This window comes from Glycine max, chromosome 13 (assembly GCF_000004515.6).
Source record: "Glycine max cultivar Williams 82 chromosome 13, Glycine_max_v4.0, whole genome shotgun sequence".
Classification (NCBI taxonomy): domain Eukaryota; kingdom Viridiplantae; phylum Streptophyta; class Magnoliopsida; order Fabales; family Fabaceae; genus Glycine; species Glycine max.
Window position 1 is genome coordinate 13769431 of NC_038249.2, and position 72089 is coordinate 13841519.

The window sequence follows — 72089 nt, forward strand, 5'->3', positions numbered from 1 at the left end:
TTGAATATAAATCCTGAATATAGTTGATCCTACTTGGCTCAAACAATATTTCTTCCACTAAAAAAAAAAAAAAGTAGTTCGATTAAAGTTAGGCAAATGATAATTCAATGTTACTTAGACACTTGTTAACCAAACCATGAAATATATAATAAAGTCAACAATTCATTAGCCTTTGTTTTACTGCTAGTTTAAGAAGAGTTATCAATAGCATTAGTTTTTATGAGCAAGTAATATTATCTCCTTTTTCTAAATAAAAATCAAATTAATTAAACTTAAAAGATCGAATATAATGTATTAGAAATACTATAAAGTTATTTAATTGATACACTCTACTTAACATACTAAATTCGTACGAGATTAGATAAGTCGAGAACATCTATGACTTTTGGAGTAGATAAACAAGACCAAAGAGGGATGAGTTAGGCAAATGATTATTCATCGCTATACTATATTTTACTACTATTTTTTTTTTGTTTTATTCATGGGCTAATTAAATTTCCACTTCTGTGTTTTCTGACTTTTGAACTCTTTGGTTTCTGATGTGTACAAACTTATTGACCAGAAACTATGAGAAAACCAACTCATCCCATTTGCCTTTGCTTGGAGAAGCAAACTATATAACCACATGCACCGACCAACTACCACGCTAAGAATTTGTGCCCAATTTTTAGATGCTGTATAATTATCTCATTCAGGTGTTGCTCTTAAATTTTGCAACATTTGAAGTACCATAACGGGAATGTCAAAAGATACCCAAAAGGAAAAAATAAAAGAAAGAACATCATGGGTGAATTCATGAAACATTATTTTTGTGCATGTCGATACACATATACTTGCATTAATTTCTCTAAGTTTTTTTTCTTTTTCAAGAGGAGCCATATTGTTATAGGGAAAAAGGTGCATCATCGGTGACATTGGCCAGTACACAACTTGTGTTGGATCCCTATCAAAAACTTGGGAAAGTAAATAACCAAAGTTTGAGTTATTTTCCAATAATATGCAGTCAAGGTAGGTTTGAAAAAGATATAAAATAGTGATAACAATTTGAGTGGATGGCCTGTCTAAATGTTCTCCTTTTTATGGCAACTTTTGTATCATCAGCCAATGACCACTACAGACACCCTTTTATTTCTGTGTCATGTCCTACTCTCCCCATCCCAATTCCACCTGACATAATTACCTCCAATATTTTACACACATCATGTAGAGGATTATGCTACCTTCACATTCATATATACTTTTTTTTTCTCCATATTTTTCTTTATTCATTACATGACCCTATTCTTTAATTCTTAATTCTCTTTTATCTGCCCACAATTCTGTAGATATTACTAGATGATTAAGAGGTCATGAAGGCTTTCTTTCTATATTGTTGTGTTTCTGACTCTACTAGGTGTCCAATAAGTTTGAACTAATTAACAGTTAACCCAGTAGAATTATAGATAACTCCTCAGCCTATTTATATGTTTATTGCGCAATACCAATAGATAACTCTTCAGCATCTTTAAATGCTTATTGTATAATATCAAGATTTTAAAAAACGATCTCCAATTAGGATTTTGACTGTAACGTTAAAGTTTTTTAACTCTTCGATCTTGACCTTATCTTAACGGCATTTATCTGCAATTTCCTGGGATGTTAAAGATGAGATTGATAAAACTGTAACTACGATTCCAATTTAAATCCTTGCATACAAGTACACAAGAACTAAACAATACACACACCTTTTTTAGAAAGAGACAGGAGGTAGTGTCAAAGTTAATGAGCTAAAGGATAAAATTAAAGATACTCATCAGGACATGTTATTGCCATTTATCTTTTCTCCTCACGTACAAAGCTCAAAAGGGAGGAGAGACTATTGTTTTTGACTTCCACAAAGACACAGATGAAAAAACAAAAACAAAAGCAAAAGTAAAAGAGAAGATAAATATAAACTAAAAGGGATGAAGATGATGATAATTAAAAATTTGGCTTCCCCTTGCTTGATCAAATTCAGCCAAGGAGGTCCATGTTGTTGTTACACGAATTGAATTGGTTTGAAGAATCATCAGATCTGAGATATGCTGAAGGCACATGATCAACATCATGATCTTCCAAAGGGGTTATGAAGGAGTTTGGGCCACCGCAAGGACTGTGTATCTGCATGTCCCTAATCATTTGGCGAAGTTCCGAGGCTTCTTCTTTGAGCTGAGAATTCTCTTGGAGCACTTGGTCATGGGTCTCTGAGACATGGTTCAGCTTGTCTATGAGCTGGTGGTTCTCATTCCTGAGCCACACCACTTGTGACCAGAGCTCATCAAGGTGCTTCTGCTTCCTCATGCGTGACCTACGCGCCGATTCGCGGTTCGATAACATTCTCCTGTGCTTCCTCTCGTTGATGAGGCTTAGGTTTTGGTCATCAGCCTCATCAGAAGTGGAGTTGCTGCTGATGCATGAGGATTGAGGACTGAAGTCAGGAACTTGATAGGTAGTGTTGTGGCTGTTGTTGCAGCCATATATTTGGTTAGAGAATCTTTGGAACTGAAATGTGGGAATGCTGTTTTGGATCATGGAGGTGTAGTTGTTGCTAGGAGGGTAGGAACAAGGGTTTGAAGGGAGTAAGTAACTGAGGCTTGAGACTACTTCCTTGGTTTGCATAGTTTTTTTTTTTGGAAGGAAGAAGATTATTGAGGCCTTAATTGTTTGGAGGAAGAGTAGTAGTAATGAGTGATGGAGAGAGTTCAATTGGTTTTGAGAAGGAGGAAGAAAGAGTGGGAAGAGTAGGTATTATATACTTGATAAACAGTAACAGTGTTGAAGTTTAATATGCTTATTACATTATTGATGATGTAATGGAATTGGCATGCATTCTCTTTAGTTCAAAAATAACTGCATCATCATGCAGTTGATCAAATCCAATGGTTTATTCCCAAAGTCTATGTTTATAATTGTTTTTCTTTGTTGCAAAATAAAGCATCTTGGCATCATGGGACAAATCCTCTACAATTTTGTTAGTATAAATTCGTAGTTGTTTAAGCCTCCTTTTGGTTCATTTATAATGGTAGTAGTGAATTGAATGAATTTTTTTTTTAAAATTTTGCATTTTCATCATATTACTTTAATGTAATTTTTTTTTCTATTTTGTATCATTCTACTCAACCAAAACATGCCTAAGTGTTTTTGTACAGTTCATTGTCAGAATTCAAACTTTATGAATTTTTAATATAATTTTTTATTGTGCAAATTACTGAAGTACAGGAACTTTAATTCTAATTAAGCAACAATTTTAAAATCAATTACAGAATTGCATCTATGTTTTGTCTTTCTTACAAAGGATAAAGCTTATATGTGATTTTTTAAGTATTTATAGTATTGTTATTTAATCAAAATTGGAGTTTTCACTTTAATTACTTATGCTAACTTTTAAGGAAAACTTTTATTATGTAATTTAAAAAATAAACCTTAAATCTAATTAGAAAAAGGTACTAAAAGCATCTATGTTTTGTCTATTATAAAAGATTATGAATCGATATATGGAATGTCATGCAGATGGTGTCTATGTGTGGGTTTAATTGGTTAATTGCGTTTATATTATTATATGATGTTCTCTTTACTTTCTTTAAAAAGCATTAATGAACTTATGTATGTACATATGATATATGTGACATGTTATGGATGAATGGCATGATGCACATACATAAGTGGCCCAAAGGGTGAGCGCAACTTGGGTTTGTGGATATAATCATTTTGTAGAAAAATATGCTTACCTAAGAGCGACAAAGGCATTTCATATCATGGGGAGTATAATTAAATAACTCTATTGGAAGACTGTTTCGATGAAAGCAAGCACAGGAAAATTTTGGAGTTAAATAAGTCACTTAATTAAGCGTGTTATTTCCAAGCTGATTCTCTGTTGGATTTGGATTGTATTCTCTCAAATGACGTAAGAAAGGGGTGTGGAAAAATGAGGCTGGAAAAGGCAGGTTTTGAAGGTGACTTCAATGGACTATAACCAACAAATCACAAACCTTAACCAAAGAGCATGTTTGTTTTACCTATGGTTAAACTTAAAACTCGACATGAGTGAGGAAAAGTAAAATTCACATTTAATAGAAGGGAAAATATTGGCCTTTAATTATCAATCCACTTTTTGATCATTACAAATAAAATAAGGACAAATATACAGTAAGTATGGAATTATGTGTAAAAAAACAACTAGCATTTTCTTAAATAATCAAACCAAAATCCTATTCAAAAGTTAAACTTGCAAATCTACCTAAGGAAAAATAGAAAATAAGAAGAAAAAATGGTGATAAATTTTTTCATAAGTTAAAATGAGTTTTTTATTAACTAAGTAGATGTTTTCTTATCTTTTAAAAAAATTATATGAAATAAATTTTATAAAATAATTAATGATTAACTAATAAAGAATTCATTAGAAATGCTTCCAAATAACTTACCCAAATAGCCCTTACTCAGTTCACTATTTCTAGGTAATTTCTTAGATCACATCGCCAGCCGCATTTAAATTTCCATAAAGGAGAGCCCATTTCTATATTAATGAAACCTGCCAAATTCGTAACTACAAGATCAAAGAAAGGGATTAAGAATATTTTGGATGACTCAAGAACCACTTATTCCGGGACCTCCAAAAACAATTATATGTGTATGGATCATATAGAAGCCAAATGTTTGATCAGCAATCACTTTTCCTTAGTAGGGTTAGGTACTTAGTATTAATCAACGTCTACTGATTTGGCTGTGGCAAATGACAACTTCAATAGTAATCGCAGGGGAAAAAATAGAAGGTTATTCTGCTAATATTACTCTCCACGCCAAAAGTATGCCATGAATGCTGAATGCATCATGCTGCTGCGTTTGTTTTAGCTGCTAAAAAGCTATCTAGGTCTAATTTTTCGTCATTTCTGGCATATTCTCATGGTTATTCCACAATCCACATGGTCATTTAATTGCCCTTGTGAACAAAATGGGTTCATGAACAAGAATGATAGTAAAGATTTCAAAATAACTATAATTCTCACCCTCCCAAGATAATACCTATCTCCCCTCTTTGCTTTGGTACAGATTATATGCATTTTTTAGGAAAGATAACTTTATTCGAATTAAATAAGATTATTATAAATAAATAAAATTATCTAAGTATTTAACGAATTATTTACTTAAAATTCAAACTCAAAATGTAACCTTATGTTAATTGACCCATGTGCTTATCTCTGCTCCATGTATATATACTGGTGTTTTAGTATTTTCTTTTTTTTTAAAATATCAATATTTTACAAGTCGGAAGTATCATTAATTATTTTTTCACCAATAAACAGCTGTTATTAATAGTTTTTTCATTTTCTTTCTTTTATGATTTATAAGAATTAAAGACAGATATTAAAAAAATTTACAACATACACACACAAATTCAACTAAAAAATAACTCACCAACCCTCATGTTAATCAAAGATTATTATTATAATAGTTATAATAGATTTTTCTCAGTCTAAATATAACAATATTTTATACCTATTTAATGTTTCTTAATTTGTGTGTATTACCTTTAAACATCAATATTAATAGATATGCAATGATATGTACTAGCCATATCATGATCACTACTAGTAACAGTAATACTTAGATGATTTTAACAGTAATACTAGTTTAAAAATGTGACCCACGTAATTCAGTAGGACTTAGATGATTTTCATTCACAACCTAAATGTATTTGTTATTTAAAAAAAGTGTGTTCCTACTTTTTTTTTCTCTTGAGATATATATGCACGGTAAATAATAATATTACCTTCGGTCCTTATCATATTCAAATTAATTAAAGGTATAATTAAGAATTTTTTTTATAAGATCTAATATAAAATGATCTTGTATTAATTATTTTTTCTCAAAAATAATTTTAATTAAAGTTAATCTTAAAACGACGCAACAGTGGGAAAAACATAACTCATTAGATTTGTTAATTTTATTCATGGAATAGTTTTGGAAAAAAATATACTCATGAGATAAATTCATTGGTCGCAACAAATTAAATTAACTAATATTTTTAATCTTAATGAATTAGTTAATTAAATCTTATAATAAAGACTTGAGATTAATTAATTAGACCTTATAATAAAGATTTGAGATAATTTCAAACAATCAAACTCTCTTTATAATTGGTGTGGTATTACATGAATTAGCAAAATATTTTATTATATACTATTGTTTGAAATCTCACATCCATCCACTAATGATATAACCAAAATATAATATATATACAAGTGAGATATAAATCTCACATTATAAATTAATTTTATATAATTGAATTAGAATCAAACCTACTTTCTAAGAATTATCTATAAATAAACCATTCAACTCTCTCGATGTGTATCCACATACACGCAATCAATATTTCATCACTTTTCTTTATCAAATCCTAAATTTCATTTTCTTAATTAATTTATATCATGAAGCTATAGGATATATGAAATTTGAGCATGATACGCTTTGATTAAAGGAGAGAGAAAGGGTTAGAAAAGTTTCTAGTGGCATTGAGGAGTTGTTCACTATCCAATCCGGAAGAGGCCAACAGTTCCACGTTGCCACTTCTTTCTACAATAGGCTAATGTCTTTATAAATTTAAAACGAAAATGGCATATGCTGATCCTAATAACAACTTTAAATTATTCATTTTTTAGTGAGAATAATGAAATAAAATATCACTCAGTGATTGTATATATCTGCTTCATCTGTTTCAAGCATTTGTTATCAATGCATTACATTTTTTTAATTACTCATAGTATCTCCTTCGAGAGTCAAAATATAATTCTTTAAAGTATCAAAATAAATTTAAGAAGTTAATATCTCTCAATAACATGTATACAAATTTGGTAATTAAAATCACATTTAACCTTTAAAGAATGAAATTATATGTCATTTACATGAATATATTCATTTTGTGTCTGACAACCATTGGTACACTAAATTGGTGTTCATGTAGTTTCTTGAATTTAATCATATATATCATCAATTTCCCATAAAATTGACGCAAATTTATTCATTCAAGGGATATATAGAAAGGGATGAGCTTGGTCTTAACCACTCAAGCAAGTGGAGAAAGATCATGCATAACATATGGTGGAAATTAATGAGTAGAAATGGTACTTTCTATTGCATCTTCCACTAAACCAAAAGCTTAGATGCATTCAGAAGGATGAGTACCAAAAATCTCACTAGACAAATGCTTTCTCCCTGCACTTCCCGTGTGAGTCTGGTTGAGTGGACTGAATGGTCAACACTATCATTAGACAGATATAGACTCCCCTTTCATTCTTGTCTTCTGATTGTTCTTCACTTTATATCAATCCCCTTCTCTCTCTTAGTTTTTTTTTTTTTAATTTCTATCTTGTAGGAACTTACATAAAGATTAAAGAAGTTTGTACATATATAACATAAAACAATGTTAATGCCACCAACTTCTATACATCAATCATTTCATGTGTGTAATTTTTTTTTTATCTCTAAAATTTGATATGAGTCAGATCTTGGAGGTTCATTAGGATTGAGATAGATCTCAAAAATCAATAAATATTTATGGAGATACTCATAAATTATCCCTTAATAAGAAAAATTAAACTCGTGTCTATACTTTGATTATGCTATGTGGATGTGATCACATGAGATGATATGTAAATTAAAAGTTAGGGATTTAGAATTACTAATTCTTGTATTATTTAGTCGGAGACCAAGGTTGGTATGTTTGTCATTGACCAAACTGTAATTGTACTCTACATTGTACATGTACTTACCGTACGTTAGTTTTGTCAAATCAAATTTCAAAATGCTATAAATCGCAAGGACAAGTGGACAAGGAAAGTTCACAAATTGACTTTGCCATTTGTTTCAGGTACATGTTATATGATTTTCTTTACCTTATATTTTTCTTTAGGCTCGAGATCCAGTTCGTACACTTGTCCACCACGTCTGGTTCCTTTCTTAACTGGGCTTACAATAAAAGGGCCCACTTCTTGTTTATTTACGCGCCTGTGTGAATTACAATAAGTAGTTAAAGATCTAGTGTTAACTTTCATCTTTTTTTATAGATTCAGAGTTTAATTCTTTCTAATGTCATTAAAATCTTATTTGATGGGTAACCTATTTTGGGGGATTCTTTAGTTCCCATATGCTAGTTGAGCAATTATGATTGAGTAAAACACTTGTTTTAGTCTTTTAGTTTATGCAATAATCCTTTGGTAAGCTTCTACAGACCATCCTCATATGTTATTGACATGTTGTCGTTAGATAGTATTAGGAGTGCCTTCTAGTTCTTATATGTTATTGACATGTTGTCCTTAATTGTGGCTTGCATAAAGTTGATATCTACGTGGAAAGTTCAATTCATTTGGTTATCATAAGATAGTAAATTTCAGGTCGACCTTTGCACCGTTTGTGTGTTTTGTTGTGAAATTAGACCAGTGATCCACTACAATAATAGACAGAATGCAACTTCTGTTGCACAGAATTATATAATCAGTTCCCAATTTCAACAATCACCATATATATCTGGGAAGAGAAATAACATTCTTTTGAATACTCTCTATTATTGGTTGATATTTATTGAAAGTCACAAATTTTTATAAATCTCACTTCTCAATTTAATGATTTACCTAATTTTATAATTTTTAATAAATTTTAACTAATGTAAGAATGTGTGTTAGAGAATATGTTACTAACACTTCTCATACAGAAAATCTATTTCTGAATTCCAAGAAAAAACTAAAAAAGAATAGTGAACTAATTTCTAAGAAAAGCAATAATAACAAATGGTTATCATAATTAACATATATGATTTTAGTTTCCTTTAGGCATGATATAGAGCAGTTACTTGTTCCCTCAAATTAGAATTGAAACTAATCAATGTCTTCCAATATGGTGTGTCAATTCCCATAATGACCTTTCTATTTTGTCTCAATTCTGGCTACTTAGCTAGCAACGGATATGAAAGGTATTATGAGAAAACAACGTAAATAGACAAATAGACAGTGCCTAAAGATCTAAAGGGTACATGATTTAACTGCTGGCCTTTTCGTGCCAAACAAAGAGACGCCAAAATATTTTAAAACGTGAAAGGGCCCACTGTCACGCGGGTTAGTTATATTGCCGTATCACTGGAAGTTTTTTAAATGGTTAAAAATATTTCTTCTAAAATTAAACATCTAATTTGATAATATACAATTTTCTCCTGACATGAACAATATCTGAACCTAAAATTTTGTATTTATTTTTTCAAAAAAAAGACGAGAAAGGGTCACAGTGAGCTACATCCACCTAGCTCACTCATCATCCGAACGTTATATCTTAAGTTCATTGATAAAAAGAAGAAACAAAAGAGCATGTACAAGGTTGGAGAAAAGCACTTCCAAACATGAAACAGTCAAGAACTAAAAAACTGAAGCTAGGCAAAGTACACCTATTCCTGAGAAATTCCCAAGAACAAAAAGCAGGGATTGTATCCCAGCAATTAGAACATCTATTGTTTAAGGCAAAATTAGTTAGTTTGTCTGCATACACATTGCTCTCTCTATAAATGTGAGAGAATCTAAACTGTAAAAAAATAATTCTATACAAGAAATTTAACTATCTATTTCTAATAGAGTGGGAGACCAAAAAGGTTTTAGAAAAAGCTTGGACAACCAGCACAGTGTCACATTCGAGCCAAACTTTGCTCCAACCTTTGCTGAAAGCAAACTCCATAGACAAAATAGCAGCAATAACTTCGGCAAAAAGAGTAGATTGCACACCAATATAAAATAAATTTTTGTATTAAATTTTGTATATATATTAACCTAAATCTCTTACCTATAGTTGGGCATTTGGGTTTGGGCCTACAATGGGTTTTTTAGTCAACCTGATTAAATCATAGGGTAAAGGGGTTTATCCACGCCCCCCACATGCATTTTACAATTTAATATAAAAAATATAATTATAATAAATAAGGGGTATAAACTAAATAAAAAATATATAAAATTTAAGTATTTTTTATACGGTTTAATGGCTGGTGAATGATGATATAATATTTTGATTTAATATAAAATTACAGATTAAGTAAATATGATGTAAAAAAATACTTTTATAAATTGAGTAAACATGATGAAGAATTATATTTTATTAGTCAAATGCAGGCCCGCCCACTAAACCCGTGGGCTATGCAAGACAGGTATGCATGCTCACTAAGAATTGGCTTTTTTGAAATGCAAGATTTATGAGACTAGCTTTACGGGTTGTGGGTTTTGCGGGCAGGCTTACTCACATCCCTAACTCATCTTACAAATAGGTCATCCTCAATGAGCTATAAAAATTTAGGTCCATTTCCAACTATTATGAATATAGGTTATATTTCCAAAAATGTTTCTTATAGAATTAGAAACTCGATCTATTACTATTTATTATTTATTGTTTTTATTAATATGTAATTTTTATTATCTTTTAATATTTCACATCAAATATTTGAATTATGGTTTTAATTTTTTTATATTGTAAAAAATTATAAATTAATGAATTGACAAAAAGATAAAATTTGAAAGGGTCAAAACACAAAATAAACACCTAGAATCGAGATAAATGAAAAACAAATAAATGTTAATTTATCCACACAGATTCTTGCAAACTTACCCCTAGAATCGATAGATGTTAATTTATCCACCTTGAGAAATTTGCCAAGACTCGTGCCAATCCTCTGAAGAAGACATCATTATAAAACTTAATTGGAAGACGGTAAATGTTGATCCAAATTGCCATCTTCTTCGTAGTTTCCGCATTTATAAGGAAAAATGGCCTCCTTCTTTGCACAATGAGATAATGGACTGTAATCATCCACAGTCCTTCAAACAACGCGATATTATAATCATCTTCGTTACTGAAAACCACTTGATAGAATCCCTCATGAAGGTCAATGATCTGAATAGTGCCACTTTTTGCCAAACTTCATTGTAATTTTGCCTCTAGAGTCTGAAAACTAACTCGTTTATTAAGAACATGCATGCACCACGAGAGTATTCAACCATGAAGAGGCCCATCTCATCAATTCTACATCGGATAAGGGAATAGCTGAGCCATCCATATTTTGCTCCACACTGTTTTGATGCTCCATTATTGGCACTTCTTCCATCACACCATTCACCGTCACTCCCTCCATAGAGACATCATCACCAGTAACTCCCCCCATTGTCGTAAGGAGTTTATCTACATAAGATAATGCTTCCTCACCCACACTAGCTTCTGTGTGATCCTTGACTTTCTTTGTACTTTGCAAGTGTAGATCATCCTCCTGTATGGTTGAACTAGTATCGCTTTGTTTCAAAACCCTAGCAGAGCTAACCATGACTTAATTTAGTGATGAAAAGCAATTTAACTAGACTCCATCTTGTGACACGCACTTGGCATTAACTACATGTTATAACTTATGCACACATTGTACAAATGCTAGTTCATATAATGTTAAAATTAAGTAAGATACTTTTGTTAAACTAAGGTTCTTGAGCTTTTTTTTTATCTTTTGCGATAAGAAAACGACTAATATTCAGAAGGAAAATTTTAATGTTTATAATAATTTTATTCCTTTTTAAACAAATTGTCTTATATAAATGAATTGTTTATTAAATTTCAGGGGTTAAATTATAAATACTTGCTTTGATCTTTATATTTATTGTAAATTAAATTATGAAGTTTTAATTTCAGAAATTCTCCTCAATTGAACTTAAAATATTTTTATTTAATAGATAAATAAAACTTGAGTTTAACGGTTATTCGTTAATAATATAAAATATTTTTATATTATTATCTAATCACAATTTAATATGATTATAAAGTTATTATCATACAAGATAATACGGTTGTTATTGGATAATTATATAAAAAAATTACAGTCATTATATAACCATTTTTCTCATAAAACTTATTCTAACAAATTATTAAAACATGTGACTTTGAGTTTTTGAAATATTTACGGTCTACTTTACAAAATATAAAATAAAATAAATAGAATTAGATAAGTTTCAAATTTTCCTTTCCATTGTTTAAGATTAAAATACATTTCAGTCTACTTTACAGTCTATTTTATATTAGGTATATTTTAATTGTATTTTTTATTAATATATTTTAATTATGTTAACACTTGGCAGGTAATTTTAGGAAGAAAAAAACCAAAGAAAAAGGTTGGCAGACGAGACGAGAACAGTGCGGGCGCACGATAGATGTCATCCGTGGGGTCCATGCTAACGAGCACGCATGGCTACCTATTCCACCTTCCCCTAACCCTACTGCTCGCCTGTCAACTCAACCATTCTCTAATCTCTCTCTCTTCTATATATCTTATTTTAGTTTAGTTTTTCTGGTTTCTACACTTCTCTTCCTATAATGTTTTTGGCATCAAAGTTAGTTTGGTTAAAAGTGGACTGGTATCTCTCAAGAAAAATACTGATTTCAAGTATTGTAGATGAAAGGCAAAATCACCAAATTGGGTCCCTTTTACAAATTAATTATCAGAATGGGTCTGCTTCATTATTATTTATCAAGGGGTCTATTATTTTACTACAAAGCGCTTATCTGAGGGGTGCGTTCCACCAGAAGGCGACACGTGGTATGATTTGACAAGTTGACAGGGAACGATGGGACAGAGGGGAAGTGGTGGCCTGCCAGGCGCTACCAGTAGTGGTGGCCTGCCAGGCGCGACCACTAGTGGTAGCCTGTCAGGCGCATCCACTGGTGGTGGGCCCCAGGCACTTCCCTCCGTTTCATTTTCATTACAAAATCGTTGAAATGAGCTGAGTTGAATTTGACTTGTTGCTGTTATATGCATTAGTGTTGAAGCGCTTTATACCGGTTAGAAATTTTGTTCAAAACTAGTAAATATTTTTTATCTTCGATACATTATAGCATTAATTAATATTTATTTTGTTGATGATAATAATGATTATATTTTGTAGGTGCATAAACAAATTGACACGAACTATAAAATGAAATAGTAATTTTGTTTATATTTTTTGTGTGATAATTAGTAATTTTTGGTAACTTAATAATTTAATTTATGGTTATAATTATGTTATATTTGTTTATTAATGACAATAATTATTTATTGTAGTAGTTTTTATGTCCATCACATTATTATTATTATTATTAGTTAAGCTCATAATTATTGATGTTGTTGGTATATTTTTTTAATAGCCAAAATTTATACATAGACATTAAAAATAAATGCCGATTGTTTTGCGTCATGAGTGTGCGAAGTAGGAAATTATTGTGACAGTAATTTAATTTATTTAAAGTAATTTGTTGTTGTTAATTTATTTTAGGTTAATAATTTATGTTATGTTAATATATTTTTTATATTATTGTTTGTTGACGACATTAATTATTTATTGTAGGACATAATATGTGTCAGACATTTCAAACGGTTCGATCAAACGGGCAGCTTCATCATCTGTGTTAGACATTTCATCAATATCCTCATCCTCATCTAATGAGTCATCAACGTATGAATTAGATATTAAATAATCATCATCATCAAAATCTTCTTCTGAATTTGTTCCAACTGTTGCACTACTTGATTCATTGTGAGACATATTATTTCCGCATGATAACAATGAATTTGTCAAATTAATTGCAGAAGCACCCGCAACATCAACTTCAACACATAATTCTATGACAGACATTTCTTGTTGTTGTTCAAAACTTTGAATCATTATTTCAACATCTTCATCGTCACAAATTTGCAGTGCAATATATTTACCTGCAACTAAAAATCTACAAGTGATAGTAGATATACTTTCATGTTTTTGTAATTTTACCTTGTCGTGTATCCTTTTTTTTAAACTCTCAAAACTAATACCACACTTTATTTGAATAGCTTTTTTAGGGCCTTCAAATGTGATATCATCATCAGTTTCGTACATCTTACCATTTAAATAGACGAGTGTAATAATTGAATTCATTTTTCAAAAATATACCTACAATAAATAATTAATGTCGTCAACAAACAATAATATAAAAAATATATTAACATAACATAAATTATTAACCTAAAATAAATTAACAACAACAAATTACTCTAAATAAATTAAATTACTGTCACAACAATTTCCTACTTCGCACACTCATGACGCAAAACAATCGGCATTTATTTTTAATGTCTATGTATAAATTTTGGCTATTAAAAAAATATACCAACAACATCAATAATTATGAGCTTAACTAATAATAATAATAATGTGCTGGACATAAGAACTACTACAATAAATAATTATTGTCATCAACAAACAAATATAACATAATTATAACCATAAATTAAATTATTAAGTTACCAAAAATTACTAATTATCACACAAAAAATATAAACAAAATTAATATTTCATTTTATAGTTCGTGTCAATTTGTTTATGCACCTACAAAATATAATCATTATTATCATCAACAAAATAAATATTAATTAATGCTATAATGTATCGAAGATAAAAAATATTTACTAGTTTTGAACAAAATTTCTAACCGGTATAAAGCGCTTCAACACTAATGCATATAACAACAACAAGTCAGATTCAACTCAGCTCACTTCAACGATTTCGTAATGAAAATGAAACCGAGGGGAAAGGGTTTTATAAGGAAGAGGGAAGTGTCTGGGGACCCACCATAGTGGACGCGCCTGACAGGCTACCACTAGTGGTCACGCCTGGCAGGCCACCACTACTGGTAGCGCCTGACAGGCTACCACTTCCTCCCTTGTCCCATCGTCCCATTTCAACTTGTCAAGTCACGCCACGTGTCGCCTTCTGGTGGAACGCGCCTCTCAGGTAAGCGCTTTGTAGTAAAATAATAGACCCCCTTGGTAAATAATAATGAAAGAGATCCATTCTGGTAATTAATTTGTAAAAGAAACCCAATTTGGTGATTTTTCCGTAGATGAAAAATATATGCTTTAAGAGGGGAAATTTTTCAGCAAAGTTAATTATTGATATAGTTAATAAATATTTTATACCTATAATATGGTTACTAATAAATCTAACATTTTTATTTTTTAAATTTAAAAAATACTTTATCCTTTTAATAACATAATTTTAAGGAAAAAAATCATAGAATAATATTAATTTAATTTATAGATCATTTAATCTTATTTAATTTGAAATATATATTTAGTTCCTTTTGTATTTTTTTATTACTCAGAGAGAGATTTATAATAAACCTTATAATGTAGCTAGAAAGAAAAACAATATATTAAAAAAAGGAATGAAGTGTATTAATTTAAGGAGATAATTTTATAATTAGGAAACAAATTGTAATCAGAATAGTCTAAAGAAAACTACATTCATAACACTTATGATAAATAATTAAAATGGGTTTTAATTATTTAAATCCTAACAAACAGACAATAATAGTTATATACTTCAATAATATTATAACACCCTTTTCTGCCTCTTTCCCACTATCAGCACTGCACGTGTCCACGAGCGATCATATATTTAAGCTTACATCATTGCAATTGCATATATGTGAATAAATATTTGAAAAAAATTAAAATTTATTTTTTATTTATTTATTGAAACTCTCTTTAAAAAAACAATAATCTTTCACTATCGTACAGGGGCAGCATGTATTTGGTGTTCTTTTCAATTTAAAAGAAAAATAAAAAAATCTATAAGTTATTTTCCTTTAAAAAAATATTTGGATAAATAATCAAATTCTTCTCAAAAAAATATGATGCATGATAAATTGGTCTATGAAAGATAAAAAATACAAATTTAATCCTAAATGTGTAAAAAAATGTGACAAATTAATTTTATTATTAAATTTGTAAAATTATTTTATTATTAATTTATAATGTTTAATGATTAATTTAACAATAAATTATATTTTCAAGAACCAAAATTTGATATTAAGCTATAAAGTTTGTGAACTAATTTATCATTAAATTTTGTAAGATTAATTTGTCCCACTTTTGCGTATTCATTTACTAATGGCAGACAGGATCAAAGCTGCTCCCCTTGATGTTCAGCTCAACAAATAGGTTATATGAAATCCTTGAGATAAGCTAGGGTTTTATTATTAATTTATAATGTTTAATGATTAATTTAACAATAAATTATATTTTCAAGAACCAAAATTTGATATTAAGCTATAAAGTTTGTGAACTAATTTATCATTAAATTTTGTAAGATTAATTTGTCCCACTTTTGCGTATTCATTTACTAATGGCAGACAGGATCAAAGCTGCTCCCCTTGATGTTCAGCTCAGCAAAAAGGTTATATGAAATCCTTGAGATAAGCTAGGGCCCTACTCTCCCTTCGTGTTGTTGTTTCTGGTTTTCTGGTGTTGCTATCATTCCTCATGCCTTCCAACAGAACCTTGTCCTCAAGGTGATAATCAGTTTGAAGCTGATGCCAATCCTCCCATGTTGTGTCATTCGATGATAAGCCTTGCCATTGAACAAGAACTTCTAACTTCGAGTTAGGTGTATGACGTGTGTTCAATATAGCCAGAGGCTGAATCAGGAGGTGATCATCATTAGTGTGTTCAATATAGTCACTCATTTATTTTTATTGCTAAAAAATAGTCTCAAATACAAAATAAATAAGGACTATAAATTGGCAAAACAATGACTAATTTTGAGCAATAAAAATATACAAGAAACTAAAAATAGACAAAAAAAATTAGGACTAAAATTGCTGAGAAAATTAACGAAGGATTAAAAATTGAATAAAAAATTTTGATAGACTAAAAATTAGAATCTAGGAAAATTGAGGAACTAAAACTTAATTAACCCTTACTTTTATCAAAACTATAATTTATTTGAGTATTTGAAATAATAATATTTTTTTATATATTTGAACATGGAGATCAGCACAAGATTATGCATTAATTAATTTAAACATCGAAAAACAACAAAACTTTTAACGCATCAATGCTCAATTCTGCTGGTGAAGTATGAATGTTGTCAGGTTTTGATAAAAGCCTAAAAAACACCTTATCATTTGTATGTCAGCCACTTGTGACAACAATTAATGAAGAATTGCAACAATTGATAGTTTTTTACGTTCTTGAATCACAAAGATGTTCGCTATCCAAGATGCATTACATATTCATTGTCTCCACTAGAATTGCATGTGCTGCTGCTGCTTTTGCTGCAGTTAACATAAAATTGAAGGAGCTGTCTCAGTTTTAGGTTAGGAAAATATTACTTAAAAATAATATCCACTAAGGAAAGAAAGGAATGTAATTCAATGCCTACCAAAAAGAACATACTATGCCACGATGAAGAAAGTACCTAACATCATAAAATACTGACAATGATAGTATGAGTATACACTAAAGGAAAAAGAAAACCTTGGACTCTTCAGCGACTATAGTTGGTTGCAGACAATTTTTAACTGTTAACTGTGTGAAACTTATATGGCAACAAAAAGAAGTCTTCACTCAAATTAAAAATTGAAATTTGGCAACAGAGCTCAAATAGAGACTATACTTCTCACATAGAGTTCCAGACAGGAAATGACTTTGATCCCAAGGTATATATGGACAATAATGCAAGAGGATCACAGATCATCTTAGCTGCACAGTTGTTCATGCCTAACACATTTTGAACTCCGACTTTACAAAACTGAAAGCTAATTATGGTATAAGCTATGCAAGCAAAACTAGCTTATCTAGCACCGAAAAAAATTATTAAAAATTATTCCGTCCTCTAAAATAACTTCAAAATTATTCTGAAGCACCAATAGCCATCTTATAGTATTGTATTTCTGTTATCAGCCAGATAGTTCATGCTACATCTTATCTTTTGAAGCCCATGTTCTGGTTGAGAGAATGGGGAAAACCTTGGAAAAAAAAGGAGAAAAAAAAATACAGAAATTCAAAAACAAGAAATCGGAGGGGATTGAATCATACCTTCCTCTTCTAAGGATCGATCTCATGATTTTCCCAGCCCAATAAGATGAAAACACTATGGAAAATCAGAACAAAACTTTAGAGAAATTAGGTTGAAAAATAAAATGTTTGAAAATGAAAGAATAAAAAGAGCCTTTTTGAGAATTGAGAAGAATGTTGACAACCTGACACAAATTAAAATATAACCAAATAATGGCAGTACCACAAAGCTAAGTTCTCTAGGGAAAATATCCATGAGATCAGACAGTCTGAGGATGTACAGAAACTGCAAAGGATTTTCTCTGTTGCTGAGAACACTAGGAAAACAATGATTGATATGAGCAACAGGGAGTGTGATGGAACTAGTAACATAACCGTGAGAAAGAACTGGTTTTTATTGAATAAAACTTGGGAAAAAGCCCCCAAGGAACCAATGCACGGCTCCAGATATTTCAAGAGGTCTGGATCCACTACTTACACTGCTTTCTCAATCACCAAAAGTCCCTTAAACTGTTTACAGTTATTCCTATTTATAGGCAGCTACTTGTCTACAGTTTATAATTGAAACCCACCCTTATAATGAGTCTAATTAGCTGCAGGCCCATTCCCCTTCTTTCTAGCATAAACCCTTGTATTTCTTCGACCAAGTAAACTAGCTAACTAGTTACTAACATAAGCTTAATATAAAAGGACTTAAGCACATAACACATCTATGATGGTGATCTCATGCTTTACATCTATAACAAATTGTATGTCCAACTATATATACCCATTACCCAATACTCAAAATATGATAAGAAGCTTCATATAAAGCTGAGTAGTACTAGTCAACTCAACTAAGTACGATGCTTGCCTCAGTTTATTTTGGTAAAATAATTGCTTGTTTTTCAGCTCCCTGAGAGAGCTTTTAAAAAATACACGGTTATTTCTCTAAACTTAAGCTGAACCAAGCATACCATAAGATTAAGGCCAAGTAATGAAATAATTTTGGATGTCAAGTGTTAATATGACCTCAATAAAATGTTGAGTGCACAAAGGATATAATAGTAAGAGACAAGAAAGAAAAAATTATTACCCAAATGCATATTACTGTAGAAGACAACGAAAGGATGAATAGTTTATATAAGAAAAAAAAATTCCTGTCCATGCCAAAACATAAAGCGTGTAAAAGAAAAACAGACATGAAAAAAGGGTGAGATAATAGCATAAATAACTCGACTACAGAAAGAAAAGAATGATGCTTCAGAAGCCACAATAAAATATGGCATTTTCATTCCACAAGAATGAGATAACAGCACAGCTGTGACAGCATTTCATCACAGCATCAGGCTGCTGCAGGGAAGCTGTTGTGTCCTGTTTTTGTGGAGTGCCTGCTTCATGCCCCAAATTGTGTCAATTTGCAGTTGTTGCAGCTGAAATTGACGATATAGTTAAAAGACCTTTGCTCCAGATAACGTCATCCATCCATTTTTTGGGGTATAGTTTTGCAATTCCCACCTTTTTCATTAGATACAGTTCAAATTTCAAAACCAATTCAAAGACTGATTTACACTGAATATATATTGGTCATCCTATTATCCGCTATCTCCCTAAAATGGTTCTGGAGTTGACTGCTCCACACTGCCACCCAATTCTGACCAATCAGAACAAAAAACATATGAGTGAAATTTAGAAGAGAGCACAAAACAATGAGATAAAAGACCCATTCTAGAGAGATTAAAAATAAAACAAAGCAGCAACAGAACAGAGCAAGGCTGTATAGGTCACAGTTAGCTAGAAACAGTGACAAGTTCACCGGAAAATGGCTAGAGATCAGAGATGGCTGAAAACTGTCACTGCTAGCCAGAAAACACTTGGAAATGTTGCCAAGAGGGGTTGCTATTTGTCAGAGAGAACAGTGGTTGCTACTTCATAACAGAATGTGCACAAGTGACTGAAAAAGTAAGGTTTTGATTCTGATATAGAGGAGGTGGGACAAAGTACCAAAATTGCACCCCTAAAGCAGCTATAAGCAATGCTGTTTCATAGTTAAATTAGGTATTTTGTGATACACTCCAATAGTACCTGCTCCAGCAGCAACTTACCAAGATTTTGCCTGCTATCGCACATGATAGCCACTACTTGAAATCATGACGATTTTCAAATTCTGTGGTGTGCTCCGCACGCTCCATAACATGATTCTGAGATAGTGCCTCTATTTGACACTATTGACAACTATGACTATGGTACTACAATAACATGCATGGTTCACTTACAGCTTTCTGCTCTAAACTCATGGTCCACATGCTTTGCATGCCGGACATAGATATCTAAATAACATGTTTGTCCATGAGAACTGAATAGGCACAATAGAAAGAAGGAAAAATCTCCGAAAACATAGGGATTGAATAACATCTTTCATTATACAAAATAAATAAAAAAGGAGCATAAATGAACAGGAACAATCTTGTAAATAATTACAGTAACATTCAACTAAGGAATAATAATAAAAGTTTTTCTTTTCCTTAGAAAAGCAACTCTTTCAAGAAAGGATCAGCTAAAGGTAAACCAAAACTGTAGATATTATGAGATAACCAACATTTTATACATCATGATTCTGAACACAGCTGCATAAATCCAAAAATTATAATGGAGTTCATTAAAAGAAACACTAAACCATTAACATGGTCCTTCTTGCGGTACACTTTAATTGTTTGAGTATAAACTGAGTATTGACAGGCATTCATTTTAGGTATATCCAGAGCATGCAACATGGTATGAAACTTATTCCAAAACCACCACAACACAAAAACTACTTGCAAAAGATTTGTTCTCATCATCATCAGTTGGATATGAGACAAAGCAAACTGCTATTTACATAAGACCAGGCGTATAACCTGAAGCAACAACAGACAAGTCAAAATTGCATCCGTGCTGCCGCAAGCTCCAACAGACCATGTGCTGCCCTCTGGACCTTCCCCTGCTCATAGTCCGGATCATCAGTGGGTAGCTCAAACCGGCAAACTGGGCACGTGTTGCGAATGCCCAACCACGGCAAAATGCAGTCCCCATGATAACAATGGGAGCAAGGCAGCCTTCTCACCTTCTCCTCCAACAAAACCTCATCCTTGCAAATGGCACATGCCACGTTCTTCCCCTGCAACAACTCCTCCTTGGACAACTCCACCAACGGGAGACTCTCCACAACACTCTTCGAGGCCGGAGGGCTCCCCTTCAAGGCACTCTCATTCTCAAGAAACTGCCCGAACAAAACATCATACTCGGCTGCGTACACATAACCATCCTGAATTGTTAACAAATCAGCACCACCAACAGCATTGCCCTCGTGCTCCAACACATCATTCACATTCCTCTCCAAATTGTTAACCGCCAAGAGGATCTCCCATTCGAGGTACCTCAGTGCCTCTTCCCCGGCATCCTCCTCCTCAACGGCATTTGTAAAACCCGACGCCACCGAATTCCCATCACCATCATCACTTTCAATTTCAACCTCATCAACCACCAAACCCAAATCCTCTCTCTCATTCACCCTCTCCTCCACCTCCTCCCACTCAAACCCCTCGTTCAGCGTCCTCTGATCCTCCAAACAGAGACTATCCCAACACAACCGAACATCGAAATCATCAAACCCGCCACCATCACGAATCCCACCCTCCTCGCTACTCGATTCGGATTCCGAGCCAAACCCTACAACCCTAAGCCCACCCGAACCATCCCCCACCGTGAAATTGAAAACTCTATCAGCTTCCAAAACCCTATCACCACGATGATTATCACGATCATTTGTTTGGCTTTCGGGATCAATTTCAACGCCAAACCCTAACCCTAACCCTAACATATGCTCCGTGCGATGGAGGTCGCAAACGACGTCAGAGAAGGGGTTTATGTCAGTGTCGTCGTCGCAGGAGCAGAGGCGAGAGCGAGTCTCGAAGAGATCGGTGACGAAGCAACTCACTGAGTCGGAATCGGAATCAGAGTGAGTAGATGAGAAGGGATTGGAGGAACGATGATGATTAGACATGTTCTGTTATGTTTTACGAAAATGAATTCAATGCAATTCTCTGAATCTCTCCCTTTTGTGTTGTGTGGGTGTGAAACCAAACAAGATTTTTTTAAGGTTTGCGAAATTGTTCTTCTTTGTTGTTGTTAACGTTCCTGTTTGTGTTTGTTGTTGCGTGTGTGTGATGTTCGCTTTTTTTTCTTTCACGTTGTTTTTGGTGACAGAGACTTCGAAGAGTCGCCGAGGGGATTCGAGAGTGCAAAGTTGGGGAAGGAAATGTTACGTAAGATTGGTGAAACAGAACAATGGTTGACTATAATTTCTTAAAATGGATGAATATTATTTGGCTGAGCAGTGTCTTTCTACATTTTTTAAATAATAAAAAAATATAAGTTAAATAGAGTTAATAAAAAAATAATATAAAAATAGTAAGAAATTAATGTAAGTAAAATAAAATTTAAGAAACGGTTTAAATGTAAAATTATCTAATGAAAGTGGAGAATGGTTAGTGGGTGATTATTTAATTTTGGTTAATGGATTAGTTTTAATCTACATAATTAAAGAGGATTAATTATTGTTACTACTTTAATATTATTAAGAACAATGATGAAATAATCTAAAAAATGTGAAGAGCAAGACTAGTTACACAACATTGTATCTCCTTTATATATATATATATGTATGTATGTATGTATGTATTTAATTGGACAAATACTCATTTTGATTTTTGAAAGTGTAATTAGTTGACATGAGTTCCCTAAAAGATGCTAAAAAAAATTTGTCACTAAAAGTACAAAAATGTTGACATGTCAATCATGTCATTAAGTTGGACCGTGAACTTTAATGTTGGGACTCACGTGAAATAAGGACCAATCTATCATCACAAAAGATTGTCAAATAGGATGTTGAGTCAGCAAAACTAATTTGGCATGGAAATGTGGATAAACTATTTTGACATTTTTTAATATTGTTAAAAAAAAACTTTTTACAACTTTTTGTGTGTATTGAAAAAGACCTATTTGGCAATAAGATATAACTTTTAGAGACGTTAATGACATTAAGTTATTCTATTGAGGGACTTATTTGTCAGTAACATTTGAACATTTAGGCAACGAGTTTGGTTTTGCTTCTAGGGAACAACCTTTAAAGCTTGCATAAATTACTCACAATTTATAAAATTTTCTACTAAATGCAATGAATGGAAACAAAGGATGGACAATTGAATATTTAGTCCATAAATTTAAGTACTTATCCATAATGATAAACACACATCATAAAATTGTCACAAACTATCTACACAAACTAGTTAACTGTAGCAATAAAATAAAATAAAATCATGTGACATTATCATACTCAAAACAAGCATACCTAAAAAATTCAAATTACATAACATAATTTTGCCACAATAAAAATTCTCCAAAAAAAACATAATCCATGATAATTGTTTACACCCAAAAGGTTTGTTACGACCTAAAAAAAAAATAACACAATCCAGCATATTTCATCATTTCTTTAGTCTTTAGGTCGTGGCAGCCTTGGCATGTGAATGAAGTCCATAAAATTAGATTGGATCATCCTTGGTGATGGTGCACTTAGGAATGAAATTTTGATAGGTGCAAGAGGCCTAACTAGTGGTGGCCTAAATGCAGCAGGGTTGTTAGTACTACCAAAAAATTTGGTGCTTGCATGTGTTAAACACAAAGACAAAGTTAATGTTAGATACAACCTTGGTGAGCAGTAACAATTGACATTACAACTAATGATGGAACAGATGTTTGTGCAGGTATTATGACTAATATTGGTTGTATACACTTGCTCCATTTTCATTTTGTGGTACAGATTGGGAATTGATAATCTCATCCTAACCAATTGTGAAAAAACCAAATAAGAACAAATGCAATGACATATTTAAACTGTAAGTTAATAAATATATATAAAAAATTATTGCGGTTTGGGGTGTTAAACTATCAATAGCTCCAGCCTCAATCTCAGGTGCTAGTTTCCATTTCTTAAGCACGGGTGGCACTCCTCCATTTGTACATCCCCACGAGAAAGACCACATCTTGTACAAGTAACCTCTTTGTATGTTCTTTTGAGTTTGTTGTTGCTCACTTGACCTTCATTTTGATCCTTTCTTCTAGCTTTCTTTGGTCGCCTGAGTCTTTTCTTAAGTGGTGGTGGTGTAGGCCTAACATAATTTGTTTCTTCCAATATTGTTGCCTCTTAGTGAGGTGTATGTAGTATTCATATGTAGCATTGTAGGATCCTAATTGCAACAATGACATGCTTACAAGGCAAACCTATTTGCAAAAACAAAATCAATTCAACACAGACCACAAACCAGCATTGCCATATTCAGTTTTTACCCAAATTACAAATGTTTTACTTGTCAACAGTCACATCCTACATGTGCATGACTGATTTAGAAAATCCACATCCGGCTTGTTGTCATGAAATTCAATTCAAATCTACTACCTTCAAGACACTAACCTAGTGAGCAATCCACTTGGAGCTTTTATTTTTTCCATTTTCCAATTTGGATTGTTGTAAGGGAACCAAAGGACCCATTGTTGGAGCCATCTTCAGCTTTGTAGTGGTCATTTTTTGCATTGCATAACACCTTATATCCTCACACAAACTCATAATTGGCTTGCTCCTAAACTTCAGGATCTTTACATTCAAAGCTTCTCCATTGCTGTTGGTTATATTGTTGCATTTGGAATTCTCTTTGAAGTAAGCTTTTGTCTAGGAATCTTTATCCCACTTATCCAAATAAGCCCAAGCCTTATCATTCTTCCTTTTAACCGCTTCCACTTGCACATTGAATTCTGCAATAGTAGATAACATTGCACACTGCCAATATAAGCCTCTTAATTCCCTATATTTCCATTGCTTAGAAGAGTTGCACCATAAATGCATGACACCAAATTTGTGGGCAACACTAGGCATGACCTCCTTCATTGTAAGAACCAATCCCAGCACCATGCACATAGTAGAAAACCTAATGTCATTCAACAAGTTTTAAATTGACAAATAAGTCCCTAAAATTCTTAACTTAATGACAATTTAGTCCTTCAATATTTAGTATTGTAATAAATTAGTCCGCGTATAAAATAATAAGGCCCATTAGCTTTTGAATGTCTGACATAAAGGTCCATTCATACTATTGGTAGTCTCCTAGATTTGCATGCAGATGATTAAGAAACCACCTTTAGTTGTCCTTGTCTTCAACATCCGCAACTGCATATACAATAACAAAGATTGCATTGTTGACATCTTGTCCAACATCAAAAAGTAACTGACCGCCATAATAACCTTTTAAGAAACAACCATCTAGACCAATAAATGGTCTACGACCAACCTTGAATCCTCTCTTGCATGCATCAAGGCATATGTACAATCTTTGAAACTAAGTTGCTTCTTATGGGATAGGAATGGTATCCATAACAATTGTTGACCCTTTATTGCTACTAGCCAATTTAGTAGTATAGTCCTACAACTTGGCATATTGCTGTTTAATACTACCCTTAACCTTCACCCTAGTCTCTTTCAAAGACCTGAAAATCTTCCTTTCATTTATGTGCACACCACAATCTACTTTCATGTGCTCATGTGCCTCAAAATAATTTAAAGATGGATGCACCCTTAATTTGTGAACTAACTTCTCACTTCATGGTAGCTTTCTTGTTTTTGAACACCCTTCCACAATTGTGCTCCTCCACAAAAAAAAAATTTATTTGAAAGCTTTTACTATTATCAAACTATGCACAATATATCTCCCATGGACACCTCTCAGCCTTGCATACAGGTTTAGCTCTAATTAAATCATTTTTATTCCATTTAATATCTCTCTATGATAGATGGTATAGTCTCGGACAACAACAACAAACATTCTGATAGTGTCAAACTCCATTCCAACCTCCATGTGCACATTCCCATAATGACTTCTTGAATTGAATTGAGGTAAATAACCTTTGGACTGCTATCTCCTTCATCACCACTACCAGATAAAGAGTGCAATTCGTTAGAATGATAACTATTGTTGTTGCCACTGAATCAGGGTCAATGTCTTCACCATTAGAAGACCTTTCTTCATCATCATTGTCATCAACATCAATAACTTTCTCACTAACATGCACAAGTTCATATTCTTATGTAACATCTACATGTACCCACTGGGACATCACCATTTTCAGCTATTGGTGCATCGACATTTTTAGGCACTATTCCATCACTAGTTTCACTCACTTTTTAAGGATCACCATTTGAAGCCACTTCAAGTTGTTGTGCATCGTTAAGAACTTGATTCAAATCATTAGGCAATTGAATCAAGTCCTCAATTGAAGGTACTTGCCTAATACATTCTTCACTAACAACCTCACAAACTTTGACCATAGATCTAGTTTGAAATCATTTCTATTTTTGCCTCAATCTCATAATTAATACCTTCATTCTACTCCTCAACTTCTTTAGAAACTTGTTCAATAACAACATTAATCGGCTCATCATCACTTACTATCTTCAGCATAGCATCCGCCACATGTTCAAAATATACATGGACATCTTTGTTAGGATGAGCAGTACCTAAGTTGCACATGTCCAACACATCCTTGTCAGTCTCCAAACGAAGCAAACCTCCCTCTAACCCTCTTTTTTGAACCAAATAATAGACAACAAAAAACTGGTGAAACTCTAATCCCTAACATTTACCAAAAAATAAAGGGCACATTTAAACACCCCAAAAACAACATGGTGAAACCCTAAACCCTAACATTGTTATCACACATTCCCTAATCCCTATCATTTCGATGAACAAACACGAGTTTTCTAGGTGCAAGAGTACAATAGAGTGAACTCCCCTCTCCCCCCTATCAAACAACATTCAAACTCAACTATAAAAAATTGGGTTTTCATTAAACCCTTACCTTCTCATGAAGTGAATACCATAACCATGGTGGTCATAGTCTACAAATGGGTGCGAAGAAAAAATCCCTTCACGGTGGCTATGGTGTCGTTGTTGGAGAGTCTGGTGCTCAGATCTAGCGGGAATATGAAAAGGTGAAGGAAGAGTTTGATGAGTAGTGAAAAGGTAACAAATGAGAAGGGTCAAAGTCTGAGACTTACCAATGTACAGTTTAAACCATATCTTTTCATTAACAAATAGGTCTTGCTGACTCGATTGTCCAATAGGCATCTTTTGTGATGAAGGATTGGTCCTTACGTGCCATGTTAGCCCTGACATTAGATTTCGCGGTCCAACTTAATGAGAGGGCTGATATGTTGACATTTTTACACTTCCAAGGATAAAAAAATATTTTCACATTTTCCAGAGACTTATATGTCAGTAAATTACACTTTCAAGGACCAAATTGGGTATTTACACTATTGAATTTAAAATGATTTTAATTAAAACAAGTTATGTTAAAATGTAACTTATAGGGTTGACATAGTAATATAAGTTCTCTTTACATTCATATATAAGAAAAAAAATGATCTATTAAATAGAGGAGATATTTTTGGGTGGACAAACCTAACACATCAATCTTACACACAATCAATAGAAATTTGACAAAAAGTAAATTATAAAAAAAATATTTATCATTTATTAGAATTAATTTAATATCTTTTAATAAGGAAATGATATAATTTATTTCCTTAAATAATGATTTGATCATATACAGATATATTAAATTTTTACTAAATATAATTTATATGTATTTTTTAATATTATTATTCTTAACATATTTATATGTATTTTAAATACATTTAGTTTTTTTATGTAAAAGTGAAAATATCCAGCCCATCTAAACTTTTTTTTTAAACTAAAACTCTTGATGTTTTTAGGTGGCAACATGATCCACCCATTTCTTCTTGCAACTTTGTTTTTAGTTTTTTATTTCTTAAATATATTTTATAAAACATATCATATATAATATATTAAATATATTATTATGCATATATTTTAAAATATATTTATATATACATTTTAAAATACATATAAATATATTATAAAACATACAAAATGATTATTCTATTTTTTTACTGCTTTCTAGGCTTGTTGTTAACCAGTTAGATTAAGAACTTTTTTTAAAGTTTGTTTAATTTAAAAATATCAAGTTTAAAATAAGCAGAAATTATTTTTTTAAGTTTAACAAGGAAATAATAATAATAATAATAATAATAATAATAATAATAATAATAATGCATATGAAATAAATTTATAAAATTTATTGTTTAGTCTGTTAGTTAAGTATTTTATTTCACATAAACAAAAGATAATAAGAGAAATTGAATTTTTATTACTTAAATATTTAATATATCTTTATATGATCAAATTTTTACTTAAGGAAATAAATTATATAATTTCTTTATCAAAAGGAATTAGGAAAATTATAATAAATGATAAATATTGTTTCTTTATGTTTAATTACTTGTTAAGTTTCTATTGGTTGTGTGTAAGGATGAGGTGTTAGGTCCGTATTAGATGATTCTTTGTGTGTAATTTTGGTTGGACCAACAACAATCATGACCCAATAAGTTTAGGAACACATGTGATATCTGAAGCAAGAAAAAAAAATTATGTTAAAACGTGTAAACAAGAAAGTCAGGTTGATTTTTTAACATCAAAATAAATAAACTTATCAGGTGAGTGGGGTAATTTATCTTACTTCTTCGTTTATTTTAAAAGTATTGTTTTAGAATTTTTGTTGTTGTTGTTTTACAAATTTAAGATGGGTAAATCACCAATTTCTTTCTTGTACTTATACTTGTTGACAATTTAGTCCTTATACTATGAAAATAATCAATTTAATCCACAATTGTGTAAATGTACCGACAATTTAGTCTTATGTCAAGTGATCTCTGTTTAATGTTGAATGCCTATGTCGCATGTGAAAGACGACGTGACAAATCCACGTGGCGGACCACACACTGGACTAGGTATGTGTGGACCAAATTGTCAGTTCATGTGTGTAAACTTTTTTACCTTGTCACCACAAATTTGACCATTCATTTATCCTCTTCCCTTTTACATTGTGTGTGTGTGGGGGGTGGGGGGAGGCGCTGAATTATGGTTGCTAAGCGTGCACTGCTCCTCCCCACATTTGCATTGTCGGTGGCCAATTAGTGATGATGTGGCGACAGACAACGACATGGAAACTTACGATGGTGTTTTGGTTTTTGACTATTGCTAGAAGACAATTTCATCCTATGTGTTGAAGACGAAAGACAACTTCCTAAGGTAAGACATTTTTTTGTTTGATTGTTTTAGAGTAAACGTGTGAATGATGACAAACAAGTCTGCATCATGGGAGGCCATGTGGCACCTTCGCCTCGACACCAACAATGATGTCAGCCTTGACCACTTCCGCCTTTTATGGTGGTTTGACAATGGCAACATCAAGCATGTGTACCTCTATCAGACACGAAATCCCATGGGATGATCCCAATGCCACTATGCTATGAAGGTGGTGGATAGAGAGGTAATTTTGGTATCATTTTTTATTGGGTACTGTCACATTAGAAATTTGTTTAATATTTGGTAATGTATTGAACAAAATTTGTAGTTTAATGGTACATGCACATTTTTTTAAAAATTCATAGTATTGTCATAGACCATTTTATCATTAAGTTATATTTGTTGGAGATCATTTTGTCATTGCAAAAGAAAACATTACTACAAAATTAGGAAAAAGAACCTTTTTTTTCAAAATAGTTGTTACCTATGTAAATTCTAAACTCAATTTTTTTTAAAGAATTCGCTGACATTTTTGTCCAAAATAGCATTGACTTATGTGAACACATTCCTTGCACACATTGATTTGACATGTCAGAAAGAACGTGTCATGTAGACACTCAATGTTAATAAAAACAAAAATGATAGGACTAAATTATTGCTATATTTAAACAATTGTGAACTAAATTAATCATTTACGTAATACATGAACAAAATTATCAACAAGTATAAAATAGTGGGACAAAATTGACCATTTATCTAATTTAAGACGAAGGAAAATTATTTTTTGTCAACTATAATCTCCTATAATTAACAATTATACGTGTTTTGTATTTTTTTCCAATCATAATCAATCTCATTTATCATTATTCTTCCTTCTCTCTTAACTATAATTAATTAATTAATAAAAACACTTTAGTCAAAATATTAATTATAGTTAAGAGATTAATTTTATATTTGGGGTAAAATATGTTTGGGTCCCTATAAAATTTAAAAAACATTAAATTCATACTCATAATTTTTTTTATAGGGACTAAGTTAATGCAAATTTTTTTTATGAGGATAAAATCAATACTTTTTAAATTTTCCAGGCATCCCAATATAAATTCAAAAAAAAAAAAGGCCAAAGGCCTAGACAAGCAAATTATACTGAAAAGTTATGTTATATTCATGAGAAATTTTTGCATCAGCACAAACCTAACAACTTACTTTTAGGCGCAACCAATAAGAATATTATAGCTAATAAATTAAAAATAAATAATATCAATTTTTTTATTTAAAAAACAATTCCTACAAATCAGGAAAACTTCCATAATTAAAATTTATAGATTTTAAACAACAAAGTAAATCTATCTACACTATTTTAAGACTTTAGTTATTCAATGGCTATGATTAATTCATATTTCAAATTTCCATTTTCTTTTTAAAAAAAACTTGACAAAGTACAACTTGTTGCCGCAAAGTCCAACAAAAAATATGTACCGGCAAAACTTCATTAATTCCTGCAAATCAGAAAACCTGCATCTTCTTATATGTTTCATCTTGAAATAGTAATATTCTTAGACAATCTAGATTATGAAAGTTTGTGATTGTTTTTTATACCCAGCGACGACAGTGAAAAAATATTCTTATTTCTTCTAAAAATTTGTTGAAGTTCAATATATTTTGTTTTGGGGTTACGTAATTAATTATCACCATTCGAAAGTGTTTTGGAGAATAACAATGGATACAAAGCAAAATAGTATAATATCTAATTGTTTATGAAAGAGGATGACCATTAAAAAAAGAAAAAATTACACAAATTTCTGTTGAGGTTTTAAAAAATTACACAAATTTCTCCTCTTTTTTAATTCCTAAAAAAACACCCATAAAAGTTCAACATATATTACACTCTGCTCCCCTTGCTGGTTAACAACATTAAATGCTTTAACAGAAATGAGTGATGTGCATCTCACGTTGCTTTTAATAATTTTTGTTTCCTGCCCTCTCCTTCATTTTGTAAAAAGCATGGTACCAAATTACATTCAGTCGTAATTAGCTGCTCTTTTTATTCGATTGTTCCAACGCATGTCCCAAAACCCATGGTACACAACAGACATCAATGGTGGTGCAAATGATGTCCCCCTAATTTTAAGTTGGAGCACTCTATTGAAGTGTCATTGGTTGGATCTTTCTTCTTATAATATTTTTGTTTAATTTAATGGAACAAAATTTCTCATTTTCTCATTGGCATCTAAAAATCTCAAAGCAATTTAGCAAATCCAATGTTAAAATTCCACAACAATAATAGCTAACGGTATGCGAAAATCATGATGTATAACAAAGTACTAAACATAAAGTCAGAGGGAAACCTCAAAGACAATCCAAAATTGATTAGGTTTTCATATTTGTGATTTTCCGTAAATCACATCCACTCATTAAAGGTAACATTTTTCTTCAATAAAAACTAGAAATCAAAGCTCACACTCTAGTAAATGCCTTCTTTGGACCATTTTTCTTCACATGGTTGCTTCAGAAAAAAAAAAACATTTTCGATTTATTCAACCATAGTGAAAGGAGTTGTTGGAAAGTTACAGAATAGAGTTGTGGACTCAGTCTTCGACTTCACAAATGACGACATCCTCTACCATGTGAACTGCTCAAACATTGGCAATCCACTCCAGTGCCGCCACACCTTGTCTTTTGAAGTTTGAACAATCCACTCCAGTGCCGCCACACCTTGTCTTTTGAAGTTTGAAAGGGAAGAGTGAAAGACTTAAGTGAGAAGAGCATAATGGAAATAACAAAATGAGAGAATGACTTTTAAAATTTTACTTATTTTTATTATTTAACAGTGTTGACAAAAGGGGGTAAGAGCTATGAAGCACGGACACTTCAGTCCCTTGTCGTGTCCGGTGTCCGACACGCGTCCGTGTCAGTGTTCGACACCGACACGACACCCGTACTACGTTCTATATTTTGGACATTACAGGTGTCCACGTGTCCGTGTCGTGTCCGGTGTCCGTGTCAGTGTTGGTGCTTCATAGGGTAAGAGTAATGTACTCAAGAGGGAAGAAAGAAGGCTTATGTAATTTTGTTAAAGTCCAGGAAATGTCAATTAACTCTTAAAAGAAACATACATTTAATCAATTTAAAATCAGTTACAAACACAAAGTATTCACGTTCTCAATGAAATGAAATAGGTACATGGAGTGGAAAGTGAGGAGAAAGGAGAAGACGTGTTAGGAACAGAAGGGGAAGGAAAGAGTCGGAATGCAAGAGGCTATTTTGTTAGTTTTTGTTTTTTATATTTTAAAAATTTTAATTATGGAAGGTTGGCTGATTTGTAGGAGTGAATTTTTTTAAGAAAATAAATGTTAGATTTTATTAATTTTTAATTTATTAACTGTAAAATTTTTATTGGTTGTGCCGAGGAGTGAGAGTTGTTATGTTTGTGCTCATACAAAAATTTCTCTAAATCCTCATCATGTGATCGTATCTAATAATCAATTTAAACAGTGAATATTTATTTTTATATAATTAAATTTAATAATAAATAAATATTTTTTAAATATATATTTAAAAGTATTTTTTATGCAACACAACAACAAAAAATTCCTATCAATAAATGAAATAAAAAATTCCTGTTAACTATTGAGTATTGATACGTAGACATACAACAAATTCATTTAATAGAAATACAAATCACACACAAATGAGATGAGATGAAACCAGTAAAACAAGAATTGATGTGAAAAATCAAGAATTCTTGTATCTGTTCTCCTCACACTCCTAACTTTTTGCATAGAATCTTTGGGTTTAACTTCATTAACAATAGCTGATAACTTGTTTTTGAAGTCCTGTCTAGTGTCCACCCTGGGAAAAAAAAGTAGGGGTAATAATAAGAATTTCATTCTATGCACTTTTTTTTCTTTTGTTTACTTATGTTTATTTTAATATTTAAATCTTTTATCTCAGATGCTATTGCTCACTTTAAAAAGTTATAAACTTAAGTCATAAATGATAATATTAATATATATATATATATATATATATATATATATATATATATATATATATATATATTACTTCTCAGAATAGAAAATTTCAGGAGAACAATATAGAGAAAAAAAAGTTCAAAAGGAACTACTAGCAAAGTCTACTAGCACTTGAGTTAGTTTCTCTTTGGATTAGAATTTTGCTCAGAATGAGGAACTAGCATACTTCTAAAGTTCAGCATTTGCTAATATGAATGACTGTGTGTGCATGTTTATCAACATTATATGGTGAGAAGCGAAAGCAATTATTGCACAAAATTAGAGTCAACATTTTAAAAAAAAATATATATAACAATGCACCAGCTATTTTCTATTAGTAACATGGCCCTGTAACACTGATTAACCAATAACTAGACTAGAGATAACATTTTCTTTTTCTTGTGTATATTTTATAATTATCCAATATTATACTGATACTCTTATTAACACAACTTTTTTTAGAGAAAAAAACCCCGGAAACAGACCATAATTTTTAGGCCAATTAATCTGTTCAAGTTAATTAGTTAAAGGGATTCTTGCCAATCTGTCATTTACATGTATAAATCAAAATCCAAGAGAACAAAGTTCAAAGTACCAACCTCATGGTCAGTGGCTGAAGTCTCACTAGCTTCTTATGAGGGATCCTTAACATGTTTGCTTTAACTTCAATACCAAAATTTTGTTCTCTCTTGCTAGGGAAGATATCTGTAGATAAAACACAACATTTCAGCAAGCCGGACAAAGCCATAAAGGGAAGATATCTCACGTTTCGGCATATCATTCATCAAAGTCTTATTGGCTGTTGATCTTTTTCTACCTCATCTATCATCAAGATCATTAATATTTTTAAAAAGAATACTGGAACAACTACATGGAGCACTGGATCAACCAGGTGTGTTACAACAGCTTATTCTTCTTACTCAGAACTTTCAAGGAAGTTAGTTTCCACGTAAATTAAAGATAAATTGGAAGAACCCACATGCATGATGACACACAGTAGAAAAAAAAAATCTTGTACAATAAGCGGAAAAATCAAAGCGGAAAAAAAATTCTTAGTCCAGTCACACATACTGTGCTTATGCACATGAACACTTAGAATATGAAAGAAGCAAATATAATACCCAAAGGTAAGGTGAAATATGCATGTGCACTATAACATTGATGTTTATCCCATACCAGGGCATCAATAATCTGTTTATAGAGATGAGATGTATATGGAATTTTGTGAAATCTGAGTAATTGGAAGAGGTTGAAGGGTAAAAGCAAGTGGAAGGTATGATTATGATTCATTTCATCTCAAATAAAATTTCTCTATCTTGATCTTTACCTGCTGCTTAAGACGCTCTCTCTCAACAGCCAGCTGTGTTACCAATTTTTTAAACACTTTGGCTTGCTTTCCAATGTCCTCTACAGTTGCCATTTTCACTTCCTCCTCTCGCTGAAGGGAGCCCTCCAGGCTTTCCAATCTACTCCGCAAAAAGCTGAGTTCCTCATTCAACTCAGCATTAGATTCAGACAATATGATACAATTGTCCTCTGCACTGTCAGCCCTACCCTGAGCTTTAGAAACCTTTGACTTAAGATCCTTTATCACATTTTCCATATCTCTAATTGTGGAATACAAATTACTTTGTTTCTCCTGACTAGCTTTAGCAGATGCTACCGTTTTCTGCAATCGTAGATTAGATTCTTTCAGCTTCCTCTCTAGCAATTCTGCTCTCGTGGTTGCACCTCTCAAAAGAGCCAGCTCCTCATCGAGTTTTGAATTAGTCTCCGTCAATAACTGACACTTAGTTTCTGCACTAATAGCCCTACTTTCTGCATTAGATACAGCTTCTTTCAGTTCAACAATAATATTCCCCATGTCTCTTGCTTCAGAACATTGAACATTGTACTGCTTCTGATATTCATCAGCAGAGGCCTTTGCATTCAGTAGCTGAAATTCAGATTCTTTTAGTTGCTTTTCAAGTGAAGAGACCTTATTACTTAAAGCAGAGGCCTCAGAATTGGAAAAGGTTAGTTTATCTTCTGCATCTTTTAGATTAGCTCGAAGCTCAGATTCACGGTGACTTAGACCATTCAAACTGAACTGAGAAATGTGGAGTCTACCTAAAAGGCCTTGCGAAATTCCCAACAGAATCTCACTTGTATTGTCTGCCTCAAGCCATCTTTCCCAAACATCAATTGCTTCTTCCTCCATGTTATCAAGCTCTTGCTCTGAAAAGAACATCCTTAGTCTTAGATTTTCTTGAATTTCTCTCGAATCATTTATATCCTTCTCAAGATCCATTTCTCTTGCCAACGACTTCTCTAGCATTCTCAGAATATGTCTTTGTTGCTCAACTGTTTGCAGTCTTATCTCTGCATTTGCACTCAAAGATTTATCATCCTCTGTGATGATTTCACTTGCATCATCATTACCTGTTGTCATTGAAAACTCCCCAATAAAATATACAAAAAAATGAAGAATTATTCACGTAAATCTATTCTTAATTGTCACACATCAATCAAGAAACAGAAATTTAGAGCCAGTCAGTTCAATGTTCTTCACATTCTTTCTTCTTTCACTCTTTTTTTTTTCTTTCAATTTTGCAATAAAAGATCTAGAAGAAAAGTTCTGGCAGCTTTCACACAATCAATTTCAAAGAGAAGTTGAACAGATATCCCAGATAATAGGACAGACACAAAAAAATACCTTTTAACAACAACTTCATGAAAAATAAAGGTTTAAATATGTTTTAAATCCTTAAAATTAAAAATATCAGAATTTTGTTTTAGTTTCTATAAAAACTTTATTCATTTCTTGTCCTTACATATAACAAAATGATGTAGTTTTAATTTTAGTCCCTCATTAAAATGTTTTTAATACTTGGTGAGAGACTAAAACCACATCATTTTGTAAAAAGCAGAAAATAAAAATAAACAATTTTTTCAAAGGAACTAAAAATAACATCTATTATGCCAAGGGATATCCGGGTTCACCAAAAAAAAATGAGATATTTTTAAGACCAAAAGAATATTTAATCCAAACATCAAATATGTAAACAAATAAACAAAATGAGATCATCTGCATACCATTTTCTTCCTTCTTTAAGGAAGGCAAAGTCCTCTGAAAACTGACTGACTGCATCTTAATGTCATTAAACTCCTCTTCAGACTGCTTCAACCGTTGTTCATAACCAACCAACTTCTCTTGCATTGCCACAAAAGCCTCTCCCAAATGAGTGCAAGAACTCACCCAGTCTCTAGCCTCACCAACCCCACCTTGAAGGGTGTCCAACACTCCCTCCAACTCCCTCACCTCTGAATCAAACACCCCAGACAACAGATCAAACTCCAGGCCCTTTTCCAAATAACCAATGTGATCCTCTTTCTCCAAGGCCTCAAACTCACACTCCATGGTTTCCACATGCATCAAAAAATTGCTCAAGTTGAAAACTTTCTCAGAGAAACAAGCCAAACCCAAATCAAGGTTTTTGAGCATTGTGCTGTAAACATCAACCAGATCTCCCATCACATTCCCACTGGATGATGAAACAACACCACCTTCAAGATCAACAACACGGCCATCATGTTCAGCAATTTCAGTGCTCATTGTAACACCCCTTTTGTTCTAGAATTGTGGGAAGGAAGCTATGTACAAAAAAGGAAAGAAACTTCATTAAAAGTTTACTGCCAGAAAAAGTTATGCCACTGAATTTGGGGAATGGAATTGGGAAAAGGGGATTGCAGAATTGAAAAGAATCCACAGTTTCAAACAATTGATAGTGGAAGTAAAATCAGAATTTCTGCAATTACAATGTTTTGGACAGAATAAAAAATTAAATTAAACAGTTGATCGGATCTCTAATTCGCAAGTTCCATTGGCAGTTATGCTTACACAGTTACACCGCCCTACGCAGCCTTTTTGCGTCCCAACAGTTTCTTTTTTGGATTACAGTTCTCTTTTTTACCAACTTGAGGGTTAATTAATTAGTTTAATTTTAATGTATACTTAGTTATTAGTTAGTATCAATATTTTTATATTATTAATTAATTGATAGATAAAATATTTTAAATATACTTTTAAAATAGTCATTATAACCCGTCTAAAGAAATAAAGAAATAGTTATTATAGAAATCTATAAATACGGTATATCTTAATCTATAATTAGATATCTCAATGGATTCTAAATAATTTTCTTAAATTAATTTGTTTCGCTTGTTCTTTCAAATGCAGCGTTAAATGTTTTGTAGTGTATTAAATGGATAATTTTAAATTAAAATAGGTTTATAAATAAAAAAATTGAACAAAAATATTTTTAATTTAGAAAAAGCATTACGGAAATTAAATTATTAAAATTCATAATACATTATTTTTATTGATATGACAGTGAAAATTTAAATTTTAAAAATTAAACTTAACTTAGTATTATTTCATCTTATAGCAATATTAAATAAATAAAATTTTAAAAATTAAACTTAACTTAGTGTTATTTCAACATATATTTAAACTTTAGATAAGTTTAAGAATGGAATTTAAAATAAATAAATTATAAATAAAATAAAATCAATGTTTAATAAAGGAAAACTCACGTTTCTTAATAATACTTTTGTTGTTTTTTTTAGTGTAGAATATAGTTATAGATTGAAATGCCATAGAAAAAAAAATGAATTATTCTATATAAGTCCTCTTTAATTTTACGAGAAATAACTATTTTTAAATTGTTTTAAAAAAATCTCTTTTTACAATAAGATAATGATCAAAGGCGCAGCTTTAATAATCAATATAAATTCTTAGTTTTCATTTTTTCATACCCATTTCTTCATACCACTTTCATAGTTCTATACTTGTTTTGTATAATTAGTTTTGCATTGATTTCGTCTACAGCTTTCCATGCATATTGAAGTGTGTAACACTAACACCTGGTTGGTTAAAGTATAATTACTCGTAAATTTATACCAAGACAAACAAACATTTCAACGTGTCTGAGTATTATTTTGATTTACAAACTGTGCATCTGCTTGAAAAATCAACCAGAAAAATGTATTTTCCATTTATTACACCTCAAATAGGTCGATCCTTTATAAAAGAGCAATAGTTATATTGAACTCAAATAATTCATGTTAGGAAAATGTACACTATTTATAATATAAACAAAAAAGTATCGAAAAAAAAAAGAAATAGATGATTGTGATATACGAAATTATGAATTATCTGCAAAAGCTTTTATCTGCTAATTAATTAACATTATCATTCTTTAACAGATTGTATCGTACCATACAATTGAAAGCCATAACCCTACTTCTTAACATATTTAGGGAGTGCTTGGTTTTTAAGGAATTTTTATTTTATTTTTCTTAATTATTACAAAAATATTATTCATTTTTATTTTGCTTTCTGCTACTTATAAATATTTATATAAAATGATAAAAAAATATTACTATAACTGTTTTCTTTAACTGTTTCTGTATAAATTTTGAAAACAAAAAAAAAATAGTTAAAGTAAACATATCCTTAAATTTTAATTGTCAATAATATTTAATATAGGACAGAGAGAGAAAAAAAAAAATAGTGCGCATGACTGTTGTCTCCTAGTTGATGACCAAACACTAATTAGTCTCTTTTAAGGTCAAGAAATCATTAAAGTAAACATAATTTCTCTAAATAAATCTTTACCATACACGACTAAACCAGTCCCAATATCATATCACAAAAGTAAATATGATTTCTCTCAACAAATCTTTGTATCAATTGTGTCAAATTTCTTTGGTTATCAGAATAAAAAACAGATTGAAGCATTCCACTTGCACTAACAACATACTCAAAAATAACTAAATATTAATGCAACAAATTCACATGCAATTCTTATGTTTTAACACTGTTGGGAGCCCACGTTCCACGTGTTTCTTTTATTTTATTCCCATTGCATTTTTTAGGACTTTTGTTTTCTGAATCTGGTCTATTTTCTTTCTACATTCAATCCCTATCTTTACAACCAACTTCAGTAACAAAACAAATCACTTAATCCATACTTTTGGTTGAGCTCTGTGACGAACAAACTTTATAAATAGTATATGGGGTGCTCTGTATCTCCACCAAACTCGCTTCTCTATTCAGAAAAATACAGCATCTATTAAGAGCGAATAAGGGTCTGGAAGAACAAAACTGCCTTCAGGTTCGTGTATGCGTCGCTTCGCGTTCGATCTGCAATGACTGGAGGTACGCTCGTAATATTTAGTTTTCGTTGTTTGGTCTGAATATGCCATTTAGATTGATTTGCATGTTTAGATCAGTACGTATTTAATTTACAAACACATGTAATTGTTATGCTGTCTACAAAGAAGGTGTTCAAATTTCATGTGAGATGTTGCTACGTTGTATCTGTGCTTTTGTCATATTGTAATATGTTGTGTTCTCCCGATCTGTTTTGGTAAACTTGAGCAGATCATGAGGTATCAATTGTGTACAACGTTGAATATGTTTTTTATATTTATGTAAAATAAGTAAATTTTAGTTTTGGTTATTGTGAAAGTTTTTTTTTTTTGTGGATTTTAGCTCTAGAAAATTTAAAATTAATACTTTAAACCCTTAACGTTATATGATATTGGTTAATTATTTCTGTATCTAACAGAAAGTCACACTTGTGGTCATCCATGAAAATGACATCTAATAGTGTGTATGCGATATCATGTTAATGGGTGCTTCCCAAAATAATTGAGTTCTAAAAATTAATGTTTTTAACTTTTCTAAAATGAATGCTAAAGATTAAAAACTATAATTTAAAATTTTGGATGGATGAAAATGATTTTTTTTATAAAGTCTGTATATGTATATCTTCCTTGACTCTTGTATGTTCTCCTGGTACCACTGAAATTCCAAATCAGTAAATTTGTTGGCTGATAAAAAAAATATGTATTAATACATTATTTACACAATTTATGTTTTTTTTATATCAATGTTAGTTGTTAATTTTTGTTAGAATTTTAGTAGGAGAATGCTACCCATGATTTTTCCTCCCTTCTCTTTTGAAACCTCTTTTCTCAATCATCAAATCAACCTTATAACTCCTATTTATACAACTTTCATATTTTGAATATGGAGTAAAAATATGGATTTATGCTATTTGGTATATATAGTTATATAAAAAAATTGCACTTCAATGGGGTTCATATACCTTAAAAAATAGAGACAAGAAAAGAATGAAATTAAGAAAATGTGATGGATATTAGTTATTTGACGTAGAAATAAAACAAAAGACGAAAATGAAAAAAAAATTATCATTTATTTACTTTCTCTTCAATTTCACTTCAAGAAAAAAAATTATCATTTATTTACTTTCTCTTCAACATCTATATATATCACACCAACACTCTCAACAATCACACATTCTTGTCCAATTTACCTTTAGAAATCAAATTCCACAAGAAACTATGACATTTTTTTGGAGAAACAAACAATCAAACCATTATCAACTCCATATTAGCTTTAATTTTTCCAAATAGATCGATTATTCACAATGAATCTGGTATTTATTTTCAAAGTTTCACTCCAATACCCATTCGAGTACCTAATGATTGTGGTTTTGAAACACTAAAAAGCAAAATGCGCAATACCCTTCAATTAACCAACGATCAATATTTAGATGAAATTTGCTATCGGCCGCCATTCACAGATGCAGGTAACCAATTTTCCTTTCAATGTATGCAATTGAAAAATGATGGTGATGTTAACACAATGTTAATGTGTAATGTCAATACTCGTGTGTTTGCTCGATTGAGTTATTATCTACCATTGGTAGAACACCGGATGATATATTAAACTTACTTCAAGTCACTATGACTCCTACTCATGATGTCTTGCTATATTACAACGGGAGGTGGAACATGCCACGTCAACACGACATAAAAGGGCATCCACATTTTCTACTGTCAGTGCATGTTCTTACCTAATCATTCTTCTTAGGCCTATACTCACCCTTCCTTTTGCAAGCTATTAATAGAAATGAGACCTTTCCTCTAACACTAGTATTGGTGTCTAACCTCATTATCATGACAACAAATCCAATGTCATTAGCAAACAACTATAATACAATTCAAAAAAGGTATGAGATTAATCAACATTTATGTAAAATAATTATTGTACCAACAACAAATCAGACAAATACTTGAAAAGTATCAAAGACATCAGAACAATCAACGTGTTCTACTTTCACGCTAACACCTTCCTCATTTCCAACATTCATATCAACTTTTTCAGACATGATATTATCATACATCCACTGTTTTTCGTCCATCTTAATAAAACATTTAACAAATTCAATGATAAAAAAATACAACTTAAAAAAATTATACAATCACCTCGTTTTTTATCAACACAAATATAGCTCTATACAAAAAGTAAAATAAAAATGTATTGTACACCATATAACCACATATTACATTTTTACTACATGTCTTCATTAAAATATCATTCAATAAATATCATATAAATTCTAATAAATACATCATTCAATAAAATATCATATAAATTTTAATAAATACATCATTCAATAAAATATCAAATTTGTTTAATTATTAATCACTATAATAAACATTAAAATACATAATTCAGTTAGACATGTAAATACATAATTCACTTAAATGTATACACAAAATTGTTTTAGCAATTTGATATTACTTTTACCAATCTAATTGCTAAATTATTTTCAATTAATTACTAAATTAATTTTTAAGCAATCTAATGTTAGTTTTAGCAATTTTTAAAAGTTTATATATATTATCATTTTTTTTTATACCACTGTAAAATAATATCACCAAATCAATATTTCTAAAATTGCTAAAACTATTAAAAAAATTACACTACAAAAAAATTAAATATATAATTCAGAAAATTTTATTTACAATTTTAAAAAATTAAAACCTATAGATCAACAATCCGTATGACCCATACGGATTGTCATATGGCTATATAGATTGATGATCCGTATGAGTTGTACAGATCGACAATTCGTATGTTTTTTAAAAAATTTTGCGTACCTCTTCTTCTCTGGCGATAAATTACCACCCAACTTCACTGTATCCTCGTCAATAACGCACGTACATCACCAGAGAAAAAAAAACGCTCAGAAAAGGAGGCTAACGGAACCTAACGAAAGCAACTTACACTAAGGGGGTGAGATTTTGCGGGAAAAAAAAAGACACTCCATAAATGAAAAGTGAAATCTCCTATTTATAACCTAAATTTTGGCATTTTTAAAAACGGCTGGTGTCCCAGCAAAAATACTGGGTGTCCCAAGCAGTTGCCAGTCCCGAATTTACACTATGAATAATGTTGAGGGTAGTTTTGTGAATAATTTGGTGGGAGAAATAGTTGGGTGTATAAAAATATTAAAAGGTATATTTGTGTAAAAAAAACCTGGATTAAATCTCCTGTATTTTGTTTCCTCTTTTGAATATCACTTCGAATTTCATCTCTTCATTTGGATTCATGAATCCTTTAATTTAAGAGTATACCCAAAGAGGTTTGGCCTAGTGAAGCTTGCTGCGTCCGTAAGATTTAGATTGCATGTGATAGAGATACTTGACAAGCAAGTCTCTGGCTTGGCTTGATTCCTGTAAAAAAAAAACATCCCCTTTGAATGTGGAGTTTACCCATGTTACTCTAACTCTAAGGAATGAGATGTTCCCCCTCCGCAAAGAGTATACTTCTAAAGTATATTTTCAATTTGAAAATTGGGATGTATTTACGTTATTGGTTTGGGCAAATTCAATTCTTACGAATCGGAGAAGTTGTTGAATGAGATTTTAGAACTAATTTATTCCTGATGAAATTTATTTTGTCAAGGAATTGAGAAATCAACATTAGTGAGATTTGTTTACTAGACGGTAATTATGTCTACAACTTCAATATTTTTTAGGTATTTGTGACTACATTGGAATTGCAATTTTACATTTATTCATAATTTTTCACAATACTAAAAATTACGACAAAACTGTGACCGAAATTTAAAACTTTGTTTGAAATGTTAAGGAATAAATACACGAGTGTTCTACTCAATGAACTAAATTGGTTTTCTAAGTGAGATAAGAATTTAAAATAAGAAAAGGGGTAATGAAATCCAATTCTAACAAGATTTTGCTTTAATAAAATAAAATTACAGAAAGAAAATATTTAAATAAAACAATTTTTTTAATTAACAAATTAATTTTTCGCCCAGCTATTTGACTGTTTAGAGTTAATTTAACATAAAAAAAAAATCAGCACTTAACAAATGCAGTTCCTAATAAACAATAGTTTTATTCTAAAATCACAATTTGGTTCACTTGACTAGTGGGAATAACAGTGATCACATCTCACTGCCACTTTCTAGCTCATTCAAATTGTAGTCACGGTTTTATCACAATCTTCGATACTGTAAACAAATTTAGCTAATGCAACCACAATTACGGTCATGATGTGGTCACACATACCTCAAAATCCTTCAAGTTGCGACTACAATTGCAGTTACGAACCGTTTTTTAAAACCTTGATCCCATATATCCCCTCTCTAAATAGCCATAAGCACCAAGGCTCTGCTGAATTTCTCACACCCTTATTGAACTGGTCTTACAGGAGTCCATAGATAGAAGACTACATCTGCAATTATGCTTGATGCACCACAACAAATTCTTTAGTCATAGTAACTTAAAAAGAAAAGGACAATTCAATATGGTACAAAAAATTCAAATATGCTAGCGCATTGCTTAAATCTTGATCATGAAGCTGGAAGACCAGGCATAAAAATTGGCACTCCCAGAAATGTGTTTTTAACACTCTCCCATTGGAATCAATTGATGCTAAGCTTCTACTTTTAGAAGAATGTCTAAGTAGATAGCACAGGCTGTTGTGATGGCTCTTCTGCCTGCAAACTTTCATAATATTTGACAAGAACCTTCCACCCACTTGGGCACATGAAACCTTCTGGCGGATTCTCCCCACTTTTTGCAAAAGCCCGCATCTGGAAATATAAATCATTAAAGAAACCACGAAAATTTGTAAAGAACAGATGCCCAATTGTCAAAGGATTTCAGAAACCAACTTGTTGCTACATGTGATGTGTCGTGAGTAAACAGGTAAGAGGTAACTAAAACAGAACAGGAACTTATGCAATATTCAGTTCACTTACGTCTCTTACGGCACCTAACTACAACATCTTAATATTTTGCAATTTACATATTATAATCGTATATAAACTTGAACATTGACATACAAAATCTTAGTAAAATCCAAATGCTGCATGCCTTTCTTTAATTGTTACAAGTTCCAACCAACCCACTTATATGCATACAAATTACTTTAAGTTGCAGCCAGATTCAAGAAGCAGGAACTAGGATCCTGATATTGTAACCTAGAGACATGTTTGGATCAATTTCTTTATAAGCACTTAAAGGAGAATAAAATAAGAAGGTAAAATGCATTGAGCTGCTCCCATAAATTAAAATCAACTTATGCACCTTAACTTTTGGAGAAGTTAAATGAGAAAAATTCTATAAAACTTAAGTATAAAAGTTATGAAATCAAAAACCAAGTATTGTTGACAAATACCAAATTTAAGGTTGATGGAGCCCGAAACACCTAATACAATGACAGGGAATCAAATACCTTGGTTCCAGATATAAAGAGGAAATCTTTAGCACGGGTTGGGTCGAAAAATGCCATCTTGTTTACCTTAGTGTCATAAGCTGCCACCTGTAATTTAAAAATGGCAAATCAGACATAAGTACGGTCTAAATAGGAAATAAACATTTCATCAGCATTCAGCATAACTTTAGATAGCATATTAAACTTGTGAAACTAACTTTGTGGATAGATGAGCAGAAAAATTATGCCATTTCCCATCTCAAAATAAGACATGGTATGCATGACTAAGTAGTTGATTACATGATTTAGTTGAGTGAGTATCAACTTTAAAGAAACTTGATACACAATATGCAGTAAAACATTGTGAGGAAGATAGCATTGAAAGAACATATCTCACAGAGGAGCAAGAACCTAAAGCCATATGTTAAAGTAATACTACTTACCCTGAATGGCAAAATGTTAAGCTTCTCCAGACCGGGAGCCATGCTAAGCACCTTCTTTCCATGATCAGGGTCATACAAATCCCTTTTCTCAGTTGGGTGGCCCATACCAGCCGGATCACGACCAACAATATAGAAATTTGCACCTGCATTTATCCGTGCCTTTGCATGCCACTGTACTTCAGTTGGACCAGCATAATGCATAGGTGATGGAAATATGGCAACTATGGTAGTCTCAGGATCAAGAACTCCATCTTCTAGGACCTAAGAAGAAGCAAAGAACTTTATAGGATAAAATTCCATGGATTGTGCAATTACAAAATGAGTAGATTACTGAAATTGAATGACAGTTCAATCACTTTTTGAGGTCATTTTTGAACATATATTGTTGTAGCACATGCACATTATGATTACCCTATGTTTTTTGAGAAGAACAATGGGAATTACCTTGCTATGTTGCTCCATCCTGACATCCAAGGGAACGTCATCAGCCTTTACAAAACCTCCAAGAGGATGAAGCAGTAAAATGGGATTTTTGTAGCCCATTTCCAATAGGCGCTTACGAGTATCATTCATTAACAAGGCATGACCATTGTGTACAGGGTTTCTTAACTGAAAGGCAAAAACTGCATCTGCTTGACGCTTGTCAAATTCTTCACGGAGTTGTTTGGGAGAGAGCCTGTAGTTATCTAGGCCATCATTATATTTGATAGGTTTTAGCACTTCCAAATCTCCTCCAATAAGCCAATTTCCTGCCGGAGTAATCACCTCCTCAACATATGGCAATCCAGGAGCAGTTGTTCCCCAAGTTCTAGCTATTCTTTCTTCCTTGTTATGCTTGTAGATTTCAATACTGCATAGGAGCTTAATGGTTAATGAAAACCACGAGACACCAAGACAGAAATTTACTTAGATAGCCAGTTCACTTCAATACTTTTATTTTCAAAATAACATCCCAAAATGACTTTATGACTTACAGTTAAAGCAAAACGGAAGACTGAAAACTAAAGGGAAGAACTCTGATCATCCAAGTATTAACATGTGAGACATGTGAAAAGACAAGTATTAAGAATTTTTACTCAGTCATTTAAGGTCGTCAATTGAGGGTCATAGCTTCATAAAGTCAGTCTCAAACAATCCAAACTCACAAGTTACAATGCTTACTGTTCAGTTTTATGTGGTTACAGAGTAGCATGCTTGTGCTGCATATTCTCAAAATTATTTATCTTAGCTCCACAGCAGAAAGCACAAACTAAATCCCAGGGGTGATTCAAGCTTCACAAACCCTCCAAACCTAACTTCTTCTGATAATCTCAACACCTCTTTGGTTTTCCACATGTTCAAAAGGGCAAAATAATGTCAACAGGTCTTCATGATAGTCTTGCCTATACAGGCACAGTTAGAAAAATGTGTGTAGATCACAGGCTGATTTTTAACAAGGAGGGATTGTGACAACTGAGAACATATTTGATAAAGATGAAGACTTTGTGGGATGAACTGGTTACAATCAGTCATTCCCAAAATGAACTGTGGTGCTGCCAAGTTCACTAGCAAGATGAGTCAGTTGGTTTTTCTTTGGATTTAATAATGCTAGGAGTGTTGTGCCATCTCAAATTTGAACTGATTCAATTCCAAACCAGAGCAAAGTTCATAACTTGGTAGCAAGAGAGGAGGCTCTACAAGACTTTCCCACCTTTTAGAAATTTGAACAATGTTAAGACTTAAGACCTTTCATGTCAATCAGCAAGACCCTACAAAATCTCTAAAGAATGGAGACTAGACACTGATACTTCAGATCACATGACAGCTTCCGACTTATCTTGTGCCCATTTGAAATCATTCACTATTTGGTTGTAAGTTGTAACTAAAGATAATATCTACTTTTGGAGTTTCAATTTCCATTGACACCCTTTTTACAACAACCAATGCACATTCCATATATCTTCCAAATCTTTGATGAACACATGAAACATACTAAAATGGACTGCCATACTTTGCATAAACAAGTTCAAACACCGGAATTTCCTCCACACACAATGCCACATACTTGCAGTTAGTTGACATCACTAGAGCATTATTAGGATGGAAACAATTCCCATCCTTTCTCAGCAAGGTGGGCACTTTGAATCTATATGTTCCAACTTGAGAGTAATATTAACATGTGAACAAAATGTGCAATTTAACTATAAGATAGTTCAATAGATAAATTCTGTGAATTGCTCCATTAACTAATCCTTTCCCTCAGCCTTCTATAAAGCTTCTTATTCAGTTTTACAATAGTCAGCAGAAAAGGAAGAGGGCAGGCCACCCCATTCTTTTGGCAGGGCATGGCACAAGAAGCCTCAGCCATGGTTACATTGATCTCTACAAATCATCTACCAAAGCATATATCTGGCAGAAGAAACCAAACCTAGGTCCTTTAAAACTATATGGTACAATAACCAGGGGACAAATGCAGCCAATGTGGCCCGAATTGCAGTCACAGAGTTCAAAAACCTTAATGTTGCGACCAAAATCGCCGGACTGTTTTCCATAAACATGATTGGGGGCATCAAAAATTTACTCGAACCAACCCCCTTTCAGAGCTAATTTCTCATTAGGGATTCAAATGGAGACACCTTACTCCTACTATTTGTTCTTTTCACAATTACAATGATTAAACCACACACCAAAATTCACACAACACCACAATAGAACAATCAACAACAAATTAAACACCAACCAGAAGCAAACAAAAAATAATAAAAATGCCATAAGACTAACTAACCTTCGAAGAATTGCAACACAATCTCCATCAGGCCCGAGCAACCCCACATGGGAAGAGGATCCAATTCTCTCTTTGGTCTCATCATCAATGGCCAAAACAATGGGAAGGGACATGTTCACCACAGAACCATCCTTGACCCTAAGGGAATTGAAATGCAAACTCTGAAGATACTCATCCTCCCTCATGAACCCTTTCAAGGGACTAGCCCACCCTTCCCCCACCACATGCACCCACTCAAGATCAATCCTTGTGAGCTGCACCTTAGGCAGTGACTCAGCCAAGGTGATCTTAGCACCCCTCTCACCCTCAGGCACCACAAGATCCACCAATGCCCCCCCATCAGGCTCTATCAAAGAACTCTTGATCATGGTGCCACAGTATTGCACTCTTGGCCTCACTTTACACGTGGGAATGATCAAAGGGTTGGTGCTATAAATGGGTTTGGGACGAACCTTGGTGTTGGAACAAGTTTCGGAAGTTGTTAACTTGTTTGCATGTTGGTGGTTGTTGAGGGTAAGGAGGGAAAAAGAAGGAGAAGAAGAAGCCAGGTGTAGTTTGATGGCTAGACTTAGAGACATGCTATAGTGGGGAAAAAATGAGAGAGAAACAAGTAGGTTTGTGAAGAGAAGGAAAGTGAGTAACTACTAACGCGTGTAACGTAGGGAACACAGAAACAAAACAATAGGAGTGTTATGGTATATTAATGTGTTGTGTTGTGGTATATGGCATAGTTTCGCTCACAACCACTACCTATGAATATGGCGAACATGTTGGAGTGATAAGGCCACGCAAGTGGGGATCTCTATTATGCTTTTTTGAGTGTGTGGATGAGAAAAGGGTGGCAGTAATTGCTGCTGGTTACAACTGGGACCATGATTTGTACCAAAAGGCTCAAAGCTGAAGGTAGAACCGTTCATTGTTCAAACAGCACCAAACTTGATTCAATGAGTGATGTACCATGTAACAATGTGAGAACTTTAGATTGGAATAGTATTAAAAAGGGAAATATAGAAAATTTAACACGCGTTTAGGATATAAAAAAAAGTTGTGAATTTAGTTTTGGAGTGTGTTTTCAACAGAATTTGATTAGTTAGACATGAAATATTTCCAATTATATTCATGAATATGTGAACCACACAGGCCGGTGTTGTCATTGTATGGGCCATGGCAAATAATAAATATCGATTATTTTGTCCAAGTATGATAAAAATATATTTCATAAAAAAATAGATGCAATTTTAGTGAAAATAATATTTTATGAGGAAATAGACTATGAATTAACACTCAAATAATTTTATTCTATTTTCCAATCATAACTTATAATATATGATTAATTTGTTAACTTTTATGATAACCCTAAAAGTCATATCAAAGATATTTTTTTATCAACAAATATTAAATTGTTAATTTTTTTAGAAATATCAACTGGGATGATTCAAATCCACAACTTCTTCCCCTCTCTCATTCCTTCACCTTTCCCTGACTATTGGGCCTATCTTATATCTCCTCAAAGATGATTTGTAATTGATCAATGACAATGTAAAATTGTTTTATAATATCAGTACATGACCATTAAACTCATATTTTATTGCATACAAAATATTTTCTCTATTCATAAATACATACAAATATAAAATATTACATGGGAATAAACATTTAATTTTTTTCTGTAGAAATTTAAATTTTGTCAACTTTAATGCTTGAAAAATTTAAAATTTAAGAATTAAAAGAGTTTTAGAAAAGCTGACAAGATAAAGTTGTTGCTAAAAGGAATTGAATTTTTTTTCCTCCTCACACTATAATCATGGACTGTAGGCGGTCACACGAAAAAACAACCCAAGATCAGTGATTGAGCATTTGTAGTTTAACATTTTTATATTCTTCTTAGCTCAATTGACATCTCTTTAACCCTTATTTTCTCACCTTAACTTAGTTTTGGTCTAAGGCAAATGATTGAGCTTAATTGAGAATTGTAGCTAATTTTTAGATTGTGTGCTTACTTGACCTATTTGCTTTGTGCAGTGCCTAAAGGACACTACAAAACTCCAAATGGAACGTGTGAGTAACCCTTAGAAATCTGAGAAAAAGATCTTCAATTTTGATACAAATAAAATTTGATCATTTCTGCCATTTCGAGGGTCAAATTGAGCTTGGAAGTCATAACTCTGCACTTGAAGAATTGGGTTACGAGTTTGGACTTTTGTTGTGTGTAATTAGTTTAATTAGGTAGTTAGTTAGTTGGATAGTTAGTTATTTATTTAGTTAGGTAGGTAGTTAGTTAGTTAGTTACTAACACTCTATATATTAGTGTTAGTTAGTTAGTGACTGAACTTCACTAAGAACTTCATTTTGTACAAAACTTGTTGTGCAAGTTTTCTATTTCCTCTCTTTTCTCTCTTTTTCTCTCAATTGTTCTTCATTCTTCTTCATCTTTTCACTTATGTTCCACCATTTTATTGCACCAAATTTTGTGGCTTTTCATTGGTGATGATCATGGAGGGCTAAACAATTAATCAATCCGAGGATCCACTCCAAGCAAGGTTGAATTTGTGTTTTGGTTTGAGATTTCTTGTACTCTTTGTGAATGTTCTTTCTCTTTAATCCTATTTTCATTTTTCATGATTGTGATTATGTTTAGGATTGAAATCGATTAAGTTATGGATTCATTTCCTAATTTTGAAAATTAATCACATATTGCTTGGATGATTGTTCACTCTAATTTGTGATTTCAAACAATTTAGAGATTGATTCGATTGAACTTTCTCTAATGCATTTGAGTAAAATTTCACAGTGAACATCATTTGTAGTAACTGTAATAATTCTATTTGCATTGGTTTGGTGAATTGGATTGATGTTTTTAATCTTGAATTGTATTTTGTTCTTGTTTTGTTCTGTTCCTCGAATTCTGTTTTTGTATGTTTTTGCATTCCTTTATAGTCACTTGCAAAATGTTCGATAAAATTCCTCCCCTCTCTGTATATAAGTGAATGAATGTAGGAATCATATTAAATCATATTTCTGAGTTCGACCTAGGTTAAACCTGTGCTACAAAATTTCCTAGTTTTATTTGTTTTTGAACGATTCGATAGTCGTTATCAAAACTAGCACCATTGCCGGAGAATATGATTCTTTGTGTGCCAACCTTGATTCACTCATAACTGACATTAGCATAGTAGTATGGATTTACATTTGCATCTGTCTATTGGAAAAAAGAAAAAAAATAATAATACACATTTCTGCATGTTGTGCATGTTCTGTTCTGCATAAGGTTCTGATCATTTTGTGCACTTTGCATTTAATAACTATTTGACATATTACATTAGTCTTGTTATTGTTGTTATAGAATAAGTGTAGTAGCATAATAGAGTAGTGTAGAGAAAATAAAGGAGTAGTGTAGAGAGTAGTGTGTGCATTGTAGTGTATTTTGTGTCGCAAAAGTGATCTATTTTGTGTCAAATTTTTCCTCTAACTATGAGTTTTATCGGTAAGGGTAATTTGGTCATTTTACAAGCAATTATCTCAGAATGGGCTGAAAATTTGCTAGAATGTAGAAAAAATTCATACATCAAGGTGCCTAACTCTGTTGCAAGTATGAAGTGAGTTCCATACCATGAAAAATGGAAATGGCTATCGGTTCCGACTTTCCTAACTCGAGGTAAATAGTTCGACTAAGCTAGAAGAAAGAAATGTGAGAGTTTAGCCTATTAATTCACTTGAGGGAAGCCAATTAAATGCTTTGCTTTGTGAGGGACGAACTCAAGCATTGGGGGCCATTTTGGCAAAATTCATTGATCTGAACCACTTTTGAATTTTTTTTTATATTTTCATGATTTTTAAAAATCAGCAAAAAATTATTGAAAATCAAAAGTGACTTTTAGACATTTTTCATGGTGTTTTGGATTTTTTTTCATAAATTTGTAGGCAATTTTCAATTTTTTGTAGCATTTCAGCATATACCATAAATAGTGTTCTATGTAGTATAGATTTTTGTATTTCTATCTATGAGCTTATTTGTGCTTGACTAGGTCCAAATCAGGTGATTTGCATCCATTTAATCCTGAAATAGATAAGACATTTCATAGGCAGAGTAGAAATAATAGGAGTAGAAGTGTAGTTGTGCTTGATAGTGTAGTTGTGCATGATAATGTAGTTTTGGATAATAGTGTAATGCATACTGAATTCATTGTTGATTCTATTTCTGATTTTGTTCCTGAGCTTGTTTTTATTGCTTCTGATTCTAGAAAAAATAGTGTTGGTATAATGGCTGATAACAATTGAACTCTTAAGGAAATGGCTACACCAAATATTGTGAATCAACCTTGGTGTATTCAATACCTTAAGACTGAGGTTAGTTATGAGCTAAAGTCTGGACTAATCCATTTGATGCCAAAGTTTCATGGTCTTACAGGTGAAGATCCACACAAGCATCTGAAGTTGTTTCATGTAGTGTGTTCCACCATGTGACCACATGACATTCATAAAGATTACGTGACAATGAAGGCATTTCCATTCTCTTTGGATGGTGTGGCTAAGGACTGGTTGTGCCTTCAACTAGATACCATTAACACTTGGACAAATATGAAGAGAAAATTCTTAGAGAATTTCTTCCCTACATCCAGAACAACATTCATCTGGAAAGAAATTTGTGGCATATGGCAGCAACCTAGGGAAACATTATATGAGTATTTGGAGAGATTCAACAAGTTGTGTGCTTCCTGTCCTCACCATCAAATCAATGAGCAATTATTGATCCAGTATTTCTATGAGAAGCTGATGTTAATGGACAGAAGTATGATTGATGCAGCCAGTGGAGGCGCTTTAATGGACAAGACTCTTATTGCTGCCAGACAATTGATTTCCAACAAAGCAAAAAATTATCAACAATTTGGTACTGGAGTTGCTACACCATCCAGGACTGTTGCAAGTGAAGTTTTTGTTTCTATGGTGGCTGATAATCAAAGGCTGAAAAATAAACTTACAGAGTTGACATCCCTTGTGAGGCAACTAGCCATTGGTCAATAACAGAATGAGATGGCAGTCAATCAACCAAGGTTGTGTGGTATATGTTGTGCTCCTGATCATCCAACAGATGCATGTTCCACACTCCAGGAAACAAAACAAGTTATTGATGTTTCTACCATGCAACCTGGACAACCATTCAGACCTCAACAACAACAATACAATCCTTACTCCAACACCTACAATCCTGGTTGGAGAGATCATCTGAACTTAAGGTACGGTCCTGGTCAACAACAACAGCACACACAAAAACAATCATTCAGATAATAACAGTTCCAACCTTCCACCAACAAATACCAAGTTCCTTCTTTTAGACAATAATAGCAATTCCAACAGTCTACACCTCCACCTACACAACCTCTACATAATAGTAGTATTGGACCTTCCTTGGAGGAGTTGATGAAGCAAATGGCCACCAACAACATTCAGTTTCAGCAAAATGTGAGTGCCACCATCCTAGACCTGTAGACTCAGATTGGACAATTAGTCACAACTGTCAACCAGTTGCAGCAACAGGGTTCTGGCAACATTCCAGCACAACCAATTATCAATCCAAAGGGGAATGAAAGTGTTATTACCTTGAGGAGTGGCAGAGAGCTTCCCAAGCCAACAGATGCTGGTGCCAAAATTGATGATAGTGCCAAAACAAATTCCTCTACCTTTCCCTTCTAGATCCATTCCTACAAAGAAAATGGAGCTTGATTCTAATCTTCTTGAGACTTTTAGGAGGGTGGAAGTCAATATTCCCTTCTTGGATGCCATTAAACAGATTCCAAAATATGCAAAGCTCTTGCAGGATTTGTGCACTCATAAGAGGAAGTTGAAGGCAAATGAGCAAGTAAAGTTTGGCAGAAATGTTTCTGCGCTTATATAGAGTAAGAGTGTTGTTGTCATTCCACCATCCACCTTGCCACGAAGTGCAAAGATCCTGGCACTTTTATTGTCCCTTGTACCATTGGAGATTGCACTTTCGCAGATGCCATGCTTGACCTTGGAGCTTCAATTGATGTCATGCCCACATCAGTTTATAAATCATTACATCTGGGTGATTTAAAACCCATTGGTGTTCTCATCCATCTAGCCAATTGGAGTGTTGCGATTCCACTTGGAGTCATTGAAGACATGCTGGTGCGAGTTAAGGATTGGATTTTTCTAGTATATTTTTACGTTTTGGATATGGAAAATGAGTCTTCTAACCATGGGTCCACATTGATCCTAGGGAAACAATTTTTGTTGGCAGCCAGGACCAGAATTGATGTGCATGTAGGGACTATTTCCATGGAGTTTGGTGATGATGTTGTGCATTTCAACATTTTTGAGGCCATGAGACATCCGACAGAGCAACATTTTTGTTTTCCTTATAGATATAATTGATGATGTAATAGATAGTGTAGATATTTGTACAAATTTACTTTCTGATTTTTTTTATGACTTTGATCTTGGTTCTTTTGATTTTACTTGTGATGATTTTGATGAGTCTGTTATTATTGTAGTATTTGTGTAGAGATCTCTTCTGTAATTTATTCTGATTGCAATGCAGGTGCAAGTTCTGATCCTCCTAGTTCTTTTTCACCAGTCGTCAACCTTCCATTGCCTTCTGCCATTCAGCCACCTTCCTTAGAGATGAAACCGCTACCTGAGCACCTTAAGTATGCATATTTAGATGATGCTCATAAGCTTCTCGTCATTATATCTAGCAGTCTTTCACTTGATCATGAGGATAAGTTGTTGCTTGTTTTGAGAGGCCAAAAGAAGTTGTTGCTTCTCGTCATTATAATTCTTCCTTTGATGCATGTTTGGATAGCCTCTCTAGAGTTCTTGACCGATGCATTGAGACTAACCTTGTTCTTAACTTTGAAAATTGTCATTTTATGGTCCATGAATGTATAGTCTTAGGACATTTGGTCTCTAATAGAGGTATTGAGGTCAATAAGGCCAAGATCGATGTTATTACTTTTTTTCCTTACCTCGCTTCTGTGTAGGAAGTACTTTCTTTTCTTGGACATGCATGTTTTTACATGAGATTCATCCAAGAATTTAGCAAGATTGCCCTGCCATTATCCAAGCTTCTTCAGAAAGATGTAGATTTGTGCTTGACCAACCTTACAAATAGGAATTTGAGGAGCTGAGGAGGAGGCTTACCACCTCTCCCATTATGCAACCACTAGATTGGGAGCTTCCATTTAAGCTCATGTGTGATGCCTCCAATTATGCACTTAGGGTTGTTTTGTCACAGAGAGTTGATAAATTAACACATGTCATTGCTTACGCCTCACACACTCTAGATGCAGCCCAAGTCAATTACACCACTACTGAAAATGAGCTTTTAGATATTGCTTTTGCATTATATAAATTTAGATCTTATTTGCTTTGCTCCCATATTACTGTCTATGTGACACCCTCTACCTCGACATACATATAAATAAGAAAAACATTAATTTATTCATTTAGACTTTCAGAGACCAACATAATCATTTAATTTTTTTACATCACCATTAAACAGTTTTTGTTCCAAAATGGTACAATTTTTTTCATAATAAATTATCAAAATGGATAGATTTTAAAAAAATTAGTAAATCGTGCTTTAAAAAATGATTTCATTTTTTTATTTTTTTTAAAAAAAATTAAAACATTGTGACGGCTAAAAGTTTCTCACAAATTGCTTCTTTAGCCACCATAAAATGGGGATTTGTCAATTTCACATGTTGTGAAGCAATTTGTAGCTCTTTCAAAAGGAATTCATTTTATATATATATATATATATATATATATATATATATATATATATATATATATATATATATATATATATATATATATATAATTGATTGATTAATTTAATTATTAATTAATAATTGTGATAATTGATTAATTCATAATTTAATTATCATATACTATTACATAAATTTTTGTGTTATGACTTCCACAATACTCACTCTCTCTCTCTTCCTTCATTTTTACACTTTTATCTTCTTTTCTTAACCCTCCTTGCCAACTATATAAGATGCTGACATTTCATACTTTTATGATCGATCCTCTTTTAAACTTTAAAAATACTTGCATGATTTGAGTTTCAATTATAAATACCCGAGTGATTATTATTATTTTTATTGTTATTTTTTCTTTTAAAATAAATATTTGCTAATATTTTCATTCATTAGGTTTCATTCAGTTTTAATGGAAAGAAACACAATGCATCGACCCTTTTATTCTTTCTCTATGGTAATTTTTTTTATCTTTTTCAATTTTATTTCTTTACTCTCAACCTATTATTATTTTCATTTTAAATAGCTAATTACTAACACTTGTTATTTCTATTATTTTATTTGGTTTCATTGGAGCAAATGTATTGACCTTTTTATTCTTTCTCTACTGTAAGCTTTAGTTTATATTTTATTTTTTCCTTTTCAATTTATATATTTAATTTTTCTTAAATATTAATATTTCTTTCTTTTCTTTTTCAAATAATTTTTCCTTTCATTAATTATCATTTGATTTGCTTTTTTTTCTTCCCTAAGGTACGATTATATGATTTGTCTTATTTTTCTAATTTATCTTTTCTTTTTTTGCAGGTGCACAAAAGGATTCAAAGGAAATTTTAAAAATAATAACAATTCTCTCATGTTAAAAAAATAACCTTACTCATTCAAACCAAACATCTTAAATTTTAACTAAAACAATATTTTGACTAAAATCATATTAAATCAAATTCTAATTAAAATGATTCATATCCAAAATATTACAGTTAAACTATAATGCTTATACAAGTAACAAGAATAATAGCAAATAATTTGCATTTAAATCATCCAAAATATTAAATTAATATTTTTACATTTCTAATCTAATTATAAAACTAGCTTGAATAATAGAAACAATTTAAGTGTTCGTGTAAGAAAAAGCATATATTTAATCCATTAATTTAATATCAAACACCAATTTTATAAAATGAAGGGAATAAAAGTATATAGGAAACCTATATGAAAAAGGAAAAAAATTAAGAAATTGTGAATCAAATTTATTGACCACCTCCATTGCTACTTTGTTGTCATTGTATGTATATGTATCAAGTAAAAACACGACTAAAATCAATATTAAGGCAACTTCGTCACATCCTCAATTTGAAAATTTCATTTTTCTATTTTTTATTCTCCAAGCCCTGTATCATTGTCCTTAAAAACCTAAAAAAAAAAAAATACATAAAAGTGCAATCCGAAATACATGTTTTCTTTAATAGTAATTATTTAAAATTTTAAAAAGTTATTATGAATTTTCCACGGCATGACTAATAGTTTTTTTTCCTAACAGTAATCTATTACTTTATTTTTATACACTTTATACAAATAAATAAATTAATAATTTACAATAATAAATAATCACACGTAAATTATCAATACTTTTTTAAAGGAATAAATTATCATAACTTTAGTAATATAAAATTATTATTTTTAATTAAATATAAAAATTGATAGCTTAAAAATTATAAAAATATAAAAATTATATGAAGTTTAAATTTAATATCTTGCCAGACACTGAATTTTACTCTAATTTGTAAATAAAATTACACTATTTTGATACAAAAGCCCCGTAAAACTCTTTAAATAAAGTGGTTTATTCCCGGAAAAAAAAAAGTTCGCATGTTGTCCTTTTCAAATACAAACCAATAGGCGAGAGAGGCTTACGATTTGGTCATACAATTGGCGATTGAGTCAACTTTATATTAAATTAACACTTGCCATGTCAATTACCCTATATGGATAAAAGCAAAAAAATTATGAATCTTGATCAAGCACCATTATAGATTCGTTTCTATCTTCTCTTTCTCTTGGTTTGGCTTACAAAACAAAGGTTCATCCTTTATCTTGCACTTTCTTTGGCTTCTAATATTTCTCTTCTTTCTTCATTCTCTTCCCTGGTTCCATATTTCCAAGCTTTTTCCAACGCACCCAAAATCTTTCTCATTTGTTGGTACCGGGGCTTGTTTTGTTAGAGAGATTTGGGTTTTGAATTCTGAGCCATTTGGTGATCTGGGTTTTGTTGATCCTCTCGAGTTTCAAATTTTCAATATTTATTGTGTTTATTTTCTTTCTGGATTCTGGGGTGTCTTGAATTATTTTTTCAGGTTTGTATCATTGAGCATGTGAATTTTGCTGAACTAATTGCTCCAAAGTTTGAATCTTTGCTTTAACTTCAAAAATGGGTGTATTTTGTCTCTGACAGATTAGCTAAGCTGGCTTCAAATTTCTAGTAAGGGAAAAAGAAAAAAAGAGTACTTGAAAACTGAAAATGACTATTGGAAGTCTTGAATATAAGGCAAAGAACACAAAATCAAGGAAGAACAAATTAGTTGTTGATGAGAAGGCGCCTTTGATACCTAAGACTCATGATGCTGATGCTGAAGGTTTTGATGAATTCAATGGTGCTTCATTTTCTGGGGCAGTTTTCAACTTATCCACCACAGCTATTGGTGCTGGGATCATGGGGTTGCCAGCATGTGTGAAAAAGTTGGGGATGGTGCCTGGTCTTCTTGCTATTATCTTAACTGCTTTGTTGACAGAGAAGTCAATTGGGTTCATGATCAGGAATTCCCGGGCAGGGAATCTTTCTTCTTATGGGAATCTCGTGGGGGATTCATTTGGCAAATTCGGAAAAGCTCTGGTGCAAATATGCGTTATAATCAACAACATTGGAATGCTGATTATTTACATGATTATTATTGGTAAAGACTATATTCTTAAGCCTAATACATAAGATTTTATGAATTTAATTAGAATGCACAGATAGTGTTAACTTTTTATTTTTTACATTGTCATTGTCATGTATGATAAAAGTCATTTCTAAGGTGATTTCTAATTAATTGGCATTTGGCAATATAAAGATCTTTACACTGACCGTATATGGGAATTAAACTCCGTATTTATTTCAGTGGACTTGTTGTCTGATTCATAACTTAAGATTTTAGTTGATCCCCTCAATCTGTTTAGATGAGAAATTTGGGTTGTAATTCAGTTTTGTGTTTATATTGAAGGTGATGTGATTTCTGGAACATCTTCTTCTAGTGAATTTCATCATTCTGGTGTACTTGAAGGATGGTTTGGAGTTCACTGGTGGACAGGTCGTACATTTGTTCTTCTTTTTACAACATTTGCTGTGTTTGCACCTTTGTCATGCTTCAAGCGAATTGGTGAGTGTTCTTCTCTTTCATTAATTGAAGTGAAAAATAAGAAGATAATATAAGCACAATGTTAGGTGTTGCTACAATGACTGTTGGTCATCTCAAATTACTCAAAAGTATTTTTTTAGAAGTATTGACAGCCAAGATAAATTAGCATTAAGGCTTGAGATAAGCCCGGAATCCCTATCAGTTGCATGTTAATTGCTTTAGTTTCTCTATTTCTCAGTTTTCTGATGGTTTGAAAATATATAGTTTATGGCAGAAAAGCTCTGTGATTTTGTTGCCATATATGCTATATTATGAGTATGACACATGAGTGACATGACATAGTAGACAATTAGCATGTACTATAGCCTTAGAATCACTCTATTGCTTTGGTACTGTACACATCTTGCATTCTGATACCAATATATTATAAATACTTTGAGGAATTGTTTTTTTTCATCAAGTTTTGTGATGGGACCGAGGTATAGCTATTGTCATGACATACTTAGGTTTAAGCTTCTTTTTTTTTGGTGAATAGGTTTAAGCTTATATGCTATATGACAAATCAATGAAGATTATATGGGTGTGCTTTGTGGATTTTGCAGATTCGTTGAGATACACTTCTGCATTATCATTTGGCTTAGCAGTTGCTTTTCTTGTTATTGCTGTGGGAATCTCAATTTTCAAGATTTCAATTGGAGGCATTGGGATGCCCAGACTCTTCCCAATCATTACTGACGTAGCCTCAGTTTTTGAACTGTTCACTGTAACTCCTGTGGTTGTGACAGCCTATTTATGCCACTTCAATGGTATGAATATAATCTGATAATGCATAAGACACAACTTTTAACATTTGTATTTATTTGTATCTAATCAAAATAAACAAGATTTCCGATTTGTTTTAAGACACAAATGTTTTTTGACTTAACACTATATACTCTTCGAACATATTTACTTAATTTCTCGGACCTTTGTTTGGAACTCACTCATCACCCTTGTTTTAATGTTTTTATTGAAAACTGAAACATGTAACTATAGTTTTGTAATTAATTTACAAAAAAAATATTGTGAGTTCAATCTGGCAGATCCTTCCATAAACCTCACTGTGTGAGACTCACCCTTGTCCTTGTCCAACTAATTTGAAAAGAAAATATTGATGAAAGTAAAATGGTTTGTACCGTGCATGCCAATTTATGACTGACAAAAGTTGTTTTTGTTTGTTTCTGGCTGTCCACCATGATATTAAACTGGGACACTGGAACCATTGTGTTTGAAAAATGTTTTCTATTTTCATTTTGTTTCTTGTTTTTAAGAGTTTATACAGAAAACAGTGAAATCATCTTTCTATTGTTTTCTATTTTCAATTTTCATGTATAAATTTTAGAAAACAAGAAACAAAGTGAAAACATAAAATGTTTTCTTAAACCAAACGACTCCTAAATTTCTTCATCCTGTTGATCATATACTATATTTTCAGTTAATAACATGATGAATGGAAGTATACATTTTGGATCCTATACTTGGTTGCTTAAAGTGGTCATAGAAATTTTAAGCAGATTTCCCAGGTGCTTATTAGAAACCGTTGCAAAAGTTTCAGTTATGTGGGGGGAGCATGACATGACTGCAGTTAGCTATACTGATCTACCTGTTTGCTTCATGGATATATAGTCTGATGATTGCAATGCATACACACTTTATTTGCAGTTCACAGCATAGATAATGAACTGGAGGACTCCTCGCAGATAAATGGGATTGTGCGTACTTCCCTTGCTCTATGTGCTTCAGTGTACTTGCTAACAAGCTTCTTTGGGTTCCTCCTATTTGGTGAAGGAACTCTTGATGATGTGCTTGCCAATTTTGACATTGATCTTGGAATTCCTTTTGGTTCTGTGCTCAACGATGCTGTTCGTTTTAGCTATGCCGCACATCTTGTGCTTGTATTTCCAGTTGTCTTCTATGCAGTGCGGATCAACCTTGATGGTCTCATATTTCCATCATCTAGGCCTTTGGTTCTAGATAACTTCAGATTTGCATCAATTACTATGGTCCTTATTGTTGCTTCCTTTTTGGGAGCAAATTTCATACCCAGCATTTGGGATATATTCCAGTTCACCGGAGCAACAGCTGCTGCATGTTTATCATTCATATTTCCATCTGCCATCACCCTAAGGTGAGTTTGGTGCCTGACTTTTTTTAGTTCAGTAATGCATTTGGTATCCAACATTTTTTTATTTTTTTTATGTTCTCTGTAGATAAGTATTAAGTACCCACAATGGAAGGGAAGAGGAAAAAAAAAGTCCTATTTGGATAAACTTTTCCACAAGCACATATAGGAGAAAAAAATAAAAGGGTAAAATGAATTGAACTTCTTCCACAAGCTAAAATCAAATTTGTGCTCTTCAACTTTTGAAGAAGTTAGATGAGAGAACTTCTATAAAAGTTAAGTGCATAACATAGTTCCAGTTTATGGTAGGATTTCAATTTATTTTACCTTCTTCTTTTCTTTTCCTGTAAGTGCTTATGAAATAAGTTTATCTAAACAAGCACATATATGATTAATGTGCTTAATTGTAGGATTTATTCTTTAAATTACACAGAGGAAATAACTAGCCAGGGAAGATGGCATTAAGCTAATTTATCTGATAAATACTAACATGGTTCTGAATAGTTAGAATTCCTGACATTATCAAACTGCAGAAAATACTGGTATTTGTCCACTACAAGCATACCACTAAAGCCACTATAGTCAATATAGTCTATACAAATAAAATTATGTGAAATTGATGAAGCCTTACCAAAGGAGGAGTAATGATTTAAGGATATTGAGATAGTTATCATTCCCTTATAGCAAGCAATACTAGAATGAACAGTCCTAATGTCTATTAGGCACAAGCTGCACAACTAATAAAGAACTCAAGATACATAAAAATAACAATTGAAAAAGACAACGAAAAAGGCAATGTTAGAAGAGGCAAAATGCATTTTGGTTATATCTACATAAAAAAGATAACAAAACCCTTGCTGAAGTTTTCTTGTATTTTTTATTGGTTGTGCCTAACAGCCACTTTGGTCATGCATGAAAAACTGCTTGTTGTCTATGCTTTTGCTTCTGATTAATTACCTCAACATATTACCATTAAATTTTTGTTTTCTTACTACAGGGATCGATACAACATTGCAACTAAAAAAGACAAGATTCTATCAGTGTTTATGATAGTCCTCGCAGTCTTGGCGAATGTTGTGGCTGTATACAGTGATGCCTTTGCCCTGATCAAGAATAGTATAACTAAACGTGAGTGATTTCTTGAAATTTTCTATACAAGTCCACAGTTCAGATATGTTCGTACTTTCAGATGCTAGAGTGGCAGGGTTATTGGCCAACTAGAAAATCGATGTTTCTTGAGAGGATCTGATGGGTTGATTGTAAAATAAAGAAAGAAGCAACCCAGTCCCTGTGTACAGTTGTTCTTCAAAATTGTGTAAAGGCTTGCAACATGTTCGGTCTCCCGTGTAATGTGCTCTTTGCTATTATAGTTCTAGAGTTGTTTTTCTTTCTTCCCAATCCTATTTAAAAGAGATTGACTCATGTATTTTAAAGCGTTTGTTAATACCTTGTGTTATAAATTTCCCTAGAAATAGAACATTTTCGGCACTTAATGGCATTGCAATAGTCTGAGTAAATGTTTTCCGATAACGTATTAGTAACTATCTTTTGATAAAGTTACTGGGTTGTATATTATTGTTGTAAATGGGTTGAGGCTAACTCCACTTCAAAATTTAGTTCAAGGATGGAATATTGTCCAAAGTCTAGTAAAGATTATTTATTTATTTATTATATTCCTAGTTAAAATGAAGCATCTACACTCTAAGGATTGGACGTTTGGAAGTTAGAGCATGAAGTTTGTAGAACAAATATAAACAAATATATTCGTGATCAAGTCTTATTCGTAGAGTATCATCTTATAAAAGTCTATAATGAAGTTTGTAGAACAAAATTGTTTCATGTGGCACAACATCAAGACTAGCTAGGCTTAAAAGGTCCTCCAACGACTGAATGGTCCGTTCAGTTTGGCCATCAGTCTGAGGGTGGTAGACTGAACTTAGTCTAAGCTTAGTTCCCAACGCTCTGTTTAGATTCTTCCAAAATCTAGAGGTAAACCTAGGGTCTCTATCATACACTATGCTAGATGGAACACTATGTAATATGACAATCTCACTAATATACATAGAGGTCAACTTCTTCAAGGAAAATATGATATTAATAGGAATAAAGTGAGCAGACTTGGTCAGTCTGTCAACAATAACACATATAGAATCTAAATCTTTCCACTGGGGTATCTCCAAGGGTTGTAACTTCCCTAAAGGTCTCTGATCTTGATTGTGTTAGAGGTTGAAGTTATTCTTCGTTGTGAATTTCTCAATCTTGATTGTGTTGACCATTTTCTTGATCAAATCTTGAAGATGCAGTACAAATAAAAAATAATGGTTGATCTCTAATGACTTAGACCCACCACGAAATAGATGCAAAATTGATTAAATCGAAGCTCTAGATATCAATTTGTTGTGTTTAAGACTGAGAAATATGCAAACAGATAAGAAAAATAGATGATAGAAGGAGAGGAGAGATCATGCAACAATGGAAATTGTATTGCGAATAACAAAAATAAGATATAAATTGAAATTGGGTTCAAAAGCTCTCTCTCTCTAACTCACTTTTAACCCTGCTAACTAACTCCTCTTATAGGAGCGTACATATAACAAAATAACCAAAAAATGGTTATAACTAGATAGGACACTTATAACATAGAACATTGTTAATGAACCATCCAAACAGACTAGCTAGGTAGACTAGACTGGACATACTATTGGACAGAAAACAAATGCCAACACAAAGGGCTAGACTGGACAATACATACAGAGTCATCTAGTCACCTCTTTTAGTGTCGTTCACTACTTCTTCCAACAGTAGCTAGTCTAATAGTGTGCTAGGTGTAAAGTCAAGTGGGGTTATTGGCAAGTTGTTGAAATCTGGTGGTTGATTGGTCTAGTTGTAGCTGGTTGTGTTAGTGAAAATCTCATCTTGAAGGATAAGGATTGGACGTAGCCCAAGGTTAGAGTGAACTAGTATAAAAACCTTTGTACATCTTCTTCTTCACTTTCCTTCTTGACTACATTGGTTTTAATTTCTTAATCACATCATTGTTATTTTGGAGCCATTAAGGTTGAACACTTTTTTATAAAAGGAACTCATAACTAAACCTTTTCATTTAAATTCTTGTAATTGAACAACCTTTTTGAAACAAACCTATTAAAATCATTTTCTAGAAACTGGTTGAAGTTTTGTTCTACTCTCAGAAAAGTTCTTAATTCTAAAGTGTCACTTCCTAAACTAATATCATAATAACAAATTGTTTTGAAGAAGTGTTATAAGTTTGTGAAAACACAATTCAACCTTTCATTCTTGTGTTATTTTCGTCACTTCATGAACTTGATGCACGATTAATTTACTTGACTAATTCATGTATAATGATGACTATGGTTGTGTTTGATGAGTGAAAAACATATTTGAATCGTATTTTGTTGTGTAAGTACTTGATGTATCATTATTGTCTTTGTATTCTTGTGAATATGTAATATGTTATGCATTCTTGTGAATATGTAATATGTTATGCATGACATGAAGCAAATTATGGTTGAGATGTGAGTTACCTACTTATGATCTAATGATTAATTGAAAAGAATTAATATGCTTGTCCTAAACTATGTTTGTATGTGGAGGAAACTACCACTAAAGACAATTGGCATTCTCTAGTCCTTTTTATTACATATTTTGTGAACTTATTAGCTTTGTATCTCATCCCCTTGTTTGTCCCTTGGTTGTGGCCCTACTTGACTTCAACCAATGGATGTACAAGTAATAGGGTAAGAGGATTCCTCTGGAAACTAGAAAATAGAGAACTTGTGAAGATACGAAAACTAAAATGAATTGTCTCAAGTTATCTCATTTTTCCAAACAAATGCAAATTATCTAATTTTCTTTTGACAAGTTGTGTATTTTATAAATCAAAATGCAGTATTATAATCAAAAAGAAAAATGTTGTATTTTAATCAACTAAAGTTAAAGTTTTTATTTTGTAAGTCTAAACACAAATTAAATAAGCTCTAATCCCAACAATCTAGGTCTTTATACTTATCTTACGACTCATTAGAGTTGCCTAACTCTTTTTCTTTCTTGGAAGCCTAGTTTTCTCTTCGAAGTCTCTTTTCTTTCTCTTCACTCTTTTAAAACCTCTTTATAAAATCTTTTAATAAACCTTTCGAAACCTCATCTCACCTTGGTGACCCAGGGGACCTTAGCCCTTTGCACACCATAGTATGCCAAGCATGCAACTCTTGAATATGACTAGTACTAGGGAAGGATCTACTCTATGTCACTAAAGGGATATCTTCTTTAAAAACCTTTCTTAAAACTATATTTTTCTTCAAAAACTTTTTCTAAAACTTAGGAACACCCCTTCCCCCATTTATTAATTATTTAATTTTGGGGAAACTTCTCATCTATTTGCTAAAAAGGCATAAGTATAGTATTGTATGGTTATTAAAATGAGTTATAATAACACACAATCCCATGTAGATGTTCACACAAGGCTACCAAACTTCATTTGGTGATACAAGCACAACAACACAAAACTACTATTTCCCAATGATATAGTTATTCACAATCCAAAAACTAAATGACTTCACACTAATCTCACTCATAGATTCAAACTACATTTCATATTATGTGTCTCTAACATTTATAGGATGTAAACTTCATGTCTAGAAATATAATAATTCAATAAAGTTGAAATTATAGCATCAACTATAGATACACATTTTTTCCAAGAACACTAATTGGTCCAATCCCTTTGACACATGGTGAAGACAAAACCATGTTCAAAACATCTACAACATTTTACTCTATAATTAGAATACATGATTTAAAGAAATTTTTTTTAACTCTTTGCACTCATTTTATTTGAAATTCTTTTCTATATATACTACTTTGACAACTAGTAAAAAAAACTTCTTTGACCACATTAAATTATCATAATTTTTTCTTTATTTTTATACTAATATTTTAATTGTCTATTACTTTCAATCTACCATCTTTCATTTTTATTTTTAAATTAAAATTTATTGGGTTTTAAATTATTTTTTGCAAAAGTAAAAAAAAAATCTTATACCACAATTTAAAATTTTCGTATGGGAGAGAGAAATTAGAGCTTAAAGACATGAACAATTGTTAAAACATCAAGTCCAAGAGCAGGATAACGTGTTGTTATACTGGGCTTCCCGATGAACAGAGACGGGTTCATGGCCTAAAACACAAAGCAGGAAACCGGGTCGGGTTTAGGACCCCGTGTTGCAAAAACCCTAGCCCCACCGGGTGTCGTATATAATGGTTGAGGAGAAGCTTTGTTAAGTTGGGAACCCTAATTCTGCGAGGTGAGTGAAAATGGCGGTACCCTTGCTCTCCAAGAAGATCGTGAAGAAGCGCGTCAAGAAGTTTATACGCCCCCAGAGTGATCGCAAGATCTCCGTCAAGGTTAGTTAGTAGAAACCATAAACAGTTTCATATCCTTTTTTGCCTTGTGTTTTGATTTGAACTGAACGAGTGGAATTTTATTCAAGTTGTTAGTTTTGTTTAGATCGAAATGATGATTGTTATAGTGGCCCCAGTCTTAATTTGCACCACACGGTGTAATATGGTGATTGACATTCTTATCTGATCCCCTGTTTTCAATATCTTTATTGCGTTGAATTAAATTTTAATTTTTTTATCATTTAATTTCAGGTTTAGGTTCTAAGTCCAGATTTATCTTCAAAGTTTGTGAATATCTTCGTTTTAATGGGGGGATTTGAGTGTTTTTTGACATTCTTGTTTCTGTTGATAAAGTGTTGATATTTTTGTGTTGTTAACCGAAGCACCTTGTCTGTGCCACTGTCTTGTCTTTAAATGCAATGAGATATGAAGATTTTAATCCATCAATTTTGCAATAGAATGAATGATGATCACTAAACATGCACTACCATCTGATCTCTTGCATATTTTTAATTTTTTGTTGTTGTTTATGAATTATAATCTTTAATACTGTTTTTCATGGTATCCAGTGTATGGGTGCTTTTATAATTTTAAAGGGCACGATTATTCAATCTGGATTGCTTCTTTTGACCTCCTAAATGACTTGTGTTATCATGTGAGAGCATAATACTGTTGTGCAATCTGTGATGAATTTTCCCAAATATTCTGATTAATCTGTGATTATTATACTAAAATCACCATCTTTCGGCTGAGATAGCAAAACAGTATTATACTCTACGGGTTTATTTAGGCTTTCTATGTGCAACATCTGTCTTCAAATGTTATTCCTATTTCATGTACAAATTTCATTCATGGAATGCGTTCTTACAATATAATCTTTCTCTCTGGATTTTCCTGTGAATTTTCAGTCCATGCTGATTAAGTTTATATTTAAATTTCCCATTGGAGTGCCTTTTATTATGATAAAGAAATGTAGACATTCTACTTTTCCTTTCATTATCTCATTGGCACTTTAGTTACTTATGCTTGTCTGTGGAGTTGTTGCCAATTCATCTAATTGGATGTGTAGGTTACTTGTTGAATGCAAGTGTTAAGTGATTTGAAATTGGTTGTTTTGGTTCTAAAGTAATCATGTTTTGTGTTTTTCTTACAGCCAAGCTGGCGCAGACCCAAGGGTATTGATTCTCGTGTCAGGAGAAAGTTCAAAGGATGCACTTTGATGCCCAACATTGGTTATGGCTCAGACAAGAAAACCCGCCATTATCTACCAAATGGTTTCAAGAAATTTGTCGTGCACAATGTGAAAGACCTGGAACTTCTCATGATGCATAACAGGTGAAGATTTTGGATTAATTCATTCCTATTTTTTTAAAATTTAATTTACTGCTAATGGTTGCTGAATGTGTTTATCATTTTTGGTTATGCTAATCCAGGACATATTGTGCTGAGATTGCTCACAATGTATCCACAAGGAAGAGGAAGGACATAGTTGAGAGAGCTGCTCAGCTTGATGTTGTCTTGACGAACAAGACGGCCAGACTACGTAGCCAGGAGGATGAGTAGATCCAATACATGGGAGAGTTATTTATGTTTTGTAGTGAGCTTCTGTTGACACCCTTGATGGTAGATTTTGATTTTTTGTTATTTCCAAAACTTTGTTGCATGCCATACAATTTTATATGTTGCTTATTGTCTATTTGCTGTTGCTAAAGTTTTCTACCCCAATTTTGAGTTTAACTTCTGTTCTAGTTGAAGGCAATGTGATAATTGTTAATTATGATTGTCGTGTTTTTAGCTGATGGCAACTAAATTGAAATTTCGGATCGGCTCAGTTTTAAAATGCAAATGTTTGGTAAGCATGAAGAATTTTAAAAAATGTTCATATCTTATTAATTTTTAGGCTAAAGCTAGTTTTGAGAAAACATTGTAAACTTGGTTTTTCTGTTGTATCTTAACGAAGACTAAAACTATTACATTGGTGCAATAGGAAAACAAACTTTGCAATGTTTTTTTTACGTGTTTTGTATTAGTTGAGAATAAATACAATTTATGTAGTCAATGGATGTGAGGGGATGAGAATATGACCCAGCAGGCCAAACTAACAATATCATCAAACTTTTAGTACAGTACAAAACGGGTATGCTAGATTGAAATTATGATGTTTGGGTGAGAGAGAACTACGACATATTTCATATATCTCTGCGTAAGATTTGCTTTGCTACAAGAAAAATGAGAGGTTATTAGCATACAACAGCTGCCTCCAAGTGAATATGCGACACGACACGGCGTTAGTTTGTGCCTGAGTTTTTTTTAATAATAAGTTTTAAATTTTCATAAAAAAATACATTTGTCTATTATAACATTTTATCCACACAGTATCAAGTACTTGGGAGAATTATACTTGCTAGTAAGTATTTTTCACTTCAGTGGATTGTCTATTACAGCCCATTGTAATTGTAAAACATCTCATGTCAATGATGCCATAAATGCAAAGAAAAATCTTGCTACGGCTTTTGATCTAATTTTTGGTGAACATTCAAAAATCCTATAACAACTATATTCCTATGAAAAAGTTCGCGCATGATACTCGTGGCCTTCCAAACGTACCATAGTTTGTTTCCAAATGTTAATGAATATGTCTAAATACTAAATACTAAATTTTAATGAATTCGTGGCTTTGAAAGTTATGGATTGTGTACAATCTCATCAACAGAAATCAAGTTGCGGATAGTTTGATCATAATGTTTAATGCATCACAGCAATTGCAAATGGACATGGTTTCTCTCATTAGTTTTGTTGTGCTTTTTAATGTTACTAACTTAGCAAAAGTGGTCCACATTGATAATTCAATTTTTATTAACAGTAAGAAAGAAAACATAAACCGGTACATTTGGGGGTGCTCTCGATAACCAAGGAATGACGAGTGCTTTTTCTCGTGTGGATCCTATTTCATGAGATTTATTTCCATATAATTTTCATCATGTTTAACTCTTTTTTAATTTGTACAAGTTAGATTTCATAGTTTTTATGTAAACGAATTTATTGGAATAATTTTCAGGTTTCATATTAATAAAAAAAAGGTTCAAAATCCCATTTTATGAGTATCATTTTGACTCATTTAAGAAATATAAAAGATTAAATTTAAGCTTCTAGAACATAAATAACCAAACTAAAACATAAATAACCAAACATGTAATTTAGTCTAAATAATAATATGTATTTTTGTTATTTTAATTGTTTGTAAGGGTAGTTTAGACTTACCTTTTGTTGAATAGAGTTGAACCTTTTCATTTTCCTTTTGCACTCTCTTCCTTTTCTTCTTTCTCTTTGTTACAAAGAGTAAAAGAGTACATTGTTTCGGTTAGTTGAAGCATCTCTTGTGCATTGAGTTAACTCTTGAGCGTATTGATCATGTTGAACAATAGATTTCTTGTACAGCAATGCCCATTTACAAAAGAAGATCCTGCACGTGTAGTAAATTCTAAATCCCACCAGCAGTAGCTCGTTTTCTCATTAACTCTCTCCCTTTACCATTTACATGAAACTCTAGATCTACAATTTGAAATCATTCATCATCGTCATTTTCAGATTTTTCAATTCTTCACTGCTAAATTTCTTTTGTCTCTCTCAATTAATATAGTTTTGTAGACTTTGGGATTTTAAGATTTTGGACAATGCGAACTAGGAAGCATCATCCAGAGTTGCTGGGAGATGTTATTGGAAGAGAACCCAACTTATCAAGTTGCTTTTATTCTAGAGACAAGCTAATGGAGTAGCTCATGAGCTTGTTAGGACAACTCCTTTATTTCATAGTCTCATACTGTTGATCATGTTTTACCATGTATTGAACACTTTATTCTAAATGAAATGATACAAGTATTTTGCAGTAAAACTTTTTTTGGACAATGAACTTGAATAACTTCAATGAAGTGTATATAAATTAAATTCAAAATTTTTAAAAAATATTAATAACATATTCTTATCACTGTAATCTCTCGAGATTTTTTTAAATAAAAACTTTATTTTATTAACTTATCAATTAATATTCATAAATACTTGTTAACAAGTCTTTTGAGAAATAACTGACTAGTTACACGAGATGCAGACACAGAATTCATGCTGCCAGTGCCTTTGTAACATGGCAAATTTGACAAGTTTTGTTTTTTGTTTTAAGAAATAAAAAGAAGTTACCCTATACAGACAAGCACAAGTTTGCTGCTTTCTCACATGAGTGTCAGGAAATTTAGAAAAGAGTTGAACCATTTCACATTGCACCACACGTATCGTGCGAAATAAGACAAGTGAAAGACAAAAAAAAAAAAAAAAATAGCTTGTCCCTAAGCAAAAAAATAAAAATAAAAAATCTCAAATTAATCTAGAATTGAAAAACACTCTTGGCAGTGGCCCAACTAAACTCACACATTTCTTCTTTTATTATTGAAAGTTCACAGAGACAAGTGGTTGAATTATGAGCTCAATAGACTCAACACGTACTACAAAAACTAAAACTTTCGCAATGCACAATTCGATATTGCTATTTAAGTCCATCTTTATTAGCTATTATCATACTATACTTAAAAGAAAATTAAGCGTGTTTATATGAACAATTGCAAAATTAATTTTAAATGAAATGAAATTTGCAAAATTCATTTGAGTTAAAATGATGAGATTTATATTAGATATTCTTATTCTAGAAGTAAGTTAATAAAATTCAATATAAAATTTTTCTAAAGGAAAATTACTTAAGTTGCTTTTTTTAAGTTATTAAAGTTATTTTAAGTCAAAATCAAATTTTCAATATGAAATTAAATTTATTTTAAATTAAAATCAATTCTTCAATATGAAACAAAATATATGAACATTTACCTAAAATCACATCAACTTTTCTCTCAACATGATCTTGAATCATCTAACGCAAATCTGAACACGCTAGAAGGGTCTTTCTTCTTGGGCACAATAAAGGGGCAAAAGGCCAAGAGAAAACCTAGACCAGAGGGACCATGGGGTCATTGAAACCCAGCAGACTCAGCTTGAGAAAGAAGACCAGCTAGTGATGCAAATTATACATTACTTTTATCCCAAGTTGATTCCATGATCAAATTAAACTGGTTACATAAGCTCACAAGATTATCAACATTAAATCTTCATAGAGAAATTTCAAGGTTACATGAGATAAGCAGAACTAAGAATAACAATAATTTCAGACTAACAAATACGTAATTCGATCAGTTTTAAAGAGTCGGGTATATTTAGCTGAAACTGTTGCTAACACAAATACTACAGCAACAAACCTTGATAAACCTCATGAATTATGTAGTTGGGTCTCTGCCCATTATTCTTTGGAAAATCTTAACAAGAAATTTACATTAAATATCACAAAAT

The 72089-nt window shown here is 32.1% G+C and overlaps 6 protein-coding genes, 1 long non-coding RNA gene and 3 other non-coding genes across 16 annotated transcripts in view; 5 read left to right on the top strand and 5 right to left on the bottom strand.

Annotated features, from left to right (window-relative positions):
- Positions 1-1779: 1779 nt before the first annotated feature.
- On the bottom strand, positions 1780-2635 carry LOC100527640 (basic leucine zipper domain-containing protein). Its single transcript, NM_001248393.2, has one exon. The coding sequence runs from the start codon at positions 2548-2550 to the stop codon at positions 1993-1995; it is 558 nt and encodes a 185-aa protein (NP_001235322.1). The 5' UTR covers positions 2551-2635; the 3' UTR covers positions 1780-1992.
- Positions 2636-16863: 14228 nt separating this feature from the next.
- Positions 16864-22194, bottom strand: LOC100812037 (E3 ubiquitin-protein ligase CIP8). Of its 4 annotated transcripts, XR_005888111.1 has the most exons (4): positions 20764-22194; positions 18111-19520; positions 17909-17963; positions 16864-17145 (listed from the first exon to the last, which is right to left on the bottom strand). XR_005888111.1 is itself a non-coding variant. In XM_014765269.3 (2 exons), exon 1 carries the CDS (start codon positions 21906-21908, stop codon positions 20784-20786), a length of 1125 nt encoding a protein of 374 aa, XP_014620755.1. In that variant the 5' UTR covers positions 21909-22194; the 3' UTR covers positions 16864-17145; positions 20764-20783. The 4 variants fall into 4 exon arrangements, 1 of the variants encoding a protein (XP_014620755.1); XR_005888110.1 differs by having other exon boundaries at positions 17909-19520; XR_005888109.1 differs by having other exon boundaries at positions 17253-19520.
- Positions 22195-31473: 9279 nt separating this feature from the next.
- On the bottom strand, positions 31474-37083 carry LOC100810969 (WPP domain-interacting tail-anchored protein 1). Of its 3 annotated transcripts, XM_006593646.3 has the most exons (5): positions 37018-37083; positions 36213-36770; positions 34465-35558; positions 33737-33842; positions 32730-32976 (listed from the first exon to the last, which is right to left on the bottom strand). In XM_006593646.3, exons 2-4 carry the CDS (start codon positions 36730-36732, stop codon positions 33783-33785), a joined length of 1674 nt encoding a protein of 557 aa, XP_006593709.1. In that variant the 5' UTR covers positions 36733-36770; positions 37018-37083; the 3' UTR covers positions 32730-32976; positions 33737-33782. The 3 variants fall into 3 exon arrangements, with proteins under 3 accessions (XP_014620756.1, XP_006593709.1, XP_003543896.1); XM_014765270.2 differs by lacking the exon at positions 32730-32976 and adding an exon at positions 31474-31844 and having other exon boundaries at positions 36213-37048; XM_003543848.4 differs by having other exon boundaries at positions 36213-37048.
- A 6313-nt stretch (positions 37084-43396) lies between these two features.
- Positions 43397-48905, bottom strand: LOC100805275 (ATP sulfurylase 2). The gene is made up of 5 exons (XM_006593645.4): positions 47947-48905; positions 45627-46032; positions 45183-45443; positions 44761-44847; positions 43397-44116 (listed from the first exon to the last, which is right to left on the bottom strand). The coding sequence occupies exons 1-5, from the start codon at positions 48522-48524 to the stop codon at positions 43982-43984; spliced, it is 1467 nt and encodes a 488-aa protein (XP_006593708.1). The 5' UTR covers positions 48525-48905; the 3' UTR covers positions 43397-43981.
- An 8745-nt stretch (positions 48906-57650) lies between these two features.
- LOC100799425 (amino acid transporter AVT6B) lies at positions 57651-62779 on the top strand. Of its 2 annotated transcripts, none has more exons than XM_006593644.3 (6): positions 57651-57810; positions 58183-58681; positions 58991-59146; positions 59728-59931; positions 60827-61292; positions 62284-62779. In XM_006593644.3, exons 2-6 carry the CDS (start codon positions 58249-58251, stop codon positions 62420-62422), a joined length of 1398 nt encoding a protein of 465 aa, XP_006593707.1. In that variant the 5' UTR covers positions 57651-57810; positions 58183-58248; the 3' UTR covers positions 62423-62779. The 2 variants fall into 2 exon arrangements, with proteins under 2 accessions (XP_006593707.1, XP_003544023.1); XM_003543975.4 differs by having other exon boundaries at positions 57752-58084.
- Positions 62780-66590: 3811 nt separating this feature from the next.
- LOC100306401 (uncharacterized) lies at positions 66591-68479 on the top strand. The gene is given in 3 exon segments (NM_001251349.2): positions 66591-66710; positions 67861-68042; positions 68141-68479. Coding segments are annotated over 3 exon segments (402 nt in total). The 5' UTR covers positions 66591-66620; the 3' UTR covers positions 68271-68479.
- LOC112998961 (small nucleolar RNA U31b) lies at positions 66816-66897 on the top strand. The gene has a single exon (XR_003264140.1). It is a non-coding gene; the product is annotated as a small nucleolar RNA U31b (small nucleolar RNA).
- Positions 67127-67208, top strand: LOC112998941 (small nucleolar RNA Z195/SNORD33/SNORD32 family). The gene has a single exon (XR_003264120.1). It is a non-coding gene; the product is annotated as a small nucleolar RNA Z195/SNORD33/SNORD32 family (small nucleolar RNA).
- Positions 67383-67466, top strand: LOC112998942 (small nucleolar RNA Z196/R39/R59 family). The gene has a single exon (XR_003264121.1). It is a non-coding gene; the product is annotated as a small nucleolar RNA Z196/R39/R59 family (small nucleolar RNA).
- A 3417-nt stretch (positions 68480-71896) lies between the features above and the next one.
- The window catches only part of LOC100810433 (uncharacterized), a 3789-nt gene continuing 3596 nt past the window's right edge, over positions 71897-72089 (bottom strand). Inside the window, exon 3 of the long non-coding RNA XR_417441.4 lies at positions 71897-72089. This exon is cut by the window's right edge and continues 70 nt beyond it. This is a non-coding gene — a long non-coding RNA (uncharacterized lncRNA).

Coding starts and splice junctions, on each gene's coding strand:
- LOC100805275 (XM_006593645.4), bottom strand. CDS start 48,524: ATGTCTCTAAGTCTAGCCATCAAACTACACCTGGCTTCTTCTTCTCCT. Junction 46,033..47,946: donor TGTGTTGCAATTCTTCGAAG/GTTAGTTAGTCT, acceptor GCTCCTATGCAG/TATTGAAATCTACAAGCATA. Junction 44,117..44,760: donor TCTTTATATCTGGAACCAAG/GTATTTGATTCC, acceptor TTATATTTCCAG/ATGCGGGCTTTTGCAAAAAG.
- LOC100527640 (NM_001248393.2), bottom strand. CDS start 2,550: ATGATCCAAAACAGCATTCCCACATTTCAGTTCCAAAGATTCTCTAAC.
- LOC100799425 (XM_006593644.3), top strand. CDS start 58,249: ATGACTATTGGAAGTCTTGAATATAAGGCAAAGAACACAAAATCAAGG. Junction 58,682..58,990: donor TATTTACATGATTATTATTG/GTAAAGACTATA, acceptor TTTATATTGAAG/GTGATGTGATTTCTGGAACA. Junction 61,293..62,283: donor CCATCTGCCATCACCCTAAG/GTGAGTTTGGTG, acceptor TTCTTACTACAG/GGATCGATACAACATTGCAA.
- LOC100810969 (XM_014765270.2), bottom strand. CDS start 36,732: ATGAGCACTGAAATTGCTGAACATGATGGCCGTGTTGTTGATCTTGAA. Junction 35,559..36,212: donor CTTAAAGAAGGAAGAAAATG/GTATGCAGATGA, acceptor CAATGACAACAG/GTAATGATGATGCAAGTGAA. Junction 33,843..34,464: donor GAGAGCGTCTTAAGCAGCAG/GTAAAGATCAAG, acceptor TTTTATCTACAG/ATATCTTCCCTAGCAAGAGA.
- LOC100812037 (XM_014765269.3), bottom strand. CDS start 21,908: ATGTCTAATCATCATCGTTCCTCCAATCCCTTCTCATCTACTCACTCT.